Genomic DNA, 72,089 nt, shown 5'->3' with positions numbered 1-72,089 from the left:
TAAGTGGCAACCTTCTTCAAAATTATTACTTCTGGCTAAATGTGCATTTGCAAGCCTTTCATTCGCTAAACGCATTGTAATATTTCACTTCGCATGTATCTGTATTTAGTTCATTATATTTACATAGGTGGCAATGCTGTTCAAAAGTTTAGCTTTTTACCGAAAGCTTTGAACTAGCTTCCCAAACAATGTTCACAAAAAACACCTTAAACAAATAGGTTTAGCTTTATTTGCTGTTTAAAATTTACCCTGAAAAATGTACAAAATGAGAATATTTTAATAGAAGAGATGAAAGTAATAGCATGCAACTCTTCACTTTTATTTACACAGCTTACTCAGTAAATGTGTTCAATGACCAAAACTGGCCTTGAAATCGCATCAAGGTCATTTATTAAGCTTTATATCCAACGTTGGTTTCCAACAGCCCACTGAAATCAAAATATTAACATTGGGATCAAAAGTATTTCAGAAATATGTAAAGTTTGAACAGATGGAGTGATTACCAATAACTTTCTACCATAAATCAACATGAATCCATCCCATTGAGACTACAGATTTTCCAGGAGGAGTTCAGGTTAGCTGATCGCTCGATTTTCTTCCAATTTGAAGCATGGGTGGCCCTCAACTGAGAACTCACTTGAGAACTAGATCCCGTAAGCAAAAACAAAAATGTATACTCTTATATTCTGTGCTGTTTCTCTGAAAACAAGTAAAAAAATAAATTCAATTAAACAATTCATTTTTTTATTGTAAGCAAATATGAGCGAATTAGCTTAAAAAAGCTTGAAATTTATGTGTGGGCAAAAAAAGTGTTGCTGTTTGTTCTGCATGCGGCTTTGAATAGCACTTTCTTAAATGTATGTTTGTGTTGATGTTCAGCACAACACGCTTTTTTAAATAGAAGCAGAACCCATGGCTCAAAAAGACGAGCCCGATTTAAATGGGCTTCAATGTGCATACGATGAAGAGATCAAATGTTTTGGGTGGATTCCAGAGGACTATCTTATCGACGAAAAAGGCGATAGATGTGAGTTTAAAAGTATTTTCAAATTTATTTTTCGATAGTAAAATAATAGTATGATTGTATAATGATGAGTTGAATTTTTTGTTTTTATGACAGCTTTGACAATAGTATCTCCGGAATTTTGCTCATTTCCCGCCAACAGAAAAATTTGCAAACATTTGACTGTACTTAGAAGTTCAGACGAATTAAAGGAGTTACAACGAGATTTGCAAGATTTTCGGATCGAAAAAAACTCTTTTGCAGAAATAGCAAAAATATGGCCTTTTCCTCCCGTTTTCGTGCTCCCCTATGAAATATAATTATGTATATATGTATATTATTATTGTTATTTATAGGAGATATATATGTACAATATAGCGGCCTCGGTAGTTTAGCGTAAGTGCACTAGCCTGCCATCCCAGAGGTTGTGGGTTCGAGTCCCACGTTAAGCACGGTCATCGCACTTTTTCAAATTTACCCACTTTCCCTGTTTCTAAAAAAAAAATCTCATTCTTGAAACCCAAAAACTTATCCTTTTCCATCTTTACTCCCGCTCAATCAGCGCATTATTTGCATTGTGGCTGATAAAACAAGCAAAAAAACAAAGAAAAACACATTGCTACACATTGCATCAGTGACGCCCGCAAAAGGAAGCGGACAATCGCGGTAATAGCGCAGACACACCAAATTTACCGAAGTCTTCAACCATCTGTGCGACCATTTTGGCAGAAAAATTTGAAACACAGGTGGCGCTCTACGCAGTAAAAAGGTGTTGTTTCTAAGCAACGACAGGTAGGCATTCCCACCATTCAGATCTGGTAGCGGCAGGCTAATCACTTGCCTTGTCTGAAATCAAATAGATTAACAAAACCAACGAAAAAAAATATACAATATACCATATAACTCTAACTTAATTAGCAAACTGACTATTGGGGCCTTCCGTGCTATATACACATATTATTTTCGTAAATCAATGAATTATAATTAAACGGATAATCAATGTTTTTTCTTTCTTTCGGTTTGAAACTTAGAAATTTTCTCAACCCCAGCATTGAAGTTAATAAAATAATGCTACGGTGAACGTACGCAAGCTATTTACCAATAACTAAGGGTGTTCCCCATGGGAATTGTACAGGGAAAGTCAGAGACAATACAAGAAGGCAATTAAGGGCGCCAAAAAAGAGAGCTCGAGTGAATTTTGTTCGTCAATCGAATCCACCAGGGGTTCTGCTAGGCTCAGCCGTGTTCTTTCCAAGGACCATTCAATGGCTTCTTGGGTCACGAAACTTGATAGTACTCGAACTGCTACGGCAGAAAAATCGCTAGAACTTTTGCTAAACACGCATTTTCCGGGATGCAGCGCTCACGAAAGTGGGAGGGGAAATATTAGGCGGAGCCAATATAATCCACAGCATCTTGCAAATAAAATAATTATCAAGGAGAAAGTTGCATGGGTAAACTCTTTTTCTCCTTTTAAATTTTCGGGACTAGATGGGAATATTCCAAGGATGTTACAGGAAACCTTGGACTGTATCCTACCATGGCTAGAGGAAACTTTTAAAGCGGGTTTAAACTTAGGCCATATTCCAGATAGTTGGAAACTTGTCAAGGTCGTCTTTATATTAAAAAAAGGTACGAGGGGACATGAATAAGTGAAGGACTTCAGGCCAATCAGTCTTTCGTCTTTCCTGTTAAAAACCTTTGAAAGACTTTTGGATATACACCTCAGATGCTCTTTGGAGGGCTCTGGTATATCAACTGCATAACACGCATACCTTAAAGGCAAATCTACGGAGACAGCGCTTCATGAGGTAATCCAAAAAATAGAGGGCTGTCTAGAGAATAAACACTATACCATGGCGACATTCTAGGATATAGAAGGCACCTTTAACAATGTTAGTACAGATGCCATCCAACGGGCATTGATAGACTTAAAGGTGGACAGTTGCATTAGTAACTGGGTCATTTCTATGCTAGAAACCAGAATCATCAAAGCTAACATATGTAATATCAACATAATCTAAAAGATCCACAGGGGCACTCCACATGGGGCAGTATTATTATATTATTGAATAGGTTTGCCAACAACTCAATAAAAAGTTGAAACTAAAAAGCAAAATCAAAATCAAATGAAATATTGCAAAATGGATACCAAATAGGGAGGCTGATCCTGCGAAGTTTCAAGGTTTCAGCGTATTTTAGGTTGCGAAAATTCCGGGATTACCAGTTATGCAATATGAAATACATAACACTGTTTGTTGACACTGTAACTAGTTAAACATAGACTAACGAGCAGTACAATTTTGATAACATAAAGAGGAAGGATTTTATTCTGGAGTCGTTGAAGTATATTTATATTATTTTGACTGGCGCAACCCCATAGTTGGGGATTACCAGTACAATATTTATTTTTAATTATTATTTGTTAATTAAATTCCAAACTGGACACTCTTCTGTGGAGGACTAGCCTCGAGAAGAACCACCAAAACCGCCAAGCGAAGAAGTAAATGTGGCCCTGGGACACAGGAAATGATAACAATAGTATGTACCGAATTTGGATCGATTGATTTGGCAGAATTGCGAATATTGCATGAAGATATGCAATAACAAAGAGAGTTCGAAGTTTGAATGAGAGGCAAAAGAAACTAAAGTAAATTTTGTTCTATATAATAATAATAAAATTCGAAAACGGAGAGTCCTTAATATGCTTTGATGAAGCTTGTTTTTTTTTTGTTTTTTTTTGTATTATTCGGAAACTAAGCAACAGTTCATGGCATCAAGCGAGGTAGCAAAAGTCATCAACAAAAAAGATGATCTCGGTTTACTTCACTCGAGCAAAATTGTTGCCGCTATCCCGTTAGATACTCCTCCGACACTGACTGCTAAATGATGCACTGAAAATTGCTTACCAAAGGTTTTTAAAAATTTATTTACTTCAAAATGGCAGAAACGAGGAACTACTTCTACTTCTTACATCACAAAAATGCGTCAGCTCACACTGCTGCAATGATAAGTAACTTCATTGCGTTTTTCGCATTGTTCAATTTCGTCTATCGCCGTATTCTCCATATTTGGCATCGTGTGAGTTCTGGTTATTTCCAAAACTGAAGACAAATTTTAAAGGAAAAGTCTTTGTTAACAATAATGAGATAAAAAATGCGGTTAATGCTGAACATCAGAAGCTGGCAAACCGCGATTTTGAGACCTGTTTTCAAGAGTGGATTTACAGATTAAAAAATTTATTGAAATTAATGGTGATTATGTGGAGAAGATGAAAAATAATGAAGACTAAAAAAAGATTGAAATAAAAAATACCCTTCTTTTCAATTCAATTTATCGATATTTTTTTTTCTTATCGAAGGGGGAATCTTTCATAGGTATCGTCACATGAACGGCATGCACGATTCATACTAAAGATACATCTCATTCGGGACCACGCCCGGTCAGTAATTAGCTTACTGTGCTGTACTTGCAAAACAGTCCTGCCCCACCACGCTCTTTGCGGTACTGCTTCAAAGTATCACTTCGCAGGGCTGTATAGCTTCGTCAATATCTATCCGCTATGGCCTCTCGTCTGCTCAATGTATGTTAGCTGCCTTTGAGTTCTTGTAACGAAAATAGTTACTTCCTTCCACTTTCCTTCTGACTCCATTAAATAGCCAACTATGTCGGTTGCATTTGGAAATCTACTTTGTGCCGTAAGCCCCATTGTACACGGCTGTAAACTGACATGATCCGCACCTTCTTCAACATTGGTGCACACAGGGCAGTAAGGCCTTTCGGCGCGCCTAAACCTATACAGGTATTTTTAAAGCCTCCGTGTTCAGAAATAAACTGCGTCACGTAAATCAATAATCAGTTTATAGCTCCATCGCCCTTTACTTCTCCCATGGTCTTGCCATCGGTCTTCCATCGGTCTTGCCACCTTGTTAATGAAACAAGTCTTTCTTCTTCTCTGACCGCTTTTTATTTATTTCGGCATCAGCTGCACATCTGTCGTAGACTCATTTCATCTCGCTGGCGAGTATATCCGCTGGTATCATGCCAGCTATGACAAACGCCGCATCATCCGATATGATTCTGTAACCGCAACATACTCTTAGGGCACTTAGCCTATATACCTACAATAACTTTATTTTGTTTCTCTCCAGTTTTGCCCAGATTGGGGCTGCATACAGGAGGACTGAAGTAGCTACATTTGTGAGCAATTTTCGCCGAGTTGATTTTAGACCACTTATGTTAGGTAAGATCCTTGAAAGTGCCGCTTGGATGCTCGCTGTTTTCTGAAGCGTGTAGTCAATATGAGTCCTAAGATAAAAAAATTCTCCAATCAATCACGACGCCTAGGTATTTCAGGGCGGATTGGGAACGTATAGTTTGATCTCCTACTCTGATTCTCATATCTTCTACTTTTTGGCGGCTTGTTTTCAGAACCGCCTCCGTTTTGTTCTCTGCCAGTTTAAGTCCCTTGTTCGAGCCATTCTTTTCCTAGCATCCGCGAAGCTCATTATTTTTACTTCTCTGGGTACTGGTAAGCGAAGGACCTTGTTGTATGTAGATGGTATTCCATAAACTGGACCTACTGCGGTACGCCAGCATTAATTTTATAAACTTCTGTTCCTACACAACTTTTATGCCTATGTTCTCTATCAGGGAATTTTTGTTAGTCACCTCATATGTGTACGTGTATATTCAGATTTTTGTATAAAAATATACTCAACATGACTGCAAGTCTGCTCACATTCCAATAAGACAGCCATTTATAATTTGTATATGTATGTATGTATGTATATGCACACTTTCTCATATTTATTCACAAAGTTGTTTGCGTCTAATCGACGCACATCTCAAATGTACGCAAAAATAAATAAAATTTAATCTTCTCCCAAGTATCTGAGAGCAAAGCAATGCATTTGTGTAACTGTCACAAATGGTGGAAGCACTAAGGATTAAGCATTTTAGTGTTTTAGTAGCCAGAGTAGAAGAAGTGAAAAACATGCAAGCGATGTTAGCAACTAGAATTTGATATTATGATAATCTGCAGACCAGCAATGCTGTGGCGCAAATTGCAACAAAAAAAGTATGCGTGTCTGAAAAAAAATTATGTGCAGTCGAATTGTTTGTTGTCTATTTCGCCGTTTGATTTGTTTTATTTACGCTGCCAAGAAGTTATGACAAGACACCTTTTTCGCATTTATAGACTGGTAATAAGCCCAATAGTCTGCACTGCGCTTCACTCCAGCCGAGCATCCGCCGCTGTGAACAGACAATCATTTCTCGAGCAGATCATTTATAAAGTTGCCGCTGCTGCAGCTGCTGCTCAAAGCGAAATGTCTCAGCAGTGCTGTGCTGGACGATTCGGTAGCATTGTCAGGCGACTGCTTGGTCGATGAACTGGTCGGTTTGGCTGGTTGACTGCCTGGCTATTCAAATCTTGGAAGATTGATTATTATCGGTAGCCAACAAGTGGACGCACATGTAAGTGGAAGCGTATGGCGGCAGCTTAGCCATAGGCCGTCCGCCATTGATTACCGAGGCTTTTAGGCTGTCTATGTGCTTGTAATGGGGAATTGTGGTGCAATAGCGGTGGCGTGTTGGTAAGTGGTCGAGTGGAAATGTAATTTATGATGAATTATTGGAATGCATTCGTTTTTCATTTTTTACAACTTGTATGTCTCTGCACCCTTTTTCTTTTGTTTTTTGAATAGTAAAAATATCATTTTCACTGATTTCTATGATTTTTATAGCTGTAGATTTACCTGTTATGTGAATGTACATTTGAACAAGTCTTTCTATTGCATGGCTTTTCTATCATTCATTAGAATTTGTGGCTTGCAGTGGCATTTGTAGCTGCCACAAACATCAACTAATGTACTGCAACCAAAAGCAGTCACCAGTTTTTATATTTTTTACTACCCACTGGTCCATCACTGTGTCATTAATTTCGAAATTTGACAGGTTGTTAACGTCATTTATTAATTAAAATTTATTTAAATCTTCGAGCATCTCAACTAGAATATCTCCAGCACCTCTGCTACATTTGTTTGCAGCGTTTCAATAGCCCGCTGGCGAAGGTACTTACTCCCCCTGTGGTCGGTCACTGTGATATGGATACATGTACAGTGATGGGCATAAAAAGCTGAACAGTTAAAAATCTGTGTTCTGCATTTGAAGTCAGTTTTCTCTTGGTAGCTGCTGGCAACTAAAGAGCTAAGCAAATACTCATTATTCTCCACTTACCCAAAGACTTTTCTCGTGAATTATACAATAGTTTCTGTGCCTTTCTTAGTTTCTGCATCCCTAGCCAGTGCCTTCGTAAAGATTCATCTTACTTTTAATGAGCTCGCAAAACTTTTTTCTAATACTCAAAGCGTCACCTATCGGCTCTACTCAACAACGGAGCTCCAATGCCAAGTAAAAATACCACCTATGTGTGGCTTATGTAGGTAGATAGGGTAGACGGCAAGAGTACTACGGATACATTACAAGTGGCATTGGAGTGCCGTTTTGATACCGTAATGTGGACTACTAGCTGTGAAAAAGTTAAAAACCCAAAGGAAGAAACCATCTACAGCTATCCAGTGCTGTTGTTGTAGGCTCAGGCTTGCCCCAAAAGGCACACTAAGGAGCCTCAAGGGCCTAGCCGCCAGACCCGGTCTCTTTTCAACAGTCTTTTTCTCTGGCGGATCCCAATAAATTCTGCAATGGGGGTTGTACGGAAGTCCAGGCTTTTCTGCATGCGTTGTGAGCACGCAGTGACCGGTGAACATTGCTATGAATTTGTAAATTAAATGGCGGGGGATCCCCAGCTCGTTAAGCGTCCTGCTACTGTCGTACTGAGGTCAATGTGTTTTTCAAATCTTTCCGTCTTGGGGTTTTTAAGAAAGAATTTATGAAGTCTCCCTTTAACAACGCTTAAGGGGACACCGCTGTCTGAGATGTGAACAACAGAAACCGTTTCTGTTGACCCTTTCCTGGCAATTTCATTTCCCTCTATGTTCCTATGCCCTGAAAGCCAGATAAGAGAAATGTTTCCTGCACGTTCGAGACATTTGATCTTCTATAATTTAGTTCACGGGGCTCGATAGCTCGCGAGATTCACCGTAACGGCAGCTCCTTTCTCATTTCGAAAGAATTAAGGACCGCAGATGCCGCCAGAGCTCCATGAACTTTGCGGACAAATTTATTATATTTTTTACTAAGTAAATTTCGAAGCAAAATTTAGAAGCGTTGTTCTGGTGTTAAACGATTCTTAATGACTTGCCAAACCCTACTGAACAGAAATGACAACACAGTTGGTCATTTTCAGCTCTCAAACCATAGTTATCGATATTGATAGTTCTCACGCAGCTAAAAAAGAACCCTAGATGAGCTTCATTCAGTTATACAGGTATATTTCGCATACAGGTTGGCTGAAAAGTATTGAAAATGGCATCTTTTAACCATTAGAGGAAAATTTTATTTCGATCTATCAATTCAATATTTATTTACAAACCATTTGTGTTGACGTGTAGTGTATTTTTCCCCCCTTTTTACACTAAAAGGCACATAAAATCGTACAGTGCACAATTTTTTGTTTGGAAGGTTTATTTGCAACAAAAGTTCATAAAAATAAAATAAAATAAAATTCATAAAAATCGTGAAAGTGCAACTCTGTATCGATGAGTTTTAGAATTTAAACGCGGTCGAGGAAGCGCTGAAGATGAATCATGTAGTGGATGTCCAAAAAAAGCGACTTAATGAGCAATTGCATGATATTATTTGTGAAAATCTAAGTTTGACTAGCACTAAATTTTGTAGAGAAAGACGTGGTCGCCGTCTCGGTGCTTAGACTTAAATATCTATAAGGCGCTATGTAAAGACCGGCGGTTTGGCCATGCTTCTATTTTGCATACTCTGAATAGCCACAAGCAAGAAATGGACTACTCTATTTCTTGACTCCTCTTCGACAGATTCTCCAGGACGAGCATACCGTCGAGAAGAAAGTGGCAGACACCAACGCCATGGAGAAGAGAGGAATTAAATTTCTGTACAGATGGTTCCAAGGTTTTGCTATGGAGTATTTTCGAAGAAATCAGAACTTGAACTATCCGTTGGACTATCTGGCTACTAAACAATACCTAATGAACTACGTATCTAAGTACGCAGAAAGTACAATTAATATATTCTCGGATAGCCAGGGGGCCATTAATTAATCAATGAATGCAACTATACTAAGATCGGAAGTTACACAGGAATGTCGGGCAGCCTTAAATGGTATTATGTCATATTTAAGGTTAGCCTTATTTGGATTCCGAGGCACAGGGACTTTGAGAGAAATTATAAAGCCGAAGAATGTGCCAGGAAAGGTGCTACTCTTCAACTGCTTAATGATAGAAATACCATTGACATACCTGTGATCACGAGCAAACTAATAGGTCATGGAGAGATGAAAGTACAAGCGTATCAACTAGGCTACTGTGGCCGGAAATAAATAAGAACAAGGGAGAGGAACTGCTTAGCCATTGTAGCCGGTCATTGCCTGTTTGGCAGGCATTCCTTGAGATTAGGAGTTTTATACCATGAATATTGTAGAAGTTGTAGATTAGGTAGAGGAAGAAACAGTTGGGTACTTCTTTTGCAATTGTTCAGCCTTAGGTAAAATTCGAGCATGTTTTCTAAGCAAATATTCTTTTCAATCCTCTTACGGAACTTTCCGGCGGGGGGGTTGGACAAAATGCTTTCACGAAGAGAAAATAAATGAGGTCCCCGCGTCGCACAGGTGTATCACAATGAACCTGTAAGGTCTAAGTGAGTTGATCGTACATATCCCAACCTAACCTAAGCTGACTTTTCTATATTTTATTTGAGGAATCACATAAGAAAAAGCTGTTCGGAAAGTTAGTGCAGTAATCGTTAAAAAATTCTAAAAGGGTTTGGAGTAGTTTACAGAGTATCCGGAAAATTATTATAGGGATAGTAAAAATTTATTGGAGAATCATTATAATAAGTACATTGAAATTGAGGGATATTTTTTTGAGTAAAATTTTATTTCGTAAAGAATCACATTTGATTTAAAACTTCGCATCACTCACTAGATTGCGTAACACTTGATTAGAGGTAAGTATGATAAAATAGTGAGTATCGTAAAGTTTATTTAATATTTGTTCCGTCACTGTACACTTCTAGGTAAATGATTTTAAGTTATGTTAGCCAATAAGATGGAATAAGTTTTTCTAATCATTTTCAATGCCTTCGAGGTCAAATATATTTCAGAGAATTATTGCCACAAGCCACTTGTGGTGGGTCACAAACCTTCATTATTACTTGGCATATAAAAAACCATTCCAGTTGGTAGATATATGTATGTGTGGGCTAACTATTTACTAGATTCTTAAGTTTAGTAGGCCTTCTAATATTTTATGCTACACCTTTGATCCTTCTATTTGTTTTATTAATTATCCACAAACTACCGGACGAGTACAATATAAGAACTCAGTAGAGCTTCTATCAGGTTTAAAATTAATTGCCCTTTAATTTTCCTTTGGTTTCATTTCACTTACCTTTGGTTTTGTTCTCATTGTCTTACATAAATATTCTTGTGTTTAAATAACCAATTAATGATTTGTGTTGACAGTCGTTTGATTGATTGTGGATGGTAGAAAAATATTAATAAATATTTTGTTTGGGCGGTCATGTTCATCACTGGTACTAATAATTGACATTTTGCCAGAGAAAATGATCGATTGTCGGATAAGGATCTGATCGTTTCTATTATTCACCTTGTAATATTTTAGTCTGCTTGTGCTTGTTTTTTAATTTATTTCTTCCCCAATAATAATACTTACATATGTACAAGTACTGGCTTAGACATTTCCGCGAAGAATTGTAGGACGGTAGAAGGTTAGTCGTGGTTTCGTTGGACCATCTGCAGATAGATTGCTACCTCAACGTTCTCACAAAAAAAAAAAAAAATAATAATTCTCGAATAGTATCTAATTCTGGTTTAATCTTCAATTTCTGGCGAGCACCTTGATTTATTCCCACAAATCGAGATATTAGCAAGCTTATTGCCACTACCGAACGGAGGGTGCCTTTTAGGGGAAACTATTTCATTGTAAAAATTCAACAGTTCACTAAAAGATTTGACATTGCCTGCGTGCAATGACATTTTGATATTTGGTATTTAATGTCCGCAGCAAATATCCATCCCAGGATCTATAGCTCCTATGTCTCACATGGTTGTATCACCTTGATCAAAAAGTTCCAGGAATATATTCAGAAAATTCAAGTATTTCTTAAAAGAGATATTATCGCTTTTAAAGTACTCCCCATCAACTGCAACGCAATCGCGACCTAGCCACCCTTTGATCCAGCTCACGAGACATTTCTGGAACTCTATTTTCGGTACAGGCATCAGAGCTATCTTCGAGTTTTCCATTACTTCCTTTCGGCTGTTAAAACGCGTTCCCCGTAATATTGTTTTTGACTCGATCAAACAAAAACAAATCGCATGCCAGATGAATTCGGTGTCTGTTGGACGATCTTCGTTTGGTGCTTGGTCAAAAATTCATGGATAATGATGGCTCTGTGCTACGGTACGTTATCATGGTACAACATCCACGAGTTTTTTCCCACAAATCTTTTATTTTTTGGCAAGCTACATCACATAAACGACTCGTAACACCCAAATATTAGTCCCTATTAGCTATCTAACCTTCTGGCAAAGATTCATGGTGTACAAAACCCTTGTCAACTATAAAAAACGTGAGCATGCCTTTCGTTCTGGTCTTGTTTCATTCTGAGCTCTCCACTCACTCTTCTGATGTCCGGATTGCATTTCCTACTCATAGACCTACGACTCGTCTCCAGTAATAATGCGTTTGTTGAATGTTGGATCGTAATCAACTTTGGAAATCAGGTCTGTGGCGATATCAACGTATTCCCTTTTTTTTGCAACAGCAAGGCGCAAACACAAATCATTAACTACGACGTCTTGAACGGAGCTATAAGCTATTTTCAAGTCCTCTGCTAGCTCTCTGAGGGTCTGATGGTTAATCTGCCATTATTGGCAACTTTCACCCTTCTTTCACCTTATTGATGTTTTCATCAGTTTCCAATGCCGACGGCCTGCCACAACATTCGTCATCCTCGATAAACTCCAGACCTCTTCATGCCATTTTTGCACGATTGAAGTAATTTTTAACTAAACATTTAGTACAAACTCAAACAGCCATCTAATCTGAACAGGATGGATGAGCTAAGAACTGAGAAACAAGCACCATCTACCGGGTTCCAGGAGACAAGGGAATTGGAGTGAACGAGAAAGTGGATATACCAGCCAAAACAGGCGCAAATCTTCCTGTATCTAGCGCGGCCGGTATACAATCACCTCTCTATAACGACTAGATGTACATAGATGAAGCAATGATTCAAGAAGCGAACACAAGATGGGAGGAAACCAGCTCAGGCAGGATAGCAAAAATCATGCGACACAGACACAATTTCAGGTCTACAAACTATATTTTATATCTTTCCAGGAAAGAGTGCAATCTTGTAGTGGGGATGCTGACGGCACACTGTCTCGCTCCATCGTGCGCGCCCAAACTGAAGCAATATGTAACGAAGTCAACGCCAGAAGAGTCTTGAACATCTGCTCTGCCACTGCCCTGCACTTAGCAAAACATGAATAAACTGCTAAGGTTCTGCGTCATTTTTAACATTAGAAAGTGTGGCAAATCGAAAAACCAGCAGCCAAACTGTGCATTGAAAAAAAAAAATAAAATAAACTCTACATACTAACACTTGGAATCACTGTGAATCAATTTCTGGTCTATGTGCGATCTACTTCCCTCTCGGCCTATAGAGCACTTGCATCAACTTCCACAGTTTTGCCGCTGTCAACCTAATCTACGGTAATATTTACTCGAAGTCTCCATTCCAAGTGTCATATGCAAGTTTTCGAACTTCTGACAATGCTAATTATATTAAGCCAGATTCTGGTGAAAGGCATTTCACAACTTGATTGGATAATTGTTCGAGAACATTGCCACACGACTCCTTTTTCCCTTTCTAAGAGCAGGCAATTAGTTTGACTATGGGAAACTCTAATCATACCTAAGCTCATTCCTGTTTTATTACAACACAAATATGCTTGTATGTATGCAGTACTGGTCGACTAGCTTGTTAAAGAACTATTTTCCCAGCTGTAAATTTAATAGCTTTGACACCCAGCCAAAAGTCGTGGTAACAAATTGAGAAGTCCGCAAGGAAAGCTCATGACCCAAGAAATGCTCAGCACTCACTCATCGGCATGTGCGAGTGCACTTGTAAATGTTTGCTTACATATTTACATACAGACACATATCGAAATCCAACAAATTGTGTGTGATAATGTGGATATGAAAAATGTTTGCTTTTAGAATGAATGTTGTGTGGCATTTATAGAAAAATCACAATTGTTGTGGCATGTATCTATGTGTGAGTGTGTGCAATAGAGACTTTCATATTAGCGGTGATTCCTGGTCTGAAATTTCGGGTTTTTTATGCAGTCCTGAAAGTTCGGGACTCGTCTGGAGATATAACTTTTTACAGTTCAGTAAAATTTAATAAGTCTTCATTTTATTAAGGAAGTACTTTTTAAATCAAATATTTATTGAATAAAAAAAAAAAAATAAAAAATGATTAAAATTATTTTATTTGTCCAAAGCAACAAAAACAAAAAATTCTGAAAGCAGGGCTCATAGAATAATATTTGTTTAAAAGCAATTTAATTAGATTGAGGTTGAAATATGGCAGTTTTCTAAACTTTTTTACAGTTTCTAATGAGCGATTCCATGTTAAGTAATCCACATATTTTGGACGTGACCTTCAATTTTTCTGAAAATTTGTTTATTTTAGGCTTGAGTATAAGAAAGACTAAACTGAAATAGTTTTCAAAAATTTTTTATAATTTTGAGATTTATTCAATGTTCAAAATTTGGGATTTTAAAGTCGGACATTCTCGACATTTCTATACATTATTTATTGTTAGGACAAAATACACTTAAAAAAATATTTTTTGGGGAAAAAAAAATTTCGGTTCTTCTCGACATTTCTATAGATTTTTTATTATTAGGATAAGATATACTTAAAACATAAATTTTGGAAGCATTGTTTTCTTTGTTTTTTGCTAATTCTTCAAAATTTTTTGTTTTGTTTCAGGTCCAGTTTGAAATACGGAAATTTTGTCAAACTTTTTTCTAATTTCTGGTTTAGCCGATAATACTACTGAGCGATTCCATGCCAGGTGATTCAAGTGTTTTGGAAAAGGTCTTCAATTTTTCTGAAAATTAGTTTGTTTGTAGGCAGGCTTGAGTATAATAAAAAGTAAGCTAAAATAATTTAAAAAAATGTTTATATTTTTTAAATGTATTCAATATTAAAATTTTGGTATGAAGTCTTTTAAAGTCAAATATTTTTGGTTCTTCACAACACTTCTATAATTTTTATTTTTTATTGTTAAGATAAAATATACCTGCTTACAAAAACATTTTTTTTTTCAAAAAAATTACTTTAAAAAATTATTAAAAATAAATTACTTAAAAAGCAAATTTTTTTTTCAAAAATCTTTTTGTTTGGGCAAAAGTGACTTCTTGATATGTCATACATATACATTTTTTATTTGTTATTGTTATATTTCGAAATAAAATTTTTTTTGTACAAAATTTTTGCGATTTTTTTCTCCCTTCACAAATGACTAAAAAATTTCTTTTTTAAATTTCAAAAAAAAAAAAAAATAGTATAATATTTTAAGAATTATATCTCATCTTAGGTTAGGTTAGATTGGGTTATGTGGCTGTCATCTGACACACTCAGGGGAGCATAGTCCCATTGCGATACCACTGGAGCTCATCCTTTACACGCCTGAGTCTTCTCTGAACCAACCTGTGGATTTAAAGAATTTTGTTAATTGCGGCAACCTTATTTGAGAGACCTCTTCAATGTATAGAGTAAAAGTTTCCTCTTCTTCAATATGTTGACAACTTCGGCAAAAGTCTGTATGCGGTACCCCAATCTATTTGCATGCCTTCTAATTAGACAATGCCCTGTTAGAACCCCTCCGTGTTTCTCATATCCTGTCTGCTAAGATTCTGTATCGATTTTGTGTGGTCGTGGTTCCATTCTGGCCAAGTTTGCCTGCTTATTTGGCAAAAAGGCGATTGCCTCCAACGGGCATTAAGAGCTTTCAAAGAATGTCTCTCTATTAATTATTTTCATCTAGCTAAGGGAATCGGTATTAGTACATTATCTAGGTGTTTTACCTTATCTTGCAAGCTCATATGCTTTGCAATTGCATTCTGTATTTTTATGGCCTGGCATCCAGATCAGGTTTATTCTAAAATATTGCGATACTTCGCATAATATTTTGTGGCATTTAACTGCCATTTTTGACGAGGGTTTTACTGACGCTAATGATTTCAGAGCGGCCTGACTATTCGAGTATATGGTATATATACTTTCTTCATAGTTGGGGGTCTCTTCATTAAGAGCAATAATCCCTCTCTTATGGAGATAACTTCTATCTACAGTGATTGGGCAAACGAAAGGATGCAGTGATGGCCAGCCCTTCAGAGAAAACTTCTCCACCCACCGGTTATTCAAGTTCAGACTGGCGGATCCAAATATTTTTTTTTTGTTTCGGGACAAACTACAAAGTACATCACTTAGACCATATTAAGTCCATTGTACTGCGTTCGGGTTCCCTTTTTAGTTTTCTTTAAATCTACTTGACCTCCGAAGAAATCTGAGTAGTTCTTGTAGTGCTATGGAGCCAAGGTGGTCGCTTCTTAACACATCAGTGCCAAATACAACGCAGACGCACAGAGCGTGGTCCGCTGTCTCATTCTTCTCTCCACATTCTGGGCAGAGTGCACTGTCCGATACGAGTATGCTAACCTTTTCCATGTACTTTGCCGGTAAAAGGTGCCCTGTCTTCAGTCCAACCAGCTCCCTACAGTCCCTTTTGCAGAAGTGCAGGGAGTGGTAGAACGGGCTCCATTCTAGCTAAAGAGTCAGAGACCTCGTTACCCACGATACCCATGTGTTCCGGGAACCAATTTATCATCAAGTTATTATGACTACCGACATAGTTCAGCCTGGATTTGCAGGACTCAACTGCCCTGGAAGTGGTTGAAGGGCAGTAAATATACTGACTCTACTTTCATCAGCTACCGTATAATTGTCCCAGGTTTCTTTAGAAGGGAATATTTTTCTTTAAATTCAGCTCTATACTGTTACAGAAATCTGTAGTAGCTGAAATGGTGGAAAACTTTTCTTATACCTATAGCCGAATGACATTGATTGAATGTTTTTAGGATAGCTGACTTGTGACGGCTGATAATGCTGACTTGACAACCATTTGCCTAGCATATAAGTCAATTTGCAATAAGTATAAAATTAACTCATCTTAAAAATGAAAAAAGTAAGAATTTTATACAAATTTTAAAAATAAGATACTTCATTTATTTGTAAATCAATTTTCAGAAAAATTAAAGACCATATTCAAAGTTCTTGGATCACTTGACTTGGAATCGCTCTAATACGAGACAAAAATATTGGAGACTTATGATTTACTAGACTTAAAGTGTAAATAACAAATAACTTATAGTTGAGTGTTAGGAGACACCTAAAGACAAAAAACCTAGACACCTAAAGATTACCCAAAAGTAATATTTAAAGAAGTGACTATTCTCCACATAAGACTTGAAGACAAAAATAGGACTTTTCAGCTTCAAGTCTACACATTAATCCTATTGATTTGCATTCCAAATATGGAAAACTCTACTACTTTCCTTCCAAAAATATTTTATTCCAAATGCTTCATTAAGAAAAATTAATTCATTATCCCGAGATTCAAATCAACTCAATCCGGGATTTTCGCTGCCCGAAACGCAATGAGATCCATAGTCGGCATTTCTAGTGTGCAAAAACAAACAAATTCTAGTGGACGAATTGAAATAAAAAGTGCCTACAGAGGAAAACCTGACAGACTGACGAAAGAGAATGATAGAATGATAGAAATGAAGGAAGCCAGCGAATGGCACTTAAGTAATCATTACATATTAAACAATTTTGTCGTAATAAGCAACAACAGAGGAAACAACAACCAAACATATAACATTTACAACAGTAAGAGCGATAATAAGAAATTAAAAATACAACAATAGTACCGTACAATGGTCAACAAGCAGCGACGGCTGTAAGACAATCAGACGTAACGCAAACGACTACGAAAAAAGAAAAAAAAAGAAACAAACAAGTCAAACAAAGAGACTTAACAACTACAAGATTCTTGTCAGCGAGCAACAAGATGCCGTTTTATTGTTGAAATTGTTTAATGCTATTGCTCAGATTGTTGTTGCTCCGTACCGGCAGCCCAGCCATTGCAACAGTAGCAAACAACAAAATTTGCTCACTTAAAATGAGGCAACAAGTAAAAAGCGGCGCAAGCTGCGGCAAAGTAGACGTTCGTATACCTTTCAAGACCTGATATCCGGTAGAGGTAAACTGAGTAAAAGTTTATTCTCTTTCCAAGTTCTCAACAGAATTCTAATGACGTGTGATGCCTTGGTGTCATTCTTATACTATTGTACTTGGGTTTGCAGCTGACATTTTGAGGCCATATACCGTCGACGGGGGCTTAGGATAATTAAATAAAGGGAGTATTTTTGACCTCATTCCAATTGCGAATAATTTAGGGTGTCCTGTATCTGGTAAGACGATTGCTTTTTAAGATTTCTAAAAATTTATTAGAGAGACAACCAAAACATAATAGTTTGCTCTTTTCATAACATGCCCGAACCAGTGCGAACTTTATGTTCTTTGGTGCTTTAAGGCAAAAACTTTTTCTGGTGTAATTTGTAACTTGCACATTCAAAATTAATTAAAGTTTTTGGCTTGTGACGTTTCAGATATTTAATTCGATTAACGCAAAGAAATGTAAATTTTACTTCATTTTGGTGAGTTCGAGGTTATTTATAAATGTCAGTAGAAGGAACGAATTTCAACCTCCCTGTTGCAATGCAGATGTAACAAAGCCTTGGACAACACTCTGAAGAATTTCAAATCCGATTTAACGATCTTTTTGATTATGCAAAATTTGTATATTTGAAAATATTTAGACGCCGAAGAACACGCATTGTTAAATGATATGCCAGTTTTTGACTCTCTAATCACAAATACACATTAACCAGATGGCGGCCCACACCATTGGGCATCATCAGACGGACCCTACAGCAAATTCTGGTGGGAGACTTTCAAATGCTCCCGTACAAAGTGCAGAAAGTGCTTCAGTTAATGCCTGCAAACCTTCGGTCGCGTGCAGATTACTGTCGAGCCATTCTCAATCACAACAACGAAGAGAACGATTTAGTGTCGAAAATCATCGTGATGTTTAATTATTTAAGAGGTTACGCCAATAAGCAACGAAAGTACGAAAGTAATGGCTTTCCACTCAACGCCACTATTTTTTGGAGTCGTTACCGGCAATACAGTAACTGTTACTGGCGAACACTACGGGGCCATTATAATAATTTCTTACTGCCATAATTGGATTAGTGGCGCTTGGTGAACATGATTTCAACAAGATGGTGCAACTGCACACACGGTACGGGCCACAATGGATATCAGCACAGGCTACTTTCTATTAGACAACTTGAAGTTGCGGTCTTTTGCCAACAAGATTACGGAATGTGGAATCGCGAAATACATATTAGATTAGATAGATTAGATGTGCGGAGGTTGGACAAGTTTCAAGCACTCAGTCAGGAACACCATTGCACTACACCCGAATAGGTTCCAGTGGAAGGAATAGAGAGACAGGATAGATACTGTATGAATGATAACACAGAAAAATTGTTTTAAGGCCACTACTCCGCGAATCTGTTGGATTCATTGATGAATTTTAAGAGATCCGTAGATGAATACTACGCACTTTATCCCTACTCAGAACAACACACTCCAATAGCCTAAGCCTGATTCTAAAGAACGCCGGACAGCGGCATGGTAGCCGTATACTGACCACAGGCGTTGTGCCCTGTGATTACACCCACCAGCGCTTTCAGATTCTATCTATATATTAAGTTTTAGAAGAAAGGTGGCTAATTTCGTGTGTGGTTCTTTCACAACGAACTTGGCTACTCTGCAGGAGCCCAACTCAGTCGACAGTCTTCTATGGCTGGACCTCATGAAGTCGTCAATCCATAGTTGAATCGATGTAGAATTGACACCTAGAAAGGGTTAGGGGCCTAGTGATATTATACATATATATATATAATTGGCGCGTACACCCTATTTTTGGGTATTTGGCTGAGCTCCTCCTCCTATTTGTGGTGTGCGTCTTGATGTTATTCCACAAATGGAGGGCTTCAAGCCGACTCCGAACGGCAGATATTTTTATGAGGAGCTTTTTCATGGCAGAAATACACTCGGAGGTTTGCCATTGCCTGCCGAGGGGCGGCCGCTATTAGAAACATGTTTTTCTTAATTTTGGTGTTTCACCGAGATTCGAACCGACGTTCTCTCTGTGAATTCCGAATGGTAGTCACGCACCAACCCACTCGGCTACGGCGGCCGCCGCCTAGTGATATTACTTCTTAGCAAATTCTAATACTGATGTTTTTATGTTTCACTTTATTACAGAATGTACAAAAGTCAATCGCAAATGATTTTCCCGAATATTGAAGAAAGGCTATGAATTTTTAATCGTTGTTTATAACCAATGTGCCAGATGAATGTTCTTTTTTAGAATTGAAATTCATAAAAGATACATTAGGGAACTCAATAATCAATGAACAACTGAATTTATTTGCCCTCATGTCGCTTGAAAATAATATTGTGGATGAAATAATAAATGAATTCGTTTTGCCAAAGAACAGAAAAATAAATAAATTTTTTAAGAGATTGCAAGTAGATTAATTCAGACTAGAGTTGTAGTGTGTATAAAGAATTTGTTTTTTTAATAAATATACATTATTACACTTATACAGAAAATATACCCAAGAACGCTTGAAACGGGAGTAATATTTTAGAAATAAAACTCTCAACGGCCTCTTTTGTCCCTATAGTTTACCAGGCACTCTAATATACAGAAATCTTTCTCATCTCCTCCAAAGCCTTTTCAATATTTTTCACTTCACACTATACAGTAAAAGGGGCTACAGACATGCTAAAAAATTTGACCAATGGCTTACACGAGCCCAACTGTTCTGCTGATCTGGAATACAACATTTAACCAGCGTCTTAATCGGTAAAGCAGCGTCTTTTTCTTCTTCTTCTTTGTCTTTTATTATAGGCTTCTTGCTTGTTGTCCTTCGCGCAATATAAATTATATTTCATTAAATTAGTAAACATAAAATTCATAAAACACAGTTCCAATATAATAAAATAAAAATGAAATATAATAATAATAATTAAAAAAAAATTGTATGTGTCTTCAATTGACGTAGATAGCCAGCTCTCCTTCCATCGTTTTGAAGGTCTTTCCGTTGCACGTCTTCCATTTCGTTTAGAATCTCAACAACCCTTATTATTCGATCACTGTATGCCCTTGTTATATGGTCATTCCAAGCTCGTCTCCTAGTCCTTAAAAGTTTAACAATGTCGGTAACTTTCGTTTCTTCCCTCATTGCTTCATTTCTTACGCAATCTAGAGGAGTTTTATCTGCGATGAATAGTAAAATTTCATTTCCATAGTGCGTAGCATTTTTTTTTGGTTTTTGCATTTTCAGCTCGCGCCTCTGCACCATACGTCAAAGGTCTTGCCGCAGATTTGTGTATTCAGGCGTCCTGATACCTTGCCCTCTTGAGCACATCTTTCTTGCACTTTCTTAATAACGCTACGGTCAATGGAGATCTCCAGCCCGAGGTATTTAAACTTCATAACTTGTTCAATAACATCTCACAAGCACTTTGTCTTTTCAGTCGATACCTCCAATATTTTAGAAAATAATTTTAGAGTGGGTTGAAGGAACGATATTTCTCTTACCTTTTTTGAAAAAATGGATAGTAACCCTTGTTTCCCATGCATCAGGTATTGCCGATGACTGAATGAATATAAAATTTAATCAACGTCTTAACAGGTAGAGGGCTAAGTCAAAATCTAGCGTTTGGAAATTGGACTCTCGATTTTTTTTTCTAATGCATCAGAAATTTTGTTTATATTTAGTCATTTATAAAATGGGTCGATCATGCTGTGCTCAATGAATCTGATGAGAACAACTGATTTGCTAACGTAGTAGTAAAACAGTTTGATTTTATTGCTGCATTACTTTTAATTTTGTTATCCACGAATGAATTCCCTCGCGCGCGTCCTTCTTTTCTTGGTTTATTTTTTGTTACTTCACAGCCGGAATTGCCCTCACGACTGTCGCAATGTTGTAATCTATTGTTCTTAGGTCTAAGCTGGTCGCGCCAGAACTCTCCATTCATAATTCGTAAAATCCCATTTTTAATCCCCCTCCAAGTAGCACTTACGTGCCATTTTGATACCATAATGTGAACTAATATACCTGCGAAGAAAATTTAGGGAAGAGAAAACCGTCTACAGCCATCCAGTGCTCTTGATGTAGTGGAGAAGAGAAAAGGGATCTAGGCTGGAGAAATTATTTAAACCATCTCCAAAGGGCACGCTAAGAAATCTCAAGTGCCTAGCCGCCATAGCCGGACATATGCAGAGAAAGTGCTCGACAGTCTCTTTCTCTGCAGGTTCCCCACAGCTTCTGCAATAGGGGTTGTACGGAATTCCAAGCTTCTCCGCATGAGTACCGATCACCCAGTGACTAGTGAGAACCGCAATGAGTTTGAAAATTAAATGGCGGGGGATTCCCATCACCTTAAGCGTTTTGTTTATATTATATTGAGGCCATAGTGTTTTCAAAATAGCACACGATGAGACAGACCTCCATCTGTCTTGGGTTTTTTTTAGAAAGAAATTGTGTAGTTTCCCCTTAACAACGCTCAAGGGGACACCAATGTCAGAAAAAGGGGTAACTGAAACCGGTTCTGTCGACCCTGGCAAGCTGACTGGCAATTTCATTTCCCTCTATATTCCTGTGCCCAGGAACCCAGATAAGGGAAATGTTTCCTGCACGTTCGAGACGTTTGAGTTCCTCCTTACAGGAGTTTACAAGAAGAGAGCTGCAATACGGCGACGACAGGGCCTCGATTGCAGCTTAACTTTCGGAAAAAAATATTTATGTCTCACCTCCCAAAAGCGATCCTTAAGCATTTTGCATGCTTGTAGGATCGCGAGGACCTCTTCTTGAAAACCGCTGCTCATTTCCGGCAGTTTAAAGGAGACCGAAATATTGGCTGATTTAGAGAAAACCCTCGCTCCCACTCCAGATTCCATCTCAGATCCGTCAGTGAAAACAGAGGTATTTGTATTCGGGGCGACTCTTCCCTCTTTCCAATCTTGCTTGCTCGGAAAGAAGCCCTAGCAAAACCCTCAAAACCTAGTTTGCAGATGGAGAGATCAGTGCGAAGTACACAGAAGGAAGGGGAGATCTGCTTCAAGGTGCTACTATGTCCTACAGAAAGTTGCCTCCAGAGGCCAATCTCCATCAACATAACAGCGCTCTGAACAGCAATGGATTTAACTTGCAGATCCACGGGAAGTAAGTGCAGAATGACGTAGAGGGCAGCGGACATGTTCTACAAGCACCAGTGATGCCCACACATGCAATTCTCTGCACTCATTCTAGTTTAGTGGTGTTGTAGTCCTTCTGAATAGCTACCCACCAAACTAGGCAACCATATGTCAAAATAGGCAGAACCAATAAGTTGTACATCCAAAGTACGACATGTGGCTTGAGACCCCATTTTTCGCCGAACATAGATTTACAGGCGTAGAAGGCTATACTGGCCTCATGTAAGTATACACACATTGTTCAAAGGTCCACATGTTAACCGATACATTAGACCGGATTTGATACGAGGCCTTTTGAGGTAATGGTAAAACTGGCCAGGAAGAAATGGTCTCCAGAAATCTAAAGGTCATTCATCGGAGTACTTGACGTTTATACAAAAGTGTGGATTGAAGAAAGGCGATAAACTTTCTCATATCTACTGCCCTTGCAGAAATCTTTATGTGGTCCCAACGGTCACAAAAGTTGGACTCGCTCGTAACCTGTGCTCCTATTGAGGTCGCGGTCGGAAAAATATCAGATGCTAATCAAACGTTTTGCTCATCTCCATTCCTTAGTGTACGTATTGAATGAAGAGAGACTAAATAAAACCAGATGGTCTTTGTAATATTCAAGTTAATAGCTGATAAAAATGGTGCTTCATTAGTATTCCTGTCAGTGCGCATTTATTATATAAGGGTTGCTTTTTTCGTTCATTGAGCATCAGTCGGAGTGAATACGAACTCTGCACGTGTCCAGATTAGTACAACAACCGTTAGCAAACGACGTTTTAGGCGTTTCCTCAACTTGTGAATGCTGGGACTAGAATGTTTGAGCTCGCTTGTTCAAGCTCTTTTTTTGCAACTTTTTCTCGTACACTCTTCCCATTTTAATGATAAAATACTATCTGAATTTCAGACGTAGTGCCAAGAATTTTTCATAAACATGAACTGTGGTTTAGTTAAAAAATAACTTTCCCCCAGTGAGCCTCTATTAGAATTGTCTTACTCTCTCCTTATGTGACTCTGCAACCGGGTGTCGGTTTTGGCCGAATCCAAAATAGCGCGCCAGCTTTTTCTTCCTTGCGCCTTTTCTGTTCTGAGTTTGAAATCTCGAGTGGAGACAGTAGAGTGGAAATCTCGAAGGTCCTGCAGCACTTGGCCCTTCCAACGAAGATGTGGTCTTCCTCGTCTTCCTTTTTGGGGCGTGTCGTAAATTCGCCTTGCTGGAGCGTTTTCTTTCATACGGGTGTCATGGCCAAGTCAGCGTATATCATATAATACTTATCATTTTTACCTAATCAAACTCTCTATGGTTGCATATTGATCATATACATATTTGCATTTTACAAAATTGTTGAACCGAAAGTCTTTGTTTTCTGTCATTCCCTGGAGGGTATATGCAAGCAGCCTATACCACCACACCACTATATTTCTTTGCTTACGCAGACGGCTATTTACGCACACGCAAACACAGGCGGCGGCAAGCACGCACTAATGCATCGACCGACTGCTTAATGTGCAGTGGTGTGGACAGGTGCACTCGAGTGAGGAAGACGAGTAAGTGCGGCCCAAAGCAGCCAAATGCAGTACATACAGCGAAGCACCAAGAGCAGAAAGCGAATACAAAGCTTCCACTCGCTTGCTTTGTGCAATTTCCTACATCTCAACGTTTTGAGTCGAATGTGGCACAAAGGGCGTGAGAGACGCACACAGCTGATGTGATGACAGCCAGGTCGACAGCGCAACCGAGGAAAAGTGCAATGTGGCGGCAGCGTACAAATAACAGCGTCTAACGGCGGCATTGGCAGTGACAGTGTGACAGCAGTGTCAAGCGATAAAAACATCAAATGCCATGCTGACGGTTACCTACAGCACGCCGAGATTGTCGCGCCACCGCCGCTTCCGTTGCCACCAAGCGAATGGGCACTCGCAGATAGACGTCTGTGTTGTTGAGCCTGCGTTTGTGGCAATACGCTGGCTTGTTAGTGAGTACATGCCACACTCAGGCACTTCTTAAGCGCGCTTGGGCACAAAAACAACAAAGCACTGCTTTGACTTGTTGTCAAGTTGTTGAGCATTTTCTTATTGCGTTAACAAGCTACTTGTTAGTTTGGCGCGCATGCGTGTCGCACAGTCGCATCAATCGGCTGACCGTTGGGCTATCGTTGGGCTACCGTTGCTTGAGTTGGATTGCGCACTTTGTTGGCTAAAAGACAACAACAGCGCATGATTGTTGGGAGTCGGTGGTGAAATGTTTTGTTTTAGCACTTGTGGCTGGATGCGGCGCCTTCGTTGGCGGCATCTGCTTTTCATCTTTTGCGTATCGGGACAAGACTCGATTTTTTATTTACGAACATACAATACTTTAATTTAACTTTGCTTTGTTCCTACATATTACATATGTACATATGTATGTGTGTATGTATGCATGAGAGGTATTTTTCTTAGTTTTTATACGCTTTTCTTTGACGGCCAGTAGTCAATCAGTTAAGTGTAGAACGGCTGAGAAAGTTTTATTGTCGCGTTTGGCCATTCTTCGCGACCATTTTTTCTACGACTCAACTCTAAAATGGCATTTGTTTTTGCATTTTTGATTATACAGTCTGACATATATTTTTAAGCAAGTTTTAGGCCGCACTTTTTCGAAAGCTTTTGACGTACCGCCTTCGAATTTTGAACTCAGAATGGCCCAAGAATGTTAGGTTCTCTTTTACAATTTTTAAGAGAAAATACATCTCATTATGCTATATAGCCTCAAATTTTGCCAAAACCTTGTTTAAATAATTTGTTATAAATAATATTGCTTATGAGGTATATTAATTCAAACAATTCGAAACTGTGGGCAAATGCTAAAATAATACCCTTATAGCAGTCACCCTTTGGCAGACAACGTCAAACCTCCGAGTGTATTTTTGCCATGAAAAAGCTGCTCATAAAAAAAATCTGCCATTTGGAGGCGGAATAAAATTTTAAATCCTTTTATTTCTCAAAAAAAAAAAAAAATTAAAGACATGCATCACCATTAGGATGAGGAGCTCCGTCCACAAAAGGCTGTAACCGCTAAATATAATATGTATACATATTTATATATAAGTTTGTGGAAAGAGAAATCCTTTATTTTTGCTTAAAATTTTTACGCAAATGGTTTAAATTTATGGTCGATTTTTGGTTCCTAAGCGATGCGACGACTACAAACATCAACACTAATCAAGATAATGCTAATAGGTTTTTTCGACTATCGTCGGGCCAAACTGTCACACGGAAATATTGTTTGAGTGTTATGCGTTTTCGTGAATCTACTTATTTGCAAGGAGTGGACGGACTTTTGGGAATACAACTCGTAGTTTTTGTCACATGATAATGCGCCGTATTTCACGATATTGATTCTTGCGTTCCCACGACAGTCGATTCTACGTTACCGGAACGACCGGGATTTATACCCGTCAAGGGCTTTTTCTTCAGCAGCGTACATGTATGGGGAACATTTATGCTGCTACAACAGTATCAGTTTGATACTTCGTGAGTTTTTCGGCAAAATTTCCGTCTTATTCACTTGAATTTGCTTCATGTGATTTTTAGCTATTTTTTAAATTCGAAAGCCTCCTTCGGGGACAGCGCTTTGAATCTATTGAAGGGATCCCACGTTGATCTAAAAGTTCTCGGAGTATATTCAGAAAATTCAGAATGGAATTTTGTTCCTGAAAACTAATATTATCGCCTTCAAAGTACTCCCCATCAACTGCAACGCTCTTCTGCCAGCGTTTGAACACCTCTGAAAAAAGTTCTCGAACTCTATTTTTGGTGTAGCCGTCAGAGACGTGGTTCTTCATAGTAACCGCAGCAGAAGTGGTTTTTCATACTAATTTTTTGACTCGATCAAACAGAAAAAATCGCACAGAGCCTTATTAGGTGAATGCAATGACTATTGGATGGTATTCATTTCGCTCTTGCTCAATCATCTTGAGTTATATGGTGAACGAGTCGTTTTCACATAAATCCTTTCATTTTGACGAATGGTTTCACGTAAACGTCTCATAACGGCCAAATAATAGTTCTTATTAACTGACCTTCTGGAAAAAAGTCGTAGTATACAATACCGTTATAATCCATGAAAATCGAGAGCATCACTTTCTTTTTTGACTGAAGACGACATGTCTGTTTTGCTCCACTCACGGATTGCATGTCGTACGAATAGACCCACGTCTTGTCTCCTGTAGTGTTGCATTTGATGAATATTGCGTCGAACTCAGATTTGGAAATGAAGTCTGTCGATATATCAACGCGTCCCTATTTTGCATGAAATTCAGGTTTTTTTGATACCAACTTTGCAGCAACCCAAGATATTTAAACACAAATAATTAACTACAATGTGCTGAATGGATCTATAAGCAGTAGTCAAGTCTTCTGCCAGCTCTTTGATGGTTAATTTGCGATTATTGGTCAACTTTTCTTTTATCTTATTGATGTTTTTATCAGTGGTCGACGGTTTACCGCTACGGTCGTCATCCTCGATGGATTCACGATCTCTTCAGAAGCATTCCTGCCACTCGTAAGCAGCTGTTTCCTGTAGACTTTATTATATATTTTCGCACCAATGGATCCATTTTTAAGGCAAAATGTAATACAAGCTCGTTGTTGCAAATTCAAATCCATTTGTAAAGCTGTAACAATTCGAAAACACGTGAAGAGGTAGATTCACTCAAGACTTTTACTAGTATCAAGCAGTGGCGATAAAATTTTACTAGGGATGTTAATAACAGATGTGGAAACCACAAAAAAAAAGAGAACTCAACTCAGAACTTAGACTGTCTCCTGGCGCTTGTTCGGGAACTTTTTGATCAAGGTAGTATAACGCGTATAGCTGCATGAAGTCTGGGAAATATGAATAAGTAAAGATTTTCTGTTCTATAAAAAAAATCATCTTACTTTTATAATACACTGCATAATACGTACATACATAATTCGTAGCGAGCGAAGAATGTATGGCTCGGTGTTTGGTCCAGCTTCTCCTCCTACAATTTTATACCGCCTCCGAACAGCAAATGATTTTTCACGAGTTTGAACACTCGGCGGTTTCCCATTGCCTGCCGAGAAGCGAACGCAATACAACAGAAAACACGTATTTCATGTCCACAGTGAGTTTTGAAGCCGGGACCAACCGAATGGTTGGATGATTGGTTTAAGTGGTGATTCGTCCAGAATCCTACTAGCTCTTCCGCACAATTTTGTTGCTACATCCTTGTTACCAACTTGATTACCAGTTATTTGCAGCATGACTATATCCAGTCTGTGCGGTTCAGAAACCTTATCGGATCTAAGCCAGACACTTGTTCGAGACTGCTTGTTCTCCGACAGGTCAAAAACCGCTTATGACTGCCGTTAGTCTCCATGCGTCCCGTCGTGTCATGTTTATCAATGTTAACGATTGCTTAAGGTTTGTAGGTCGGCCATAACGTTCTGCTAATTTTGCATTGCGTCTGGTCTCCCCAGCTAAAATCCGCGATTCTTAGGTATTTTAGGGAAATTGTATTCTTGACTACACGTAATGGTTTGAAAACCGATTCTACCAGATCGTTATTCATGCCAGATCCCTTTCTTGCCAGTTCTTTTTCATTACCTTCAATGCTACGACGTCCCGGGGCCACGATTAAGGTAATGGTTTTCACTCAAGGTGGTAAAGCTGTTGTCGCCTAATCCAGTGCCTGGATTGCAGCTTGGTTATCCGAAAGAATGATATTCCCCTTAAAAGAGAAATCTGTGATTGGCAGCTTGCAGGCTTCCCCAATTGCCAGTACTTCCGCCTGAAAGGCACTGCAAGCATTAGGGAGACTGAAAAATCTGTGCGCCTCCCGAATGGTAGTCTCGCACAAATCCATTTAGCCACGACAGTGGCGATTGAGAAACCTTATAATGTTGTTTACGGTTATGCCGGCTAGCTATTCAAGGGTTAGCATGCTTGCCTTTGATTGGGCAGGGCATTCACAGAGGAAGTGGACGATAGTTTCTGTAGCTTTAAACGGTCGCGCAGTACACGTAATAAAAATGGATTTACTAGTATTCTGACTGCTATAGTGCTTTAACATATTTTATACGTAGAATAAATCCTTTTTTAATGTATTTAAGAAAAAATTAGCATTTTAATGCAGTTTTTGAAATTTACATAGCTTCTTATAGGTATCAGCAAGTCCCCTTTTCTTTCTGGTGTTTTATTTGCCAACGTCTTTTCTCTCTTTGCATTTAGTCTGCTGCCTATTTGCGTTAAAAATCAATTTTTCTTTGTTCAAAAGAAACTACAAATAAATATTGGGCAGCTGCTAATGGCTGTTAAGCCTTCTTAAACAAGTAAATAACTGCGCAAGTAAATAAGCCAACGGAGTTTTACACTATGAAAACAAAATAAATGGAGACGGGCATGTGAATAAACGTAAATGCCAACGGAGTTGTGTGCATATGTGTGTGTGTACGTTGCTATATGCGCATGTGTGCTGGCATGTATGGGTATAAGCGCTTACAAAGCCTAAAAGCCGCTGATGTTCCGGTGTTAACAACAATTTTCAACAACAGCATCAATGGCAATAAGAATATTTACTTAAACAACATTGGTAAAAACAGCAGCGAAGTCAGCAGCATTTTTTTGACATGATGCTCTTCCGGTCGTTACTTTTATTTCCGCTTGCAACAGCAACAGCACACGGCAGTGTTACAATAATACCTTCATAAAATATATATTATATTATACTACAATATATGTGTGCGTATGTGTGCGTATATGTGTCTTTGACACTAGCTGTCCATTGTGCGGGGCGTTGTTATTGCCGGTAATTTATCCGTTTCGTTCCGTTGGCGATGCCTCTTCATCTTTCCATTTCATAATCGGCTCAATATCGTCAACGTATAGGCTGGCAATTAATCAAGCGACCATTTGGCTGCCCCATAGTGAGCGTCACCAGATCGTCTGTGGCAGCGAATATATTGAGAATAACTATAGGCAGCTCGTTAAGGTCACAATTGACTTTCGGTTACCTTCTACACCATACCCATACGCGGCCCATGTCAATACATGAGCAACCAACAACTTCCCTTACCTTTGCAAGCACTCGCTTACCTTTCTCTAACTCAATATATTACCATTAACTTCAACTGCTCCCATTAAACGCCTTCAGTTGCAGTTGTGTGCGAGTATTTCTTGGTGCCTGGACTCTTTGTTTGCTACAAGTCGAAATTCCATTTGTAATGCTTACTTTGCGCAGCTCTGCACCGGAAAACTGAAAATAATTGCCATTGTGTTAGCCACACTTTTCAGCTTCAGCTTCAGCTTCTCCTTCTACTAACACTTCTACTTCTCCTTTTTCTTCTTCTTCTTATGCAGCAACTACCCTGCATGCGCTCACCTTGGATCTGACTTTAGTTCTCGCTCGCCATTGTTCGACATCATTTTTCTAACATTTTTTTCCAACATTTTGCATTTGTCTTGTTTTTATAGGTATTTTTTTGTTTGAAAGCGGAAAAACTATGCTGTGATAAATAATAAAATAAATGAGTGACGAATGCATAAAGACACGGAAATGGCCTCGGCAACAATGCAATAATAAGTCTAAGATGAATGAATGACCAATGCGTTGCTGATCAACTTTCCTGTCGCTGCTGATCTGCATGGCACAGCGCGGAGTTGGAAATGTGATCACTGCTGCACCTTTCCGCAAGACGGTGATGTGCTTGCTGCTCTACAGAAGTGCATATACAGATTCATATGTATTCCGATCTTAAGCTGGTGTTAAGTTTACTTTTTGTGGTTTTTACTTTGGTTGAAGATCGAATTGCGCGGAAGGAAAATGAAAACTGAAGCAAAAGAAATGCAAAATCGCACAGCAACAGATTACAATCGGGGATTAAGGGAAAATTTTGTAAGAAAACAAGATTTCAATTTAACTAAATGGATCAGTAGAAATAAAATAGGCAGACTTAGATGTATCGGCTGAAATATTCATGGAATCAAGCAACCAAAATATAAAAAAAGAAAAGAAAAAAATGGAAGAAAAAAAATAGAGTAAAACCTCAAATACTCATTAGCATCTATGCATTTTAATATCCATACATCCTCAATAAATCACAGTTGCACTAAGCCGAAATTTCCGTCCACTATACCAACAAACTACATCACGCCTTGTACTTGTCTTCGTCTTGGCCATACTATTATCACCGATTCTCCTCTACTTCAAGGTGCTGAACACAGGGGTGTCCGTGTTGCAACCTTCAACGCAGCGTGAACCATCTTTTGTCATCCTGTGCCGCACTGCAGTCCCAGAGGCATCATTGCTTTAGCCATCCAGACCCTGTTCCGTTGCTAAAAGATCTCACAGGTGATAAGATAAAAAGGATATACGAATACCTCAAAATTTCGGGGACCCTTTGACGTATCTAATCTGGCGCATGGCAACCGAAAGTCTCCGATGCTAGTGCCGGGTTAGTTTGTAAGTTTATATATAATAGTAATTTTAATTTTACAGAAACTTGAATAAAATAAACCTTTTACTAAACCTTTTTTTAAGTACTAAGTCGTCATCGCAAATCGTAAGTTGAAGCTCTTGTTCGGCTCGATTGCATTTGGGGGTCTGAAAACCAGCACTTCGTAACAGAGGAACCGATACATTCACAACGAGCGACTGTGTGGGTTTGGTAGGCCGACATCATTGGACCTTTTTCGTAAATGAGCACGCTCGTTCGCGTTATGTTGATCGACTTTTCGTTTCCCCGTTGAAGAGGATGATATATATGAAATTTTGCTTCAACGAAAATCGATCAGCCGAAAGGGAGATCACAATCGGTCGCCTTGAAGCTGCAATTCGGCATCATTAGACCATTTTTGTGGAGCGCTAACCATTCAGATGCGACTTAAGAGTTGAAACATGAAATCAAAACGACCTTTGGGGAAATAACTACCAAAACTCATTAAAATGTATTGAGTAATTGGGCTGAGGGAACGGCAGAACGGGTTATTGTAATGCCACGCATGAAAGCCATTTGTATGGACTTGGTTTATGGCTGGAGGTTTCTCAGACCACTTGGCAGTAAGAAGATCATCAGATCAGCCTGTTTTTGTAATTTTTTTCCAGGCGGAAGTGCTTGCCACATCTTCTGCCACCAAGGCGGATTCATGGAAAGTGATTTCGATAGGGCAACAACAACATTTACATGTATTTTGCTTATAGAATTTGACTGTTGGATGGTCAAACTTCCAAGGGGAATATAAACAACCAAATAAGGTAACAAAGAGAAGCAGATCACTTTGACATTGGAATTAGCAAATCGCAAGAAAAAACATAAACAAATCAGCTGCTATAGCTAAGTCGGCTCATATGGATACGCCTTGCCACGCCACTTTCAAGACGAGCGGGCCGCTTATTTGGAGGACTACTACCTACTTTGGTTCTGGCGGTGTTCCCAACCAAATCGAGATTACTAAAGCAGCACAAAGACATAACGGAGAATAGGCTAGACAAGGTAGTGATAGAGGAACTATTTTCTTTGTTTATTATCTATGTATATATATATAATTGGCGCGCACACCCTTTTTGGGTGTTCGACCGAGCTCCTCCCCCTATTTGTGGCCTGCGTCTTGATGTTGTTCTACGAATGGAGGGAGACCTGCAGCTTTAAGCCGATTCCGAAAGGCCGATGGTTTCTTATGATGAGCTCTTCATGTCAGAAATACCTCGGAGGTTTGCCGTTGCCTGCCGAGGGACGACCGCTATTAGAAAAAATTGTTTTTATAATTTTGATGTTTCGTGCACGGAGATTCAAAACTGTGCACTGTCGAATGGCCTCGCTAGCTGCTCCGTGTTTCTTATACTTCTAATAAAATATTATTATGAAAGGCATTGGATTCACACTAGGGCACTTGGGTAGCGTGACCGTTTGTCCCCAGCGCGGCGAAAACTCCCCTATTGAGCAAATCCTAACCCCACAAAACCTTTGGACCTCCGAGGATGAAAAAATTATGGAATTGAGCAGAGAAGGCGAGCCATCCAATGAAGGTTTTGAATATGTTGACAGATCTTTTCCATCTTCACTCTTCACAATTCGGGGCTCTCACTGAATATGCTTTTGTCCTTTCATGAACACCAGTCGAACAAGTCTTTTCTGCAATTAGAAGTATCTAGGCAATTGAAAAAACCCGCTGGAAAGTCTATCTTGTTCACTTCACATAGTTTGGAAAGAAACTATCTAAAGTTCTGCATCTATTTGAAAGAAAACCCAGTTTTCTTGAAGAAATTTCAACGAAGCAAAATCCTAATGAAGGCTTTTCATCATCGACTACTTTTGGTGTAGAAAACCCCATTTAGCATTCAGAAAATTTTATTATATGTATTTCTTTGAAGTGAAATATTTTTAACTTAACTAAGTTGCTTAAGCGACTTAGATATTTTAAGAAGAAGAGCATTTTGAAAAAATCCCAGGTCTTAAAGGAAATAATCGTCATAATATTAGGCACGGCTTTTTTCAAGTGCAGGACATTTACTGAGGAGGCGTTGCACCGACTCAATTTCTTAATCATCTCCACAGCTCCTGCAGAAGTCATTGAAAGGTACAACGATTCTACTGGCTAGGGTGCTAATAGTCCAGTGACCCGTTTTAATACCTGTGAGGACGCTTGTAGCTGATCTGTTGAGTCCATGCAAACATTTTGACCTTTTAAGATTCAGTTTAGGCCAGAGCGATTTGGAAGCCCTCCAGTTGTGTACAGGGTTGCCCATATTCGACGGACCCGGGCGTCACTCCAAGCAGATTTTTACCATGGAACAGCACATGCCACGCTAGCGCTCCCCAATTGTTGAAATTTACATTCAACAAAAGAAGCCAATTGTGAAAACTCAACGTGCGTATACAAAATTAAATAATGTGAAAAGTGCGCCTTCTAAGAACACCATGAAACGTTTGTACGAAAGGTTTTCGACTGGTGATGCTCTTTCTAATCCAAAGAGGCCAAATCAAAACCGACCAAGGCGATCGGATGAGAATATTGCTCTTGTACGGGCCAGTGTTGAGACGTCGCCAAGGACATCCCAAAATCGCCGTTCTCAGCAGTTGGGCATTGCTCGGACCACTTTACAACAAATTATCCGCATTGGTTTGAATTGATTCCCGTATAAGATTCAATTGACGCAAAGATTGTCGCCTGCGGACAAGCCTCGTCGATTGGAATGGGCCCAAAGAGTCATTGAAATGGCTGAAGATGACGAGCATTTTTGGAACAAAATCATCATGTCCGATGAGGCTCATTATTGAATGGGACGGTAAACAAGCAAAATTGCCGTATTTACGCCACTGAAAATCCTCACGAAATTCAAGAGGTACCTCTTTACGACGAAAAAGTCACTGTTTGGTGCGGCGTTAGTGCGAAAACGATTATTGGGCCGTTTTTCTTCGAAAATGAATATGGTCAAGCTGTTACCATCAATCAGGAGCGTTATCGCGATATGATAACTACTTTTGTGATGCCAATTATTCGTCGAAAGCGTATGAGGCAGTTCTGGTTTCAACAAGACGGGGCTCCACCACACACAGTTCGCACCACAATCGATTTTTTGAAGAAATTGTTTCCTCGTCTTTTGATGTCGAAAAATGGCGATTTTGACTGGCCACCGCGTTCGCCCGATTTAACGCCACCTGACTTTTTCGTTAGGAGATATTTAAAATCAAAGGTTTATATTAATAAGCCAAAGACCATAGAAGAGCTCAAGAACAACATCCGTGAGAAAATAGCCGCTATTCTAGCAGAAATGTTAGCTAAAATAAGTCGTGCAGGCTCAAGACGGCCATTTGAGAGATATCATATTCAAAAAGTGATGTCAACAAATCTACTTGAACTAAATAAAATGATTATGATCGTCAATATCAAAAAAATTGTATTTTTCTTTTATTTAAAAAAAAAAACACATGGGTCCGTTGAATATGGGCAACTGAGTAGTTTGTTTAGAGGAATACTTATGTCCTTTATTACGCGTTGCAGGTCAACTTTAGCGCCTTTCCTTGCTTACTCATCCGCTCTTTCATTTCCCTCCACTCCAAAGCCGCCGGGGAGTGGGGTGCGGTATTATTGGATAAGCGGGAAATAATGGGTAATACATCAAGAATTGATGCGTGCTGAGGTCAGTCCCTTGATTGCTGCTTGACTATCAACAAAAACGGCAAAATATTAGTTAAAAGGTACCTTCTGTTTCTTCAGAATTGAGTTATGTAAAGAAGGATTCGCCTCTATGTGAAAGCCTTTTTCGATATTTTTAAGTGCTATAGTAAGTTGTAAGATGCAAACAAATTTGAACACACCAAAATAAATGCATACATGTACATACCTTCATATACACATTCATATGCATTTTGCCGGAATTTCTTAGTGAATTTTTTATATTTTTGGCGGTTTACCCCATGCCACATTCTGTGTCTGTCGACTGTCAAGATATCAAATGGCAACAATAAACGAAATAGCCCAGTGAACTCTAATCAATCAAGCAAAGCCACTTGAAGAATATACTAACGTAAGTTAAGATGCACGCACATATTTACATACATACATGCATATGAGAAGGTGTTTGTGTATTTTGAATTATAAGCAAAAGGAGGAGGAGTTATATTATATTTAGAAGTTAAATGATAAATACTTAAAGGTACGCAACCACTACGTATGTAGACATATGTATACACTAGGGCGGGTCGATTTAAAAATTGCTCATTGCTCTGTGAAAATCGTATTCTAGAGATCAAAATAAGAAACTTTGCCGAAGGAACCATACCTCTAAAACGAATTCTGATGTCCCCCAATTTGGGTCGAACGAAAAATCCCACTTTGACCCATTTAGAGTGCTCCAATCGAGTACAAATGTATGACCAACCCCCACTAACTTTGGACGGCCGATCCATCCATGCCAGTGGCACACCCCGTGGAACTCCCCTGGGGGATTCCCCATGCAATCATTTAAAAATATCACAATTTTTGGCCTTTACATGAGAAAAGAAACTAAAAAGTTCCACCCAAATTGGGGGACATCAGAATTCGTTTTAGAGGTATCGTTCCTTCGGCAAAGTTTCTTATTTTGATCCCTAGAATATGATTTTCAGAGAGCAATGGGCGATTTTTTTGCCTCCCCACAAAAGACACTAAAAGTTCGACCCAAATTGGGGGACATCAGAATTCGTTTTAGAGGTATGGTTCCTTCGGCAAAGTTTCTTATTTTGATCCCTAGAATATGATTTTCAGAGAGCAATGGGCGATTTTTTTGCCTCCCCACAAAAGACACTAAAAGTTCGACCCAAATTGGGGGACATCAGAATTCGTTTTAGAGGTATGGTTCCTTCGGCAAAGTTTCTTATTTTGATCCCTAGAATATGATTTTCACAGAGCAATGGGTGATTTTTTTGCCTCCCCACAAATCGACCCGGCCTAGTATTCACATATATGTATAAAGGGCTATCGGCAAAGTCGTCCTAGATACTTAAGGACATATTCACTTATTTAGGTCATATTTCCTACTTCACTTCATTACAAAAAAATTTGTATTTTGAAAATTATTTAAAAAAACTAGTATTCCTTTTTAAGTATCCAAAAAGGGATTTTTTATAGAGACGAAGAAAATCTAATTTTCCAACACTGTTTTCTATGACAGTCAATTTGACAGTTCTCGGTTATTCTGAGGTTAATTTGGCTTGGCAATTAATCATGAATAGAGTAACTTCGTAAAGGCTGCAAATCGTTCAAATAAATTTCTAAAGACAAATCTAAAAACTCATCAGGCATCACGAATATTTTATAGTGTTCATAGTCGCCTATCTCGGGGAATAATGCGAGCAAATATAAATCGTTTTCGTTGTACAATCCTAGTCATTGTTAAAATATCGTTACATCCAGCGCTTTATGGGCCGCTGGAATCGTTGCCCCTATATGTCATTAAGAATGATGATGACCAGAATGTTGCAGTTGAAGTAGATCTCCTAGAATTACCTAATTCTTCTTACCTCAATTAGAGAGCGTTGATGTTGTAGGCTAGTCTGCATCATGTAAGCAAGTCTTGGCTAACAGAGCTCTAACAATCGAGTAAGGTGATGTTTATTCCTGATTCCCTGTCAAGAGTTTTCAGGTGAAGTATTGCATCCCAGTGTTAACTTGCCTGCTTATTCGCTGAATTTTGTCCAATGCGATTTATTTGGTGAAATTTGCATAAAGGGGACACACCTTAATCTATCACAGCAATGATATGCTGCCACGGCACGTAATTCGCTCTCTCATTCGTAATTCCTTCTCTCATGCGTAATTCACTTGCTAATTTGCCTTTGAATAACGTAATTCGCCGTACAAAATTTTGAGAGCAAATTAACTCATTGCAAGTGAGACTGAATCAGTTACCTTGCGAATTAGGAATAAATCGTTATCTTCCCTATTTTTGATCGGAAATTAGCTGTGAAGCAAAAACAACAAAAAAAAAGGAAAAATAAAAAACGTAAAAAGTTAAATCTTAATAATGAAAGTAAAAACAGATATTGTGAAAAAAATTATTATGACGAGGAGGTTCTTGAACAAGTCAAGAATTGTTGAAAAGACCAAATTCTATGAGGGTCGATTGAAAGGCGCCTACTAGTGCGTATCGAGGTTATGTTTAGTTAGTAGCATCTCTTGGAAGAACACACGCCAAGGTTCAGCCAGATTGGTCTATTGCTTTGCGTTTGGCATTCGTTTGAGTCGAGGAAGTCGAGCGATTTTGCTTTTTCATAACGACAACACACCAGTTCACGCCCCAGCAGTTGTGGTCGCACAATTAATGGAAATAGGACTCCAACTCGTTTCACATCCACCCCACATATTCTTCAGACTTGACTCTCTTGGATCTCTTGACCTAGTATTTGTTCAAAAATTTGAAGAAATAGCTGGCGAGAAAAAGATTTTAGTCAAACGAGGAGGTGATTGCAAAAACGAATGGCTATGTTTCAGACTTAGACTAGCTCTATTATTCGGAAGGAATCAACAAACCAGAACAGCGTTGGACGAAGTGCAGAAGCCTAAAAGGATATTATGTCGAAAAATAAAACAATGTTTAACCCAAAAAATTAAGTACTTTTTATTTTTGCACAGATTTCTTAAACGACCCTTCTAGTTTAGCTTCTACTATTTCTTATAAAGGGTTTTTCAATTGGCGCGGGTCCATTTTGGCGCCCTGTGGCAGCCATTTTGTTTTGGTGACATCTGTCAAATCGTTTGTTTATTCTGTTTTATTCAGTTGTTTATGCCAAATCATCATGGCAAGTTACACGATTGAACAGCACGTTCAAATGATACAACTTTATTATCAAAATGAGTGTTCATTAACGCAAACGTTACGCGTATAGCACCCATTTTTCGGTAGACGTGGTGGCCCTTCCAATTTCTTATGGCCCATATTGAACCATATGGACCTAGACCACATGTGGTTCCAGCAGGATGGCGCTACGTGCCACACAGCAAACGCCATTTTATTCCATTTCAACATCTACCCGCCCTTATTGAAAAACCCTTTATATTCACAAAGTCGTCCAATCAGTTGTTGTTGAGACGGCAACGAAGCAATATGGGCGAAGATTGTGCTGATTTTTTTCGTATACCATCAACAAAATCTCAGTTTTTTTCGTAAAGAAACCATTGTCATAACCTCGGTTACGTCAGCCAATCAGCTGATTCCTTCTAAATCGCTGAGAACCGGTTAACGGTCTGATGTTGGCCCTTCTGAACTATTTTCACGATGCAGAGAACTAACTTCGCTTACCGTGCTGAAATACATCTTCTGAAGTTTTTTGGTTTTCTATTAACTAGTTACCTAAGTGGTCCTACACTGCTACTTTGACTTACTAGTTTGTTATTGATATGATGGCAAGTGCTATTTCCAAGGGCTTCGCTCTATTATATCAATAGTTTTTAAACATTGAAAAACGATAGAATAGAGTTGCAAAGCGAACTGGTCGTACACAAGTCTCGGTTTGCTTGGCTTGACTGCGGGGGAAGAAATGATGGTAATCCTCATATGCATACATGTACTTAATTGTACATGTGTGTGTATGCAAGTACTCATCTGTGTTCAAAAAATACTTAGCACGCTATTGAGCACGAACTTACAAACCAGAGACATCGATTCGCTGTAAAAACCAAGAAAACTATTAAAACTCTTCGAGTGCCTTAAAGTAAGTGATTATTGCGCACTTGACACTTTTGAGTGAGGGCACTTCAGCATAAAAATTTAATACATTATTACAGAAAGGAAAACATTGTAATACATACACCAAACCAAAATCGTAACTCAATATTGAAAGGACATATCCTAAAGGAGAGATATTTTTTACGAAGATGCAACCAAATGGTGATGACATTCTGAATGTTGGCGAAGACGCCCATGTGGTATCTACCAGAATAGTTGTATTTTTGGGGTAATAACAGCATAAATATGTCACTAGTGTGGGCATGTAATAAATAGTATTTAAAACAATTACAAAAGATTATAAAAAATATAGAAAAAAAATTACAATTTTTCAAAATCAAGGCGTTGCAAGCATTAACATACACCCATACATAGATACATAGGTACATATATGCATGCAGTTGTTGCGCCCATGTGGTAGGCATTTGTTGTTGCTGGTGTTGCGCTTACTTCAATTTATGGTACTCCAAGTACTTGTGGATACTTCTAACACTCACACACTCACACATGTATTTATTAGCACTTCAGTTTGTTTGTGCCACACTATACATATCAGTATGCCAGTTTATTAGTATGTGTGCTCATGCCGTGCTTGCATACACAATCCTTTACATATGCGCCATAATGATACTCAACTCATTAACGGTTTTGCTGATAAGAGGTGCTTAATCCGCCAACGCCATCACCAGTGCCGCGGCTACTTATAAAAATAATCAGCACACTTCAATAGAAGGCAAAAAACAAGAAAAAAAAAACGTAACATTGAAAGGTGGCAACAGCGGTGGTGGTGACTAAGCTGGTTATTGCTGTGGCATTTCCACCTAGTTAAATGCGTCGATAGCTGACGGTGCGGCACTAGTAGGAGATGCTGCGGCACGTCTAATTACGCGATGCGAATTCATATCTGCAGTCAGCCATCAGCAGGAAGCGAGCGTTATAGGCGTTATAGGCGACATATACAAATACAAACACACATGCACACATATATTTGCATACGCTTGAGCACTTTTACACACATGCGCGCTTAGGTTTTCAGTGGCGGCGTGTCAGCCACTTTGGTGCTTCGCCGTTCTTATCCTTTCAATTAACTCATTTAAACGAGCGTTGCGGATAATGATGCGGCTGATGTGGTAAAGCGAAGGCATTGATAGCGCTATGGAATGGGGATACGGAAGGGTAGGGATTGGCAAGAGGATGTGATGCTTTTGGTGAAAGTTGTTTTTCTTCGTAGGTTGAAGGTCCTTATATTGCTGTTGTTGTTGAATTGGTGTTGACTGTAATGCCCCTAAGGCCTGTTAGCTTGTAGTTGTATGTTCGTATATAAGTAAAAGTGGAATTCGAGCATTTGATTTGCATTTACATTCGAGTTTGTGTTGTAGAGTGCGTGTGTGTGGGCGTGTGGGCAAAGAAGAGCGGCACACTGCGTTATTAACATTTTTTTGTAACGTCACACACTTTTGCATACTACAAAATGTATATTTATCAGTATACAACAACGTAGTGGAATCATCCAATACTGAATTAGTGTTGATAGACCATTTTTGGGAAAATTTTGGTTTTTACTCAATAAACTTAAATTCTCAGTGTGAACTTATTCGGACTAGTAAAGGATGATATTTAGAAGTATCGGATTTGAAATTGAAATAAAATAACGAAAATTCAAATTGACTGGGCAATCTTTATCATTTTTGTGTAGAACCATTTATGGCATTTATTTTTTAAAATTAATCCCTTTCAAATGTTGGTCGCAATTGTGCCGTAATTCGGCCAAAACAGCAATTTTGAGGGCTTCGGTCCGTATCTCTTGAATAATTTTGGCAATGTAGGCTGCCTATGCCGCAATCGAAGCTGGTTTACGCACAAAGCATTAAGCCTTTACATACCTCCACAAATGAAAGCCCATAGGTGGGATATCACACGATCTTGGTGGCCAATCCACTGGTCCGAGAAGAGAGATGAATTGCTCACCGAGACGACGACGCAGTAAATCCATTGTTTCGCTTGCTGTATGGCAAGTAGCGCCGTATTGTTGGAACCAAAGGTTGTGGAAATCATGCGCTTTAATTTACGGTATCAAAAGGTCTTTTATCATGGCGCGATAACGTTCGTTATTCACTGTTACATTGGCGCCAGCGTCGTCTTTGACGAAATATGTGCCGACGATTCTTTCAGCCCATATGAGACACTAAACGGTTGTTTTCAATGGATGTAATGGCCTTCTTGAACGGATTCTCTTCAGCCCGATTACGGCAATTTTGCTTATTAACGTAGCCACTAAGACAAAAATGGGCCTCATTGCTCAACACCATTAATTGGCCTGAGCGTGCGATGAACACTTTTCACAGAGTAAACTTTGTTGGGGCATTAGTCTTTCCATCATAACATGCCAATAAATACTGAAAAAATTATGTTCTTAGTTTGACAGTAGTCACGGGAGATCTGTCAAAAACCCTATTTGAAAAAGTACCTCAAATCTGATCACCCTTTATTAATAATAGTAGTAGTAATTTGTGGCAATAACAATGTTGTCTGGCAGGGCTCAAAAATTAAACTCTTTAATAAAAAAATCTTTATAGCGTAAGGCTGAGTATATAAAACAAGATATTCTTTTCCAATTGTGGCCATTAAGTATATCTATTATTTTTGCTTCATCTAGCTTAGCTGCGTTTAGGTATCTTGTGATTTGATTTTCCTCGGTGCCCGACATCTTCCTAAGAAGTAGTTGCATTTAGCTTTAGGAGACCACATTTGCTTTGAAAATTGTTGTAATAACAGCTAGTCGCATATCTTTTTTAGAAGTTTGAGTGTTTAGAAACTCGCATCTGAACTCGTATGTTCAGATCTTTTAACTTTTTTTGGTAAGAAGCTGTATACAGCAATCTTGCTAGACTATAGCAGTGATGTTTTCTTCAAACTTCAGGCTGAACTCCATTCCAATATCGTTCAGATGCCTAAGCCAAAACACATTTTTATTTAAGATGGGCTTGTGTCTGCTGCAATTATATTAATACATGGTTTTCCAAATGTACTTGATGCTCTAAGGAATATACGTGGCAATCTTCTACGTTAGTTTTTAGTGTTATTTCATAGTTCAGCGTGAACTCGGGTAGTTTAAGGATTCTTTTAATGAAGCAACATTGAAGTTTATCTACTTTATCAACCCATAACCCCAAACTTGAGCGGCGTAAGTTTGTATGGCTCTGATATTTTTGGCATAAAAAGCAGTTATATATGTACCTGTGCTCGTCCCTTGAAAATCGACTCAGCTGCATTGGAGATAAGCCAGGAAAAAATTAACACGATCGACAGACAAAAAATTTAAAAGCACTTCCCACGTCAAAGAAAGCATATGATCGTAAAGCAGCCTTTCTTTCACAATCTCACACAGACAATTTTATTTTATTTTATTTATTTACTTTTAAATGCATAGAAGAACGATTTTTTAAGGTTTTTTAAAATTTCCACTTCCTTTTTTATTTTTTTATTTTATTATTGAAATTCATTTTTCTTTATGCAAAGTTTATATATATATAAAGGGTGGTTTCTAGGGCCGATGTTGAATGTAAACCACACCTAAACGTCAAGTCTTTTTTTGCATTTGATTTGACATTTTTCAATTTCAAACTAACTCAATTTGAACCATGGAAAGATATACAATCGAGCAACACGTTAAAGTTATTCAGGCTTATTATGAAAACGGGCGATCAAATCTAAATGCATATCGCGCACTTCATCTTCAGTGATGAGGCACATTTTCACCTCAGTGGATTCGTAAATAAGCAGAATTTCCGCATTTGGGCGAATGATAATCCAAGAGTGATTGCCGAAAATCTAATGCACCCACAAAGAGGGACTGTTTGGTGCGATTTATGGGCCGGCGGCATCATTCGGTCGTGAGATGATAACGAACTTTTTATGGCCCAAATTGGAAGATATGGATGTGGACGATAGGTGGTTTCAACAGGACGGTGCCAGTTGTCACACAGTTAACTAAACAATGGCTCTTTTGCGCGAAAAATTTGATGGCCGAATAATCTCACGTCGCGGCGATGTCAATTGGCCGCCAAGATTATGTGATTTGACACCGTTGGACTTCTTTCTTTGGGGTTATTTGAAAGAAAGGGTGTACGTCGATAAGCTAGCAACAATTCAAGAGCTAAAGGATGAGATAATTCGGCACATTAACGGCATAGAACCTCAATTATGCCTCAGCGTCATCGAAAATTTGAACCATCAGGTGGAGGTGTGCCGCCGAGGCCGATATTTTGTTCTATGCGTAATTGAGCTATACCAGTATTATCACAATAAAGAGAAATGACAATAATTTCCTAAAGAAATTGTATTTTATTCAAAACCAATACCGGCCTTTGAAACTTAACCACCCTTTATATGGAATGGATAATATATTTCCATATTGGAAAAAAGTGGGTGGCATTTGATTAATAAACCGTTAGATTTAAATGCCACTTTATTAAATACACCCAGATGTAGTTGCAATTATGAGTGGGGTGTGATTTGACAAATGTAATTTATGCGCGTCTGAACAGAAGAAGCCAGAAGATTGCATCAAAGAACAGCATTACCGACTATAAGTGACCAGAGTTAACAAAAATCAACACTTAATATGTTAACAAACAATTTATTAAATGACTTTTTATCAATTTCTAGAGTTCCAACTTGAAGCAAAGGGCCACAACGAAATGAAAGACCATTTGTGCCTGTTTTGCGCCAACCCCTTAATTTGATTCCAACTAAGACGCATGGCTCGGGTTTCTGACTAGAGCAGTCGTCTTCAGGTGTTCGCTGGCGTTCCTCGGTTTACGCGGTTTTTTTTTCTTAAATTTAATAAAAAATTAACAGTTTTTGACTCACATGCATCATTGGCTACTAAACTTATGATAGTAATAATTCCATTTTACTGCAGAGCGCGTTCTTAAATGCAGCAAATTTATTTGCAAAACGTCAGCAAATCTATCAATTGCATGAATTGTCACATTGGCAGTGCTGTCAACACTGCATTTCTGAATATATCTACCCGTTGCTGTGGGACAGCAGACAAATGTCGTCTGTATGGTCGAGGTCCGCTAGGCGGCTTTGCTGGCGCCAGGTAATTCCGCTTCCAGATGACGAGGCGCTTTTCAGGATGACGTCCAACACGATACTAATTAGTAGATGCGTAACACTTTAAATTTTTATATTTTGGCTTAGCAAAATTTCGACATCATTGTAATTAAGATCCAAAAAAACGTTTTCTGGCTATCCGGACCAAACATTATATGCGCATATTTTAGTTAAACTTAAGTATTATATAAAAGCATGAATGTATGATGATAAGCAGTGGTCCGAGATATGCATACAAATGTTTTGTGGGCGACCTCGGAGATTTTAAGGTTGTATGCTTTACATCATTCCATAATGAAAGAAATTCTATTTCCAAAAAAATAGATTCGCTCAGCAGTTAAAAAAATCGTTATTTTTTTAATCGGACACTTGATGCATTGAGAAAAATTGTAAAAAAAGTAAAATTTTCCCTCTATGCAGCTCCGCGTAAAATCGGAACCCTTGAATTATTTTAGTATTTAGCATTATTTACTGCCCGTAATGCATATGCGGACATTTTCTCATGCATATCCGCTTATAACCTCAAGTTGAAGCCACAGTGTTTTAGTGTATGTTGTATGTAGGTATATTTGTATATCAGTGAATACAAGTCCGGCATAAAAAAGAATTCATGCTTAAACTACAAACTTGTCATCACTACTCCTTTGCATAGATTTGTTTTATGCATTTTCTACATTTACCAACGACATATAAAACCCAACAACTCCTACTTCTTACTAAATTTGACTGGGTTTTAGAAGCTAAAATAATTTTACGTTCCCATCCACTTGCTGCCTGCAGTTGAAAACAGGACTGTAAATTTTCTCAACCCTACAGCTGCGATGTTGCAGCACCAATTGCCCGTCTGTATAACTGGCCAGCATGCCATACCATGCCCTTGCAGCAAGCAGCTGCATTTTAGACCCAAGAAGCCTAAAGGTTATCACTCAATTAAACACGCAATAAAAATACTTGAGTGATTGTGTAATGAGTTTTGAGTGAATGAGTGAGAGTTGGAGCAAAGATATTGAATGCATTTCACACATTTGCCACATTAAGAGAGCCGCAAAAACATGTGCATTTCCCCTGACTTACTGAACGTAGCGACCTCTGCAGGCACACAACTGCTGAGCAAATGGATGCGCTCCAGAGAAGAGCGAGCACAAGTTCTCAATTCAAAATAAAACCAAACTAGGCATGCCACGAGGTTTCTGGTCTCAGCGAACACTGAATTCGAGTGCTAACGCAAATTTGGAGTCGCACACTCTCGATGGCCAATTAATGAGCGCTGATGGAAAATGCAGCTGCTGCTGTGCCTATACAAATGTACACGCGCTCTTCTTTTTCCGTACCTATTACTCTCGAGTTCGTATTCGTGTCGCCTTCAAAGTGCCTGCTAAATCGTCATTGCATTGCTCTGGCAAACTGGTTTTGTTTGGCTTTTTGAGCACTCAAACGAGTACTCCAAGCATCGAAGGCAGCCGAAGGCGCTGCTGGTTAGCAATGAGTGAGCAAGTTGCTCCGAGGGTTGTTGCTGCTATACGCCATCGTTGGTTTAGTTGGTACTTTGCTGGTTAGGTAGCAGAATTATTCACGCTTGGCCGCTTCTCCATGGGCCACTATAGCCAACCGAGGTGTTGTTAGCGCATTGAGTTCGCTGAAGATTTAGTGTAGTTCGTTGCTTGACCGTGTGCGGTTGTATACTTGGGGAAATATACCAAGACACAATTGAACATTTTCGAAAATTTCAAGAAGAAAAAAAAAAAAACATAAATAAGCCGTCTATAAATGAAGAGCGAACAAAGTGAAAAGTTGAATTGCTGCAAAGTGTCAAGTACGGACAAAGACTGTGCGGAATTTCGACAAAATTATTAGCAAAGCCGTGATAAAAGCGAACACTTGGATTATCGCTCACGGTGTACCAGCTGGTGCTGAGTTTGAAAACGAAAAACAAAGTTTAAAAAATAAAGAAAACATAGTCAAATATTCATAACACTTGTGGTGGAAATTTAATAAAATTTAACAGAATGATTTTTGTGTAAGTGCTTTGCCACAAATACTGCGCATATAAACGTGTAAAAATATATGTATGTGGCACCTATAAATGCAAACTAATAACTAAACAACAACAAACATTTGTGTTTACAACGGAAACGCGTTATTAGACGATTTGTGCAGGAAATCAAATAAAAATTAAAAATCAAATCAAATTGTAATTAGTGATCGCTGCGCTTGCCATGAGCGTGGGAAATATTGGTGAAATCGAAAAATTGCATGACGCCTGATATTTGATGTGCACGTGAAACTGCTGGACTGCTGAAAAAGGTTAGTTGTGTTTTTGAGTTAAAATTTTGAATTTTTCAAAACTACCAAAATAAGAAATTGTAATGAAAGTGTTGAAGAGGTCAAGCGCGATTTTTCTTATGAAACTCTGTATTTGTGAAACTAAGTTTTATAGTGGAAGAAACCAAGCGCAAATTGCATTTTCAAAGTTATAATTTTATTAATAGCTGATTTCAAAATTGTGTTTTATGTTAAGTATTTTTTAGATTATAGACAATTCTTGAAATATTAAGAAAATGCGGAAAAGCATTTTGAAGGCAAACTTATTTTATTTTAAAATTAAATTAAATTTTTACTTTAAATTATTTTATATAAAATTTTCCTAAGGGCAAAACTATTTTAATTTAAAATCAAATTACATTTTAAAATAATTTTATATAAAATTTTTCGTAGGTTAGTTCAAGTTGCTTGGCTGCCGCCAAGCGGCGCACTTGGAAAATTAAGTAAAGGCATACAAAATTTTTAGTGCATTCGTGCTTATCGTAGAAGGGTATGAAATGAAAAACTATGAAAAACAATATTTTATTAATATTAATTTAATTTTCGGTCACCAAGTAGATACATTGAGCGCACAAAATGAAAATCATACCTGAATTTTTTTTAATTGTTATAAATTTTATTTACGTAAAGTATTTGGTGTGTAGTAAATACGAGATCTAAACTGTTCGAATATTTTTCAATAAAAAAACATCTGAACAGTCTGAATTAATCGTTCGCCGTTTTTGGAAATTTTACTGATATTTGTGGCTGCTTTAGCATAAACAGCTGTTTGAGAGCTGCTGTATGGCGGGAAACGGCAAAATATGTATGTAGATGTATGATACTTTGCACAATACGTTTTGCGTATGAAATGCATTTCTTTCGGTGAAATGAGATGCCGAAGTTTTAAACAGTTTGTATCATATTATACACTTTTTGTATAATATTAGAACGCAGGTTCGAGTCTCCGTGAAACACCAAAATGTAGAAAACGTTTTTTCTAACAGCGGTGGCCGAGTGTACTTCCTACTACCACGAAAAATATCCTCATAAAAAACAAAAAACAAATATCAGACATTCGGAGTCGGTTTAAGTGCCTGGGTCCCTCTATTAGTAAAATAACATCAAGACGAGCGCCAATTATTTTTTTATATTTTTTTATATTTATTGCGTAAAAAAATTCGTTCTTTTAAAAATTAAAAAAGAAAATATTAGCTGATATATATTAAAAATACTTATGTATGTAAACACAAAACAAAATTTATTTACTAAAAAATTCAAATAATTATCTTTTTTTTGCTTTAAAGAGAAGCTAATATTTTTAACTTTATATATGTATTTTAAGAATAATACTTAACCATTTAATACATTTAAGAAGTTAATTATATCTAAAAGTCTCCCTGTCCCGAGAGCTCTACACCCTTTTTTCAAATTGCTTGTAAACATTAATATTTATATGTGAACATCAACGAAAGTTAATTTATAGGAAAAATAAAAAAAAATTATCAAATATGTAATTACATTTTAGTATTTTGCACGAAATTATATGGTAATGCCTTTAATTTGTAATTTTATGAGAAAAAATTGGTAATTATAATACAAATTTAAGAGATCAGGTTATATTAAAGCAGTTTTCGATTTTTTGAAATGTTAATTGAAATAACAATGCACGGCGCATTATAAAGAGGTAAACATTTAGTTATTTAAACGCCTACTGAATTTCAATATTAGCTGATAAAAAATTCGATAGTTTATTCATGTGCAAGTTGAAGTTATCAATTAAATTTAAAGATAAAATGCTTTGACATATAATTAAGCGCAAAAAAAGAAATGTAATTACCTATTTGATATACATATTTTTTTTTTAATAAATTAGCTACTGCCAAATATTAATGGAAATAGCTCAGTATTACAAAAAGCGAAAATAGAAAAAAGAAAAAAAAAATTGTCTAAATTCATATCAAAACTACTATGAAAATATATATGAAATTTGAGCAAAAATAACCTTGACAAAAAAAAGAAAAACAAAATTATTCAAATTATTAATTTTTCATTCAATGCACACCTTAATTTTCTGCCCTAAATTATAGAACTAAATGAAGAATTAAATTTCATCTGAAACAAAATAAGGTTTTTCTTATACCTATAACCTGCAGTTTTAAGCTCACCCCGAACGGCAGATGGTTTTTTATGAGGAGCTTTTTTTTTTGGCAGAGGCACAGGGAGGCTTGCCATTGCCTGCCGCGGGGCGACCGCTATTAGAAAAAATTTTAACAAAAATTTATTTATGAAAAAAAAAACCAATTCAAATATTTACTAGTTGATATAAAAATAAAAAAAAATTAAATTTCATAATAAAAAACGTATCTTTTTTTGAATTTTAATTCAGAATTAAGTGCAAATATACTGGCATATAATAAAATAATATTTAATGCATTTGATATCCAACATAATTTGGAAATGCCATCATGAGAGTGGCTTTAGCTCAATTGCGAGCTGCCCTATTGATTTTAAATATGAATTGAAATTACAAAATGGGCGCGTAAACTAAAAAAGGGTTTTTTTTTTTTAACAAAAAGCCAAAGAAAATTTGATAGTATTTTTAAATATCCAATTGCGGGTGTTTTAAAAGCAGACTTCGTGACGTAAAAGTAGAACTGAGAAAACTTTTCTATACAATTTGGTTTAAAGCTTTTGCATTCAATCATTTTTTTCAATTACTTGCTTACGAATATTGTGATTTCCTGTACATATATACATATGTGCATACATAAATATGCAGATATGTGTTTTAAATTAATAAAAAAATTTATTGCATTTATTTATTTTTTAGAACTAGTAAATAATTTTAAACACTAATAAAATAATAGATTTCAGTTCTTTTAACTACAACAATATGCTTAAACAGAAAATAAATATGTTTTGATTCTAGCATCAGTTGTTGCTACATGTGAAATTCTTGAATGTGTATTATTTAAAAAAATAAAATTTATTAAAAAAAAATAAAATTTTTTAGTTAAGTTTTGGTTAATTATGTAATATACTAAATTTTATATTATTTGTATTTATAAATTGTATGTTATTTAAAAAATTAAAAAAAAAAAAATTGGACAAAATTTGGACAAAACTTTTTTTTATTTATGGAAACTTTTATTTTTATTTTATTATTATTTATAAAATTTTTAAAGAAAATTTCAATTTGATTTAAATTTTTTCGGATTTCTATAAAAATTTGATTAATTTATAAGAATTTTATTAATTTTTATAAAAAAAATTTTTGATTAAAGTGCACAAACAAAAATTTTGCGAAAATGTTAAAACCATTGCGATTTTTAATTTTTTACATACATTTCAATTTCATCTTTGCACTTTTTTAAAATTTTTCACTTTGCGAATTTTGCGCAAATGTAAAAACCATTGCGTTTTTTAATTTTTTACATAAATTTCAATTGAAAATTTAATTATAAAATAATTTTAATTCCGAAAAAATGCTACACACACACCTACACCCATATTCAAAACTGCTTACACAAAAGTATTCACTAGAAAACCTTTGTTTGTAGTTGTTAAACAACTGTATGTATGAAAAATGTTGTTGTTAAAATATTTAGAGTATGCAAAGATAACTGGTGCTAATGAAAAGACAACAACGGTATATTTCACTTCAAAGCAAGTGCTTGAATTTGTACGAAATTTCTTTGTATGGCTGTATGGCTTTTGACTATGGCTGTATGTGCAAAATAACTAGAGCGCTGAAATGTATATATTAACAAATTTTGACAAATTATTTCTTTCTCTTTTAATTTTTAATATTTTTCTTGTGGAAATCGATTTCATTTGCCTACTAAATTCATATAAATCCAAGTTTCCAACTTTATGCAAATTACAAAAAAAAATTTTAAGTTTACATCAAATTCTCGAACTTTTCAGTCAGAGTTTTTGGAAACACTTGGAGTATGCAGTTTTATAGCCCATTGAGTTTTGATAAATAAAGTGCAAGTTTGAGGTGGTTCAAAAATCGGTTTGATTTTTAATAGCTTTTAATTTTTCATAATTTTTTTATGTAAATTTAGTTAATTTTCCCACAAATTCCATACAAGTCTAAGTTTCCAACTTTATGCAAATTACAAAAAAATCAAAAAAAAAAATACATTAAATTCTCGAACTTTTTAATCAGAAACAGTTCGGATATGCGGCTTTATAGTCATTAAATCTTGTTGAAATAAAATCAACTTTTCGGTGGCTCAAAAATCTATTTGATTTTTGTTAATATTTTTTTTTGTTGCAAACGAATACTCAATATTTTTTATAACCAGCAGCGTCAACACAAAAAAAATTGTGAAAAATTAAAGCGCATTTTGCGTCAATTGAAACTTGCGCTTTGATAAAATTTAATCGCCTATAAAACTGCATACTAGAAATTTTTCTAGAAGATTTTAAATAAAAATTTATGAAATTTTGATGGAAATTTATTGAATTTTTTTCTAAGTTGGCACAAAGTTTGAAACTTGAATTTATATGGTTTTGGTAGGAAAATAAATATAAAATTATTCATAAATGAATCATAAAAATATTATGAAAAGTAAATAAGAAAGAAATTTATTATCCAAACTTGTCAATAAGTCGCTCTGCTATGCCTACTTATCGCAGTGTGATAACCTTTCAAATATCTGATAATCAACTTCGCTGAATATATTTAACAAAAAAGCTGAATATAAACTATATGTTAAACTATAAATTAAACAAAATAGCTTGGAATGGAGTTAATTTCCATTTAAAAAAATTTTTCTATAGATATATTTGTTCTCTAATTTCATGCTTTCAACATTCCCTAAGTCTAATTTTTGTTTATGACTAAAAGGAAATAATGGCGTATATATATTAATTGAAAAATATAAATAACTTCGACTTCGTAATCAAAAAACGAAGAAAAGTCAATTTCACAAATATTCCAACCACACAACCAATTTCCATAGCCTCAACATTTTCTTATTTTCCTATTTTATTACCTTTATTCACTACTTATCTCGTATATTTCCATACAATTCACATTGAATTAATTTTCTCAACTCCAACACAATACTGAACCACCTCTTCTTCTTCTTCTTTCGTTTTTCTTGCAGCAATGGAACGCTTATAAAATCAATTCATTACACGCGCTTCATATATCTTCGATTTCACAAACGCATCACAACGCATCGCAAAGACAACAAAAAGCTTTACAGTCGTATCGACTGTGAAATAACAAAAATAACTCACAACAAAACTCACACACGCACACATATGAAAATGTTGCGTCTCGAAGGCATTTTCTTCACTTCGTTGGTCTACTTGCTGCTTGCCGCCACTGCCAGCGGTTTGGCTAACTGTCCGCCTGGGTGCCAGTGCGATGACAATACGCTGGTCGTGCAGTGCGGCGAGGGTCAATTGGATGTGCTACCCATTGCACTCAATCCGTCCATACAACGTTTGGTGATACGCAACAACAAAATCAAGACGATCGATTCCTCAATACAATTCTACGCCGAGCTGACATTCCTCGATTTGTCTTCAAATCACCTGATGACCATACCGCAGCGCACCTTCGCCTACCAGAAAAAACTGCAGGAGGTGCATTTGAATGACAATAAGATAGGCGCGATCAGCAATAAGACATTGATAGGTCTCTCGGCGGTAACGGTGTTGAATTTACGAGGCAACTTGATTTCAGAGCTCCACTTGGGCACCTTTACGCCATTGGTGAAAATCGAGGAGCTGAATTTGGGCAAGAACCGCATCGGCTTTGTGGATCCCAAAGCGTTTGACGGTTTGTCACAATTGCGTATTTTGTATTTGGATGACAATGCGTTAACCTCGGTGCCAGATCCGGTAATCTTTCAATCGATGCCCAGTTTGGCAGAACTCTTTCTTGGCATGAACACCTTGCTAACAGTGCCCGCTGCCGCCTTCCAAGATGTGCCCGCCTTGACACGTCTGGACTTGCGTGGCGCTGGATTGCGTAATATCTCGCATGATTCATTCAAGGGCTTGGAAGCGTTGCGCCAGCTGGATCTGTCAGACAATCGGCTGACACGCGTGCCCACCTTCAGTCTTAGTCACTTGGTGCGTTTGGAAGAATTGACTCTGGGCCAGAACGACTTCGAAGTGATTGTTGAAGGTGCTTTTGTTGGACTAAAGCAGTTGAAACGTTTGGATATCAGTGGCGCTCTTCGATTGAAGCGCATCATGAATGGCGCGTTTTCCACAAATGGCAACTTGGAGTACTTAAATCTCTCGTCGAACAAGATGTTGCATGAGGTGCAAGAAGGCGCTCTCAGCGGTTTACCCAACATGCGTCACGTCATCCTGAAAGCGAATGCGCTCACCTCGCTTGCGGAGGGCCTGTTTCCATGGCGTGATCTCATCACACTTGATCTATCGGAGAATCCGATCTCTTGCGACTGTCGCGTGATGTGGTTGCGCAATTTATTGGTGGAGAAGAATGGCACAAACGATGCAATCTCTGAAGTCTACTGCGCATTTCCCGATCGCCTGCATGGCGAAGCGTTGCGCAACCTGAACCCAACCCTTATGGGCTGCTCACACACCGATCCACGTAAACAAGCTTTGATTGGCGCGCTGCTCGTTGGTTCAGCTGCCACGCTAACTGCCTTGGCTTTGATACTATACCGTTGTCGTCGCAAGATACGTGACTACATCAACAGCGGCGTGTGGGGTAATTCAGCATTGGGACGTAAGGAGCGTGAATATCAGAAAACTTTCTGCGATGAGGACTACATCACGCGCCATCAACATCATCCCTGCAGTCTGGGCATACATTCGACCTTCTCGAACACCTACACACCACACCATCCAGCCGCGCGCCACTACGGCTTCTGCACCATGCCCATCAATGACTTGAATGCACCAGATGCACAGAAAAATCTACAACAGCTGCAAGTACCAACGGCATCGGTGCTGAACGAAAAGAAAGCCCTACAAACGAGTGTTAATATTGACGATTGCGTACCCTACTCTCTGCGCATTAAGCCCTCCAATGGCAGCGCAACGGAACCGCAGCAAAGCGTGAACCATTACACGAAACCGCAATTCGCGCATTCTGCCGTTACGCTCGATGTCGGTGAGCCGTGCTACTCGTATGCCGATGTGCCAATGATGCATTCGCCTGGGGTGAATGCCTGCGAGGCACGCCAACATCAGCTGCGACTCACCCAAGAACACTTCAACCAGCAACAACAACAGCAGCTAAAACAACAACAACAGTCGCTGCATTATGGCACTTCGGCACGTAGTGAATGCGACGCGTCTAGCGATGTAATGGATGCCAACTACATCTACAGCAACACTCACTACTCCATGCCACTGGAACAGGCGCGCAACGCTAAAACACCTACACCACCACCATTGCCGCCAGCACTGCCACTGCGCAATGGCTTGGCGACCTCAGGTCGTCGTTCTTTTATGGGTGGTAATGCACACAAGCAACAACTGCAGCAGTCCCAGCCTCAGCAGCAGCAGCAGAACAGCAACACAATGCGTAATCCACACTGATCGCAGGTGTTTAGTGTCGGTAATGAGCTGCCGCTGGCAGTGCGTTACCCCACCTATCACCATCCGAAGCTGAGCTTATACGCTTAGTGGGCGCCAACTGTGATGTGACCGAGTGTCGTAGCGTAAGCGAAGAAAGAGAGAGGGAGAGAGGGAGCGCAGGAGGAGTGAGTAGGAGAGATAAAGAGATAGAACTTCAAGTATTACTACCGAGGACCCTAAGTACATAAATAGAAAACCAACGAATTATATCACTTAAGTAACTAATTAGCAGCAAAGACAATAGGCTAAGTTTGTGCACCTAAAAATATGCTTTGAAATGGTGGTTTGGCAACCAGCGGAATGCCATAGAAGTACAGAAATGATTCTTCAATGAAATTACTTTCAAAGTATGAGCTAAAAAATCCTTTCACAAAAAAAAATTTTAGTTTAAAATTCGCATTACTAAAGGAACAGCAACAAATCGGAAGACAGAAGTTATGTGTAAATATATTTATAAATATTGTAGTATAACAGTTAAATGTAGATAATAAGCATTCTTATTATTATTTTTTGTTTAAACAAAAGCACTGAATTGTATTAACGGTAACTGTAAAGATAAGAAAGAATTGTACTTATTTGGTGGTTAAAGGATTGTAAATTATTTAACACAAAAGCTGTTTAGTTAGACTATTTAATTTTAACAAGAATTCCTGCGCTAAGTTGAATAGTTAGAAGAATATTTAAATTATAAAAATCGACGACAAAATCCAAAAATAGTAATAAAATAAATAAAGAACAAACTTTTTTGAATTAAAAAATAAACAAGTCTTTTTTCAATAACCAATGCAGGCAAGGGTACGAAAGTTTTGAAGTACATATTATTTACATAATTTAAAATTATGAACAAAAAAAAATTACGAAAATCTGAAATCTTTCTCCATAGGCGAAGGCAGCAGAAATTTTGGTAAACAGATATAATCGGGGACTTCAAAAATCATTCCGAGGATGATAGCCAGCTTTGTTAACTAGCCTGTACTGCTGAAGAAAAACAAGATGGTATACTATTTAGTACGTACAGGGTGTTCCATGTGGTTTTTTTTCTAATTATAAGAAATTTTGAAAGGCAGCCCTTTTAGGTTGGAAAAATCGAAGGAAAGCCGGTAGCAGCGCAGAATAAAATTAATCGCTTTGCGCTTAAAAAACGTTTGGAAATCTTCTTCTTTCTTAGCATGACAATCCTGGGTGGACCTGTGCTGCCGCTTGTAACATTGCCTTTATATTCCATGTTAAAAGTCTGCAATCAATGGCCTTTCTAGACTTTTGCGTTGGTCTGCATCGTTGGGTTCGATTATCAATCCGAGGCTGTTGTTGCGATTTCGCGATAATTAGTTTCGGGTAGGAGCTTGTCGGCCTCGATACCCTAGTCCGTCTCCGAACTATGTTCCCCTTACTTTATTACACTGGGTTTTTCCATGCGATGATGGCCTACCCGTCTCGATTAAAGGTTAACTGCACAAGCAACGTGAAGGAAAAGCAGGGAGATCGATAGTGATAGGTGCGAACCATCATTTCGTGGTGCCGTTGGGAAAATTGAAAAATTGTTAATTTAAGCAAACGATTTGCCATTTTCTCTGTGAATGTCCTGCCTTATGGAAGAAGCGACTGTCATGCCTGGCTTAGACGTCAACAACTAATAAGATTCTTAAACCGCACAGACTAGATATGGTCATGCTGTAAATAACCGTTACACAAATTGGTAGCGAGTATATGGTGCGGAAGCGCTAGTTGGGCCATGTATGAATCCACACTTTAACCAAGCAACCATTTCCAAAGTCAATGTTGTGTAGCACCAACGATGCGTTTCTTTAAAAGAAGTCAAAAACAACTTTTCTGATGAAACTACCGCTTCTGGAGAACTGAAAACCCACACGGAACCCGTACGCGTCGAGAAGACATTGCATCCTCAGAGAGTGCCAGTTTGACGTGCACTTTTGAGCATTGGCGTCATTGACTCATTTTTTAGGAAAATGCTGCTGGAAACGTCATTTCAGTCAACATTGAGCGCTGCAGTAGCTCGATAAATAATTTTTTGTGATCGGAAATTGAAGACATAAAGCTGAGCGATCTTTTGTTTTCAGCAGAATGGCGCAGCATGCCACGCAGCCCATGATACAAGCGATCCTTTGGGCGCCAAGCTCTTTATTTGTGTTATCAGCCGTCTTCACTTGGCGACTTCAATTGGCCACCTCAGCGCTGCGATCTCATGCCGTTGCACTTTTGTAGAGTGCCGTGACGGGTCAATGCTATGCGATCAATCCGTTAACAATTCAGGCGTGAGATGGAGCCAGAAACCGTCGACAAGGCAGTGGAAAAATGGGTCTACAGGCTGTGGTACTGCGAAGCCAGGTAAGGTAGCCACGCAAATGAAATTTTATCTCATGAAAATTCTTGAATTTTGAATAAACTGTTAATACTCGCGTACCGAAAAAATAGATTTGTAATATATTTATTTATAAGTATATTTCATTATATTAAATAAATAAATAAAGATTTGTTTTTCTTAATTTCCAAAAAGATACAACTACGAGTATATGCACCCCCTACATGTGTATACGTAAATTTTCTTGTATTGTATATGTACGTACACACACGCATGAACAAATTGGGTAGTTTTATTCCTAACTCAAGAATAACATTTTGTCATTTAATAACCTTCCAAGGCCAGTAACTACCATCACAGCACTAAAATTGCTTTTTCCTTTGTCCGCCGTTCGCTCTAATCTTAAGGTGCTTACAAACGGCCCCCATAAATCCATAATCGTTCCAATGCCTGCAGGAGATCGCCTGTTTCCCGATTTATTTTCTACTATTCTACTGTTCTACAAATACACGCACACAACTAACAGCATTAAGAAATAAAAACACAAAAGCAACTGAGATTTGTTTGCATCGAGCCTTCGCCTTTCTTCTGCCAGATCTCGTACACAGCCTACACGGCAAACAATTTTCTCACCAGCAGCCTTACTGCTCGAAGGTACAACAATAATTTCCCTTCTATTCCTTTTGCAATGATGAGCTATTAATTTCTTTGCGATTTCCAAAAATAATTCTCAACAATTTCGAACAATTTCACACAATTCGTTGCACAGCAGGAGCGGGGCTTGGTGTTGCAACGCGCAGCGAAATGCCTAAAATAAATGTGTAGTCATGTACGGGATTGTTTTTGTTTTTTTGCTTTCAATCTATACAGCACTTGGCTGAATGTACTTGTTTTCTTGTGAAATCCGAAACCTGTAGGTTGTTATTGAGTTCGGTTCGTTTTTTGTGTTTCTTGAATCCTGCAAGTGGATATCCTCCGCTGAATGAATGGTGAATGATTTAGTTGTTGTTCGTATTGTTGCAGTCGATTTGTTTCTGTTTTGCGAAAGGTGGTGCTGCTGTCAACGATTTTCGATTGCCATTTGGAAAAGTGACCTTTAGGTAGCTTGAATTTCGAAATATTTTAAGGACTTTCTTGTGATTCGAGTCAATTTTACTGCCATTTGCGATTTGTTAAAGTTCGACGTTCGCTTGAGAGATCAGCAAAAAAAGTGAAAGTAAAAAGCAAAAACAATCTACTGTAAGGTTATTTACCAAACTGACCATTGCGATTTTAGTATTGGAATATTTAGAGTTGATTTCCAGTAGGTCGGGCAAAGTTACCAAGGCATATTTAAAGTATAACTACGGTAAAGCACTTTTTGTTTTGATGGGTGAGGTAGAGTTCAAAATCCCATCGAGTGGTGTGACCACTTAAACAATTCCTCCTCTCCTTCTTGGGACACACCCTTCCCGGGACTAGTTTCTACATTACTTCGGGAGGGCCCAGAACAGCATCCATAAAGGATCAATTCTATTCGCCCCTGTATGGGTTCATCATATCTGTAGCTTGTTTTTATGCTATAGGCTCGTCTTCTTGTGTATCTATCTGTGCGGCTTCGCTTTATTAGAGGCTTCGCAGAGTGTCGAGGTGTATTTTTTTCGTAGTACGTTGATGTATCTGTTTACCGTACTCGATCATTTTCCTGATTATGTTGCTTGGCGCGATGTCGCCAATCGGCTTCCTCAGACCGTCTCTTTCCGAGAGCCATCTGTCACAACTAAAAAACGTGTGCTCAGCGTCATCGCTCGGCGCTTCGCAGTATATGCAGTTGGGGTTGCTTATCTTACTCATGCCGTATAGGCATGAAGGAACTGAGTTAAAAAGTAATTCACTTTCGCGAAGTTCCTTTGAACCCATTTGCCTATTGATGGAATGTGTTGCACTGTCCATCTGCCACTCGATTCAAAGTGCCATCGGGTTTGCCAGCACATTATCGTTTGTGATCTGCGTTCCGTTCTATGCTAGTGATGACGTGTTTCTCGTTGGGGTTCCACGTATCAATTCCCAGGTATATCCCCGCTGATCACAAAGACTGCAGCACCAGATACGCAGTAAAGGCGGTTCCGATTCATTACTTCTCGTAAAAGGTTTCCAGACTACTTAAGCGAGAATTAATTCCTACTCACTTTTAACTCTTCATGAAAAAATCGATCATTTCCATAATAGAGTTTGTTTGAGTAAACCAGAACCATTTGAAGCTTTGAAATAAGCACTCGGTGCACATGAAGTTTATTAGATCAGACACACTCGGTTGTACGCCACACACCAGGGTAAACTCCTCGCGTCTTCTTGCGAACTGAGGACAGTAGAATAGAACATGCTTCGAGCCTTCGAGCTCTTCAGAGCATGTGGGGCATTAGGGTGAAGCTACCGGACCAAATCTGTGCAGATAATGTTGAAAGCATCCATGTCCAGTCAGCAGCTGTGCTAGGTAAAAGTCAACCTCTCCAAGTCTACGTTGCAACCATGTCTCGACGTTGGGGATGACGTCGTGTGTTCAGCGACCAGTGGAGGATGAGTCCCGTCTTCGTTGCCATTCATTAAACGTTGAGCTTCGTTGCTCTCGTTTCTCCTCCCTTGAAAGTCTTGCGCCGAGTCTGTCAATGAGGTGATATAATTGGCGTGGAATTGGAATATTGGAATTTTTCCAATAATCACAAAGATTATGCCTTCGGTTCCTGTCATATAGACACAACCTATGATACTTCATGGCCTAGGAAAATGTCGTTCGTTTTGCAGAGCCCAATCATTCAGAGCATTTAGGTCTTCCTGTCAGAACAATGTAACCGACAGACAGGAGATTCTGCGAAAAAGTTTAAAATTGGCTGTACAGAGTAAATATTTAGAATACTTGAAACAACGGCAAACGCCATTAATGAAAAGTATAAACAATACAGGACCAAAAATGCTACCTGCTGGCAGTCCAGAAGTTGAAAAAATGTATGCTATTAAGTATTCCCAATTTCAACAAATAAGATTCAATTTGACAAGAATGATTTCGGCCATAACAGGAAAGCCGTGTGGAAGCCTAGATTCCCAAGTTCCCAGTGGATAATTTTTTGTGAGACTATGTCAAATGTTTTCGAATAATCGGTGGAAGATAAAAATATCAGAGATATTCAATTGGTAACGTCGTACCAATGATATGTAGCGCATGCTCCCACTGAATCAAACCTCTCCTCTTTGGCAGATTTCCACACGAGACTGCTTGTTTGCATTAAAATGACGTGGAGCCGTGATTTTGTGTATTGACCACAATAGGAACTTTCACCCAGACCGTCTGCCTGGAAAGATTGAAGGAAATAATAGAAGTTATTTGTTTATGTTATCACCAATACCGTCTTGTCACAGTATGATTTTGTGATAAGCTCAGGCGTCTGTGATTTTCGTCAGTTCATCGCTATCGAACTTAATGTTGTAGTTTGTCTCTGTTGATGCTCCGAGTGGCTCCAGTAAGAGGTTAACTATGAGATTTTACTCGCCCAAAAATTTTTCTCAGGGGTATACTAAAAGGTCCGTGTTATTTCAGGCTCAGCATTTTTATTAGCATTAAAACTAGCTCCTATACAAATGTAGTTATATTCTTCTCCTTATTGGTTTGATTCAATGAACGCACAAACGATTTTGATCGAGTTCAACGAAGCGCACGAGTTGTTTCTTCCTTGTGCTAACTGAATTGAATTAAACACCCAATAGCCAAGTCATTTTCCGTTTACATTGGGGGAAATTTTACGTCGCGGGTCCGAAACCTAGCGCACAACCAGATATCCTGGGTTGCCTCGCCTTCTCCATTACCTCGCTCTCGAACGGATGTTCGGAAGCTACCCAGAGGATACTTAGACGATGCCCGGAAGTTGTGAGCTGCTTGTACCATATGCGGAAGAATCGTTCTGACCACTCGCAAATGAATGGCGATCAGGGACTTTTCCCACTTGGGTAGACTTTTACATAAAGAACCATCTTCCATCATCGGCGTACTTTACGGTGACATAGACATAGCGCAGCGAATAAAGATCCAGCTGCTTCGTTGGCCGGGTCATGTCGTTCGAATGGATGCTCCGGTTCTGAATGTATTCGATGTGGTACCACCTACTGGTAGCAGAGGAAGAAGAAGATCTCTTCTCTGGAAGGTTTCCAAGAAGCACCGAAGATTGGTAACTCCTAAAACACTCAGGCTTAAAAGCCCATTGTGTTCAAAACTCTGCAAAGTAAAAGGGTAGATAGTCAAAGAGGAAAGAAGAGAAGTCACAGAGCAAACGAGATAGCATAGAATAGAAATAGAGACAGATATATTTAGCTAATCCTGTGAGAATATTCCAGATTCATTGGCAAATCTGAAAATTTCCTCCAGTTTGAGAGAAAGAATTTTAATCATTCTCATGACATCGGAACCCAAAAGTCGTAGCCTTGCTGTAGCAAAGGCAGGAGACACTCACAGAGAAACTGCTCAAAGCTATCCGGTTCCTCTAAGCAGGCAGGCAAATCAGGTGCTCAATGATTGCAATGGTGGTTGCTGACCCCTTGTGCTGGCTTGTGTTCTGTAGTAATACCGAACGTCTTTTCCATCAAGTTTTAGTAGAAAGTTCGACAGTTTCCTATTCGGGATTGTCATAAAACACTATGCGTTTCTGCAGCGTTCTAGACTGGACCATCGTAATTGCATGACGCTGTAAATTGTCTACATAATTGTTGATCTTATTCAGGATTCCTGTAGAACTAATTTCGATTATTGGCTCTGGCACCCCTAGGGCTGATTCGCAGTAGACCAATTCATCGGCAATTTCACTACTTTCAACAACGCGGTGTACTGGAACCCATATGAGTACAAGCTTCTTCCGCCTTGCAACAGAATTAAGCTTCTTCTTACATTCTGACTGTCACTAAAGACTATAATCTGCTTCCCGCTCCATCTCCTCTCCTCCGTGTGGAAAACAGTTGCTATTACTCAGATGGCGTAATGATACTTACTACTACAGTTGTTTTCGTTTATCCCTCCTCTTCTCAAACAAGTAATTCCTCTTCCTTTAGTTTGTGTGATGTCGCAGCGAATTCGGAAGACGCAAACTTGTATTCTATGATTTTTGCCGAATTCGCAATAACGTGGCAAGCGAAGTGACTCTCAAAATTTAGCTTCGCATGGCCAAACCTTGTAATCTATGTTTCTTGGAATTGATGCATTATTTCCATTATTATTGCATTATTGCCATATTTCTATGACTTATGAGCGTCGGCTTCCGCGGTTTGTTATATCTGCTTTTTGGAATGTGACTCAATCGCTCTATCTAAGTCGTGGAAAGGAACGGAATAGACAATAATTCGTAATTGTATATCGAAAATCTCTTATAAAAGCGTTAATCGATTATTTAAAGCCCAAATATTTTCTAAAGTGCACTCAAAAGGCAGCAAATGCCTGTTTGATGAAATTACATTTGCTTAGTTAATAAGATAAATATTTTTTTCAACCTAAAATAGTACTTGATATAAAAGTTGGCGTTAAATAAACTTTTGACTTGGCTGAACTCAGTTAATTATTCGAAATGCATTCTCCGAAATTTCACGCCTAATAAGAGCGAAATATTTTGGCTGCGCACACCGGCGACTGCTGATTATGGAACAATGGACGGCTGAATTCCTTATGGATAATATAAAAGCGCTTTTTATTTTATTTGTAATGCTGCATATTTCGAGAATAATTTTGTTTATTTTTTGTAATTTTTTTTTTATTTTTTTATTTAATTTTTTTCATCCCGATGATTTTACGCTTCATTTGTATGCTTTCGTGGCGATAATGTCTACAATTATTTTATTCTCATTGCATTATAACGAACAATTTTGAAGCTGCTCTAATTAAAATAACAAACCGAGAAATATGAATTGTAATTATTACAACAAAAATAAACAGATAGACAGACGTGAGCAGAGGCAATGCCAAAGGCTGCACGAACGCGGACTGAATAGTTTCATACATCGCCTGTACTGGCGGGTGAGCAGAGAAGTTCAACAAGGCACACAATAAAAAGTTAATTGCGAAAGAATTTGTTTTGTATACAGGAAAGCGGCACGAAAAAACCTGTTCGTGGCTGCCACATCATGAAATTAACGGCTGAAATGACTTGTGTGCGCTTGATTGACTGACTGACTGCCTGACTGCCTGAGTGGTTGGTGGTTAAGCAAGCCAAATGACTGGCTGGCCGACCGACTGACTGATTGTCTGTGATTGCGAATGATTGCATGATGACTACCTGTTTATGTTTATATTGGTGTGTTGTTGCTCTCATTGTTATTGCTACACAATTTTTGTTTTTCGCTGATGGCGTGAACAAGTAGAATATAGGAGCAGTTATAAGGGTTTGCTGATAAGCAGCACTGGTATAACAATAAATAATTCACAAAAAAAAAACGAAAAAAATGGTAACAATTGACGAGTTGGAATGCTTTAATTTCTGAAGTACACCATTAATGAGCGTTTTCAACACAGTCATCATTTAATAATCAACAACAGGCAGCAGCAGCAGCACAGAATCGCAGAGCAGCATGCAACACATGGTGTCTTAAGCTCCTACATAGAACTCATATATGTGTGTATGTATGAATGTATGTGTGACTGCTTGAGAAGCTGTACAGCACTGCGCGGCCGAAGAAAACAAAGCAGCCGTGCGAAGCGCGATCAGGCGATCAAGCGCTCAACTTCAAAACCCTTCAATGAACTAACAGAACTCTTTGTATTTATCGATTTTGTATTTGTTTTTATTTTTTTGTTGTTACACACTTTTGTTAGCGCTTGACTGCGTATGGGTACTTTATTTGGACCAAGAATCGTTATAATTATAACCTACGCAACGCATTTATGCGCTCAAATTACACTCCCGGTAAGCTGGAGCATTGACTGAAGAAAGCTGAGGTGTAAGCATACAAGCGCATGCAATCGACAGGTGAGGCAGCGAAAGCAGGCAGTCGACTCAAACCCTGCAGGAAAAACCTGAAAAATTCATTTCAGCGATTGTGAACCACTGCTCATGTTGATTCGCATATACATACACATATTTGTGGTTTTTATTTGACAGAAGAAAGAAAAAACGAACACAAACAGCGTCATTTTCTTCTGCAGCGGTTGCCGTGCGCGTATTTGCGTTTGTAAGCTGGAAATATAATAGAAAAAATATTTAAATAACTTTTTTTTATATATGACTGTTTTACGGTTGCTTTAATCGTTTTATACTGCTGATGAGGTTAATCAGATTTTTAATATCAAGGCCTGTCATATCAGCAGGAGTGCTGGATTGATTCCACCTAGTCCTCCAAACAGCTGATGTAATCTCACAGATTGCACACCTTGCGGATAGTGTCCTGTGAAAATACCCACGACGTTCGAAAGCTGAGATTTTATCAATCTCCGAAGATTGCTCGAACGCCTCCGCTCTACAAGTGACCAGAAGGATTTCGGACCTTACAAGTTTGTGTACTTGCCCAACGCTCGTTGAGTTGGCGCGTAGCCAATCTTTTCTCACCTCACCAATCACCTCACCTGTTCCTTGTCTGGCCAGCTCATCCGCTTCAGAGTTTCCCGCAATGTCGCTGTGACCAGGAACCTAGATCAGTCTTGTGTCGAAGAATTCGGAAGGAATCAAAAGTGAAGCCAGGCATTCCCTGACCGATTTCGAATGCCCCATCATTCACTCGGGAGTCTTAAATGTCACTTGGCTATGGGAGTTAATATTTATTTTCTTGACAGTTAATAAGCATGTGAGTAGAGTATCGGATGCTTCTTTGATTGCGTTAACCACACTGTAGTGGTCCAGTTGGTAGACGAGGACAAGCTGAGATATCTCCTGTCATCAAAGAAACAGTCGGCGCTCTCGCGTATTGGCACCCACGTCACTGGTGGCGGTTTCGATTTCAAGGCTGTAAGATACTTCGTTTATTAACAAACCAGCATTAATACCGATAATAATAACAGCCTTGAAATCCAACAGAAAATATCAAGTGCTGCTTTGGACTAAGTAGGCCGTTGAGTAGTAAAGGCTTGTCTCGACATACTAAACTAACACTCTACAAGGCTCTCATCATGCCCGTCCTATCGTTTGGCACAGAAGCATGGACGATAACAACATCCGATGAGGTGTCCCGTGGAGTGTTTGAAAGAAAGATTCTGCGGAAGATTTTTGGACCTTTGCACGTTGACAACAGATAGTATCGTAGGCGATGGAACAATGAGCTGTATGAGCTTTACGATGACATAGACATAGCGCAGCGAATAAAGATCCAGCGGCTACGCTGGCTGGATCATGTCGTCCGAATGGATGCAAACGCTCTGGCTCTGAAAGTATTCGATGCGGTACCAGCTGCTGGTAGCAGAGGAAGAGAAAGACCTTTTCTATTTGGAAAGATCAGGTGGAGAAGGACTTGGCTTCACTCTGTATATCCAACTGGGGCCGGTTAACACAAAGAAGAAACGAAGAGTTTAACCCTTTTTGCATTTAGCATTGTTAGACTCATTCTGTAAAGATTGCTTTAATACCCACTTGACTATCAATGAAAATGTTTGTGCGAATATCAGGAGTAGTTATTTCCAGAGCTAATTCCGCTGCTTTTGTTGGATCATAGATTTTAGCTTGAAATATACTACATAATTAGGGAGTATGAAAAATTTTGGAGCTCAAACTGCAGACAAAATAAGCGGCTACTACTCCTTACGCCAATTTGAACTCATCTGAAGGGTATTTGGATTCAGGACCCTTCTGCCATCCATTTTGCTCTATAATGACGCCAGACTTTTTGCTAAATTTAACTTGTGGAATTACGTAGACTAACTTTCCATTTGACGCCAGAATGTTGTTGCAACCAAAAAGCATTGGTGAAAACTGTCCTGACGTCTTCTGTCTTACAACAGATCTTTTGGCTGAGTTTCTTACTATTACAGGGCCCGCCATCTATCGTTACGGATTTGAACTAGGTATTATTTGAAGAATGGTAACACTCAGCTGAACGAAAATGGTTGTGTATACGCTCAAAAGACCGACCACCCAATGCGTTTTAGCTTCGCTTCATGGGCTTGGGATCCACTTGAAGGAGATGAAAACTTTTACCGAAAAATCATCTTTTTGGAGGAAGATCATTTCCATCTCGGCGGGTATGTTAACAAGCAAAATTACCGCATTTGGGGCTCAGAAAACCCGCACGCACTTGAAGAAAAGCCGATGCATTCACAACGAGTCACTGTTTGGTGCGGATTTTGGTCGAGAGGAATCATTGGTCCATTTTTCTTCGAAAATGAGCGAGGAGTGGCCGTAACGGTCAATGGAGAGCGTTACTGGGCCATGTTGAACGAACTTTTGTTCCGAGAATTTGAAGAGGAGGATATTGGTGGCATTTGGTTCCAACAAGATGGCGCTACTTGCCACATAGCGAATGCTACGATCAATCTTTTGCGCACTGTCTTCGAAGATCACATTATCAGCCGAAATTCTGATATCGTTTGGCCGCCTCGGAGCAGCGGTTTGACGCCGTTGGATTATTATCTTTGGGGTGCCGTCAAAGACCAGTGGTATGCCAACAAACCAGCAACAATTGATGCACTGAAGACCAACATACGCGATGTCATAGCTGAAATACAGCCGCATACAATCGAAAATGTGTTGAAAAATTGGACCGATCGTATGGGATGGTGCATGGCTAGCCGAGGCAGCCATATGAATGAAGTTGTGTTCCATCATTAACCGGAAGGATTGTACTTCAAAATAAATAAAACAGTTTGGAAAAATATTGAGTAGTTTCTTTTTTATAGCATTTTTAATTCCATAAAGTTATATGGCGGACCCTTTAGTTTGATTGGATGCTAGTTGGGAATTCTTTCTGTTGCCGCTGTTGAAGTTGTGCTCATGCCGCCGGTGATACATATTACGGTTGCATGTAATCAAGGAGAGCAACTGTAGAAAATCCAACAGATTCGGTACGGAAAGATATGGCCGAAGCAACATCTGGGCTGAAAGCATCCGAAGAAGTTGCGGAAGGCTCAGCTGAAGAAGCAGGCCGCAATCAAGCAGGCAACATTGAGATCAAAATACCACATGACTTAGCGGCAAAGCTGAAGAAGTGGCTGAAAGTGAGGTCACCTCACGAAAGTGAGGAGTCGGCGAGGTTGACAGCGAGCTCTAGGCTTTGAAACAATATAAAAGATGACACCCCCAAAGATGGCTGGAGTCGTGCCAAGCACTGAAGAGGAAATGCAACTTAAATACCAAAATACTCAGAGAAAAATTATAATAATAAAATATATGGGAAATAGAATGAATGCTAATAAGTAATGGTTCTAAATTCACTAGAAGCTAACCACTTCGATACTATTAGAAGTTTATTTCCTACAGGGCTTATATACACGTACTTGTAATATGTGAGTGTAGAAGTGAATCGTAAAAGTCATTGAGGTGATTCCAGCTTTTCTGTTTGTTTATTGGTTGTTGTAGCCTTAATGCGTGATTCGGTAACTCTTTAATGCCAATGGAGCAGTTAATGCTATCAACAAAATCAAAAAGCAGCAATCAGAATTAAAAACAAAATAATATCACAAATAGTTGCACACTCATTGCACTGGTTTGATCAAAGCGTCATATTTAGTAAGAAAAAAAGACAGCTGCGCGTATTGAGATTTTTTTCTATCGATTTCCTTAATTTTCGATTTCGGCGCAAACCTTGAATTATTATCAAAAATCTTTCATCAAAAGTAACTCGTGAATGGTAGCAGCAGCCGCAGTGTGCAATGGATTTTCAGCCCATTTAGATTAAAGATGTTTATCAATTTGACATAAAAAAAAGGTTTTATTGTTTTTTCTCCCCTTTCATTGCCTATCCACACTTAACTTCAACAATTCTTTACAGATTTGTATAAATCAGTTGTAAAATGATAGGCTACGGCTATTTTGCGGTTGTACCTCTATAGGTGTTGCATTCATATCTGACAAAAGATAACATCGAAGCTTGTTGGGCTTCTTCTTATGCGGCTCAACATCTCTTCTTTGGCTTGAGACGAGATTAATTAATCCGCACATTTCCTGTATCTTTTAGAGCCCACCACATTCGTCATACTGCTTTGGATCTCCCGAGGTCTTGTATGTACATATTCTTAGGTATACTTCTGGAGCAAATCAGTAGCTGAACACAGACTGGTCTCTTATAAGCCACACATACATTTCCATCAACAACCCCTTAAATACAATTCATTATATAATTTTGGGTCGCTAATGTTTGGTGAGTTCTCACCTAAGATATGTGGGATATTTTCATTGGAGATAAGTAGCCCAAGCATGAATAATAGTTTCGGCTATAGGCTGATACCCCAGTTGTCCTGTTGCTAAATTGTAGCAGTACAAAAATTGGCAACTAATTGCCTTAGCTTTTGATTCCTGCATAGTAGTCTCTTTGGTTGGTTTGGTACAAAACGAACCTTGTGCAATATGGATGCGTTGGATCGGACAATAGAAAACTGAGCAGTATTGTGTGATGTCAGGTTATAGCCTAGCTTTGTAGATCGTGAGCCTGTCGCCCCATTCGGATAGGAACTGCCCTCGGGGGCAAACTATGTATCTTGAGGTAGCTCCATTCCACCCACGACAAAGGAAAAATGACGTCCTTTAACACCCTTATGGCAGCTGCTAAGGATGAATGAACCTGTCTTGTTATATACGTGCAAAGTTCGTTTCCTTCAGACGTGGCGTGATTTTGTTTTGCCCATCAGATCAATAATAATCTGATATTTTAATTCCAGCAGAAACTGACTCGGCGGGCGAAGGTTGTGCTCTCTCCTCGAGAGAATTTCTACATTATTATAAAGAATTTATTCTGACGACATAAAAAAGCATGCAGTGGTGATATGAAGAGCTACGGCTTGGCATCGTTAGAAATTGGTCTGCAGCGTTGTTCCTGTTTCCAAACTTGCGCAGGGTAGTTCAGATTAACCAGTTCGAATTTGCCCAAGTAATAGCAGCGGCCAGAAGACATGGTAACTGGCACTTACGGCTTCGAGGGCGTACAATCGTTCAGTATCTGAGCGCCACGATATAAAACGATAATAGCTCACACGACACAATAAAAAGCAGGATTGAGATAAACAACAGAGCATATTTCGCTCATAGCAAAGTATTGAAATCTAAACTTCTTACGAAAGTTTGCAAACTGCGTCTATACCAGTCAATAACACGGCCAGCTCTTGCATATGGCGGTGAATGCTGGACAATGACTTCTAAAGATGAATGCTGTCTAAGAGTATTCGAGCGAAAAGTGCTGCGTAGAATATTTGGTCCGCTACGACTGCGAGATGATATTTACCGGATAAGCTACAATGAAGAATTGCTGCAACTATATAATGTCAAGTCTCAAAGACTTCGGGGTTTGGGTCATACTACACACATGAGAGATGACCGCCCGCAGGAATCAATATGTCATACAACCCCGTATCGCCTAAAGCACGAGGAAGTCTAAGACTAACAAACTAACAAACAAGTTCTAATGGACACTGTGTGTTAGAAACTGGAGAGCTGTTACCGAGAATCGAGATGCATGGAAATGAATCATGAACGAAGTTAAAGCTCACCCCGAGCTGTAAAGCTGCCCGATGATGATGATGATGATGAATAACAGCTACCAATGGAATTTTTTGTTAATGGGGTTTTAAACAAAATTATTAGCTACTGGGTACAGAATTAAAGTAGTTATGCGGAATTTGAATGCAATATTGCATCTAAAAAGCGTGCCATATACATGGCATTGAGTAGAAACGAAGTTCTCGCTAAGATAATCCGCCTTATCAGAGACCTCTACGAGAACTCCGAACTGGCAGTGCTTGATAACGGCAACATCAGCAATTTAACGCAGGCGTAAGGCAAGATTGCCCCCTATCGCCCTTTTCTTCGCCATCGTCCTAGAATACATTATGAGCCAATTGACCCTGCAAAAAAGAGGCATCGTATGGAGTTTCTCCAGACATCTTGAGGACCTGGATTTCGATGAAATCCACCTCCACTCTCAAAAACTCACTGACGTGCAAGCGAAGGTGAGCAGACTAGTCACGCTGGAACGCACTGTCGGACTGGAGGTCAACATCGCTAAGATCAAGGCTATGAGAGTCAACCACAATAGAGCAAGACCTATAATTGTTGTGGCCGTCGTAGCTGAATGGGTTGGTGCGTGTCTACCATACGGAGTTCAGAGAGAACGTAGGTTCGAATATCGGTGAAACACCAAAATGAAAAATTTTTTTTTGCAAATAGCGGCCACCCCACAATAGCCCAGAACCGTGAACGATGGAAGAGTCTTGTTGAGATCCCATGCTCCCGAGCGCAATGAACAAGGACATACAAAAAATTCCGATTCATTTTAATTACAAAAAAGTTATATTTATTTGATTATAAATTATAAAGGGTGGTTAAGTTTCAAGGGCCGATGTTGAATATAAAGCACACCTAACTGTCAAGCTTTTTCTGCATTTTATTTGACATTTTTGAATTTTAGACTAATTCAATTTGAACTATGGAAAGATACATAATCGAGCAACGCGTTAAAGTTACTCAGGCTTATTATGAAAACGCATATCGCGCACTTGATTCGTGATGAGGAATATTTTCACCTCAGTGGATTCGTCAATAAGCAGAATTTCTGCATTTGGGCGAATGATAATCCAAGAGTGATTGCCGAAAAACCAATGCACCCACAAAGAGTGACTGTTTGGTGCGGTTTATGGGCCGGCGACATCATTGGGCCGTATTTTTCCAAAATGAGGCCGGTCAGGCAGTTACTGTGAATAGTGTTCGCTATCGAGAGATGATAACGATTTTTTTATGGCCCGAATTGGAAGATACGGATGTGGACGATATGTGGTTTCAACAGGACGGTGCCACTTGTCACACAGCTAACGAAACAATGGCTCTTTTGCGCGAAAAATTTGATGGCCGAATAATCTTACGTCGTGGCGATGTCAATTGGTCGCCAAGATCATGTGATTTGACACAATTGGACTTCTTTCTTTGAGTTTATTTGAAAGAAAAGGTGTACGTCGATAAGCCAGCAACAATTAAATAACTAAAGGATGAGATAATTCGGCACATTAACGGCATAGAACTTCAATTATGCCTCAGCGTCATCGAAAATTTGGACCATCGGATGGAGGTGTGTCGCCGAGGCCGCGGCGGCCATTTGGCCAATATTTTGTTTTGCGCATAATTGAGCTATATGTATATTATCATAATAAAGAGAAATGATAATAACTTCTTAAAAAAATTGTATTTTATTCAAAATCAACACCGGCCCTTGAAACTTAACCACCTTTTATATTGTACAAAAAGTGGCATACCAAATATTTGTTCCCGATATTTCGAGATATTACTTATGACGTATTTTTATTACATTTTACTGCAAAACGGGAACCCGAATATTTAGGCTTAGAATTTCTTCATCTTATATGTCATTATTTTTTCTTTATATTTAATACATTTTAGGTACAAAACGGGATACCGAATATTTAGTCCCGAAATTTGGCGTTTGTAGTTTTGATATCCTTTAGTGCACACCCTCATTTAAGTGGATCATTCGTTTATTTTTCAATATCTAATTTAGATACTTAAGTAGTATTTTTGTACTTAAGTAGTATTTTAGTAGTATTTGGGCCTAATCAGTAGGGATCCCGTGCATCACTTTTAATGTTGATTTTCTTCGGTTCATCATTCATTTGTTACTTATTTACAGTTTACAGTTACGAACAGTTTTTCTTCTTGTAGCCATTATTGTGTCAAAGCACTTATATTTAATAGCATATGTTCAACTGCACACACCTACATACATATGTACGACTAAACGTATGCCAGCATCGACCTGTAATAATTTAAGTTCAGCTTCAATGCAAAGCATAATCGACAGTTGATGGCATTTGAAAATTATGCTTGCGTCAATGCTTTGAACGGCTATTGAGTTGCGCGCTTACAACTTTTCCTTGGCTTATTCAGAAGTGCTGGTGCGGTAGAGCTATGGTTGAAGCAGTAGAAAAATACTGAAAGTTTATAAATTAAAAATATCGCAAATGTTTGATCTCATTACAAAAATTTAGCATTACTAAATTGAGACTATAAATTTAAATGGATTCCTATGACTGTGCGCGCTACTTTCATCACAACTCGCACCTTTCAGTGCGCTACTTTCTTTCGTTAATATTTTTCTGTAAATACTTCTTCGTTAAAACATTATAACGAGACTTTATATATTTGAGCTTTTCTCGACCGCAGAGTGATTGCCGCAAAAGAAAATGAAAAATCTGCTGAAGCCATCGGTGGTAATGCTGCCAAATGAAGCACCGAAGTAAATAAGAAACCAAAATGAAATAAATAAATAAATTCGATTATTTATTTATTCACGTTGATGCGCTGACATCAGCACTGAAATGAATGTAAGTATTCAAATATTTATTACCTCGAACTGTATGCAATCCATCGCTGTAGACAGAGCGCGCACATTTGTAAATAAAGTGAAAATCGTTAAAGGACGCACAGGAGATATATGGAGACGCATTTTGAAGAGAAAAATTATGAGCATATGTGTGTGTGTGTGTGTGTGTGAACTATTGTTGCGTGCGTGTGAAGATAGCGTGCTGATGCGCTGCGGTTTGCATTGCGTATACGTAATTTTAATAAATGAGCTCGTATATCGTAGCGCACCCTTACATCAACAATCACATGGAGTTATGTATGAATCTGTTGGTACATAATAATAAAGTAACAAGGTATTTAAATACATGTAGTGTCATTGCTAGCGGCTGCGGCGTGTCAATGGCAATAACAGTGCTTTTTGCCTCCTCTCACTTTGTCAGCTGGC

The 72,089-nt window shown here is 38.4% G+C and overlaps 1 protein-coding gene across 1 annotated transcript; it reads left to right on the top strand.

Moving 5' to 3' along the window:
* The first annotated feature begins 45,633 nt into the window (after positions 1-45,633).
* Positions 45,634-54,595, top strand: LOC129241843 (leucine-rich repeat neuronal protein 3). The gene is made up of 2 exons (XM_054878372.1): positions 45,634-46,288; positions 51,409-54,595. The coding sequence occupies exon 2, from the start codon at positions 51,569-51,571 to the stop codon at positions 53,834-53,836; it is 2,268 nt and encodes a 755-aa protein (XP_054734347.1). The 5' UTR covers positions 45,634-46,288; positions 51,409-51,568; the 3' UTR covers positions 53,837-54,595.
* The last annotated feature ends 17,494 nt before the right edge of the window (positions 54,596-72,089 follow it).

This window comes from Anastrepha obliqua, chromosome 3 (assembly GCF_027943255.1).
Source record: "Anastrepha obliqua isolate idAnaObli1 chromosome 3, idAnaObli1_1.0, whole genome shotgun sequence".
Taxonomy (NCBI): Eukaryota; Metazoa; Arthropoda; class Insecta; order Diptera; family Tephritidae; genus Anastrepha; species Anastrepha obliqua.
Note: the sequence above shows the minus strand (reverse complement) of the source record. Positions and strands in the feature narration are given on the sequence as shown.

Bases quoted from the DNA above. Each gene is read 5' to 3' on its own strand.
- LOC129241843 (XM_054878372.1), top strand. From the start codon at position 51,569: ATGAAAATGTTGCGTCTCGAAGGCATTTTCTTCACTTCGTTGGTCTAC.